This window comes from Delphinapterus leucas, chromosome 2 (assembly GCF_059928025.1).
Source record: "Delphinapterus leucas isolate spDelLeu-1000000601 "Yukka" chromosome 2, BTC_Dleu_Yukka2, whole genome shotgun sequence".
Lineage (NCBI taxonomy): Eukaryota > Metazoa > Chordata > Mammalia > Artiodactyla > Monodontidae > Delphinapterus > Delphinapterus leucas.
Window position 1 is genome coordinate 166,602,974 of NC_143130.1, and position 72,089 is coordinate 166,675,062.

The following is a 72,089-nucleotide window of genomic DNA, read 5'->3' on the forward strand; positions in this document are numbered from 1 at the left end:
TTTATATTGGTATATAGATAAATCTGTTAGTGACTCCTTTAAGTAGCATCAAGTAGTGATTTGCTTATGTAGTGCTGAGAATTATTTACCTCATGTTTTTTTTTTAACTTAAGAAGCAGAATAATTCTTATGTTAGTGCTAATAATGAGCTCACTTTTCCGTAAAGAACCCAAGAGGAAGTATCACTTCTTCCTGAGCAAAAAGACTGTAAACACGTTACCTCGGCTCCTATCCACTTTAGAGAAAAATTCCACCCCAGAATCAGTGGTTTATGCAACTGCCAGTAATAGAACTCTATAGCTTTAAAATTTTGAGAGAACATCTACTACGTGGTAAATAGCCAAAAAGCAGTGATTTTTTTTTTTTTAGCTTTTAGTTTCCATCATCTCTTTTCAGAATTTAACATGGTTGAAACGCCTCTGCTTTTTTGAAATTCTCTCTGTGCTTTGGCTTCATGAAGCCACACTCACCTGGTTTTCTTACATCTGCTTTCTTACATCTCTGACTGTTTCTTCTTGGTATGGTTCATCTTTCCTCTTTTCATTAGCTGTCCCTGAATGCTGGGGGTCTGCAGGGTACTTTCTTTGGCTCTCTTCTCATTCCACACACTCTCCATGGTGTATCTCATCCTCTCCATTGTCTTCAGTGAGCAGACGTATGATTAGATGAGTCTCAAATTTTCTCTCTCTCCCTGACCTCTTTCTATGGCTTCTGACATGTATCTGTCTCCAGTTATCAACAGAACATCTCCATCTGGCTGTCCCAGAGACACTTAAAATCATTATGTCCCATTTGAATTTAACCCTTTTTTTCTCAACTTATTCTTTCTCCTTCATTCTGATCTTGGTGACTGGCGCCCCCTCACAACCTGGAAACCTGGGAGCTAGCTTAGGTTTCTCTTTTTCCTTAGCCAAATGCCCTCCACATATCCAATCAAGTGTCCAAGTCCTATGGATTCTACTTTAACATTTTTCCGCCTCTTCTGTCCATTCTCCTTACTCCCAGCTTCTCACACCTTGACTCCTGCCATATATCCTAAGCAATCTCCTGTCCTTCACTCTTAATTAGTCAAGTTGCTTTTATTCCCCTATAAAACTTCTCTGGGGGCTTTTCATGCAAACTCCACTGTATCATGTGTCACATTCAGTCCACCTTTGCCTCTTCTTTCCTTCCACACTTTCTTTCCTGGTCACATGGCTCCATGCTGTTGTGAACCTTTTCCTGAGCTGCTGACTGCAAAGCCCTTCACCAACCATGTGTGCAGAAGTAGAATTGCCCAGTCCTGTGTCTTCACTTGTATCCATTACCCAGATAGGTTTTATTGAACTTATTTGTTTACATGCATTACTTATTCTGTATCTCTGGCATCTCATAGTTTGTATTTAAAACCATTTTTTTTGCATCAACATCAATATCAACAGATATTTATCAAGCACTTCCTCAAATGGGAAAATGAGAACTACCTTCAATGTCTTTGACATTGTCCCAAAGTGCTCTATCTCTAGCATGTAATAAATCTTTTCTGACTGAAAATTGATGTGATCCCTGGTTGCACATATTGCTGGTTTCCACTCCAATGAGTCTGTATGTTCTTTGAAAAGACAATGTAATTATGCCTTACTTGAATTAAATTGACTTGATCTCTACAACCTTCCCATAAGATATTTACTATTAGCATCATCATTGTCATCATAACCCTCCTTCTCAGCAGCATCATCACCCCCATATTATACGTAGTAGGGAAATGCTATGGTGGCCTCTAAGCATACAACCTAGCAGGCTATCCCAGAGGTCCTGGAACTGAAATGCTCATAAACCAAATTAAGATGCTGAAATCATTTAGTTTGTTAAATCTAATTAAAACATACAGTGAGAAGCAAGAGGAAAGAGATTAGGTAGGTTAAGACATTTAGTGAAAGCAGGTAGAATGACCACACTACTTGGGGGTCACTTAAGGCTCCTATATCCTGACTCTTTGCCTCAACTGCCTACACCACAGATCGTGTGGTTATAAGAACCAGAGTTGAGGGCAAACAAGCAAGTTCAGAGGTGGAAGGTTCATGGTCCCAAAATGCTTGTTCTACTGGAGAGATGAAAAGGCAAGTATGCATGGCCACAGCTACAGCTCGGTGATGACTTGGTGGGCAGCAGTGCATGCTTTAACCACAGGATAAGTGGGCTAGAATGGGTTGATACCAGTGGGTGGCCAATTTGAGGTAGGTAAAGCTGAACCATGCTTCGTGAACATTTAAGGTTTTGCTTTCCGTCGCTCTCTATCTACAAATTAATACTCTCATTTGTTTCATCAGTTTAATCTACATTTAACACATAAGTGTCTATTTTTTTTCTTTTTTTTCTCATTAAACTTTTTTAATGGGTCTCAAATTCTGTGACAGATTTTTGGTCAAGTTGTTTCCATTAAAAAGTACTGAGTTTAAAAACTAATAACTTAAAACTGCCACACACAAAACAAATGGTCCACAACACATTCTCCTTTCCTTCTGAAGGTTTTACGATGCATTGTTATCATTAACCAGTCTTTTGCTATTAAACTTAAATGGCTAATTGGACAAAGTTCTGGGGCCATTCTTCCACCACTGATTAAGACTGGGGTGGCAGGTATTGGGGATAACACTCATTTAGCCCTCTGAGCTTTCTGTGCAGACTTGGTGACCTTGCCAGCTCCAGCTGCCTTCTTGTCCACTGCTTTGATGACACCCACAGCAACCGTCTGTCTCATGTCACGAACAGCAAAGTGGCCCAGAGGAGGATAGTCAGAGAAGCTCTCAACACACATGGGTTTGCCAGGAACCATATCAACGATGGCAGCATCACCAGATTTCAAGAATTTGGGGCCATCTTCCAGCTTTTTCCCAGAACGACGATCAATCTTCTCCTTCAGCTCAGCAAACTTGCAGGCAATGTGAGCTATGTGACAATCCAGCACAGGTGCACAGCCAACACTGGTTTGGCCTGGATGGTTCAAGATAATCACCTAAGATGTGAAGCCAGCTGCTTCCATTTGTGGGTCATTTTTGCTCTCACCAGCCACATTGCCATGACGAACACCTTTGACAGACACGTTCTTGACATTGAAGCCCACATTGTCCCCAGGAAGGGCTTCACTCAAAGCTTCATGGTGCATTTCAACAGATTTCACTTCAGTTGTCACATTGACTGGAGCAAAGGTGACCACCAGGCCAGGTTTGAGAACACCAGTCTCCACTCGACCCACAGGGACAGTGCCAATACCACCAATTTTGTAGATGACCTGGAGGGGCAAACGCAAGGGTTTGTCAGTTGGGCGAGTTGGTGGCAGGACGCAATCTAGAGCTTCAAGCAGTGTGGTTCCACTGGCACTGCCATCCTTACAGGTGACTTTCTCTCCCTTGAACCACAGCATGTTAGCACTTGGCTCCAGCATGTTTTCATCATTCCAGCCAGAAACTGGCACAAATGCTGCTGTGTTGGGATTGTAGCCAATTTTCTTAATGTAGGTGCTGACTTCCTTTACAATTTCCTCGTATCTCTTCTGGCTGTATGGTGGCTCGGTGGAATCCATTTTGTTAACTCCAACAATTAGTTGTTTCACACCCAGAGTGTAGGCCAGAAGGGCATGCTCACAGGTCTGCCCATTCTTGGAAATACCTGCTTCAAATTCACCAACACCAGCAGCAACAATCAGGACAGCACAGTCAGCCTGGGATGTACCTGTAATCATGTTTTTGATGAAGTCTCTGTGTCCTGGGGCATCAATGATGGTCACATAGTACTTGCTGGTCTCGAATTTCCATAGGGATATATCAATGGTGATACCACACTCGCGTTCAGCTTTCAGTTTGTCCAAGACCCAGGCATACTTGAAGGAGCGCTTCCCCATCTCGGCAGCCTCCTTCTCGAACTTTTCAATGGTTCTCTTGTCGATCCCACAACATTTGTAGCTCAGATGGCCAGTAGTGGTGGACTTCCCGGAATCTACGTGTCCGATGACAACGATGTTGATGTGCGTCTTCTCCTTTCCCATTTTTGCTTAGGTTTAGCGGTGGTTTTCACGACACCTGTATCCCGGCGGCAAACCCGTTGCGAAAAAAGCCATCAGTGTCTATTTATTCTATGTTTAACGTGTCCTATAGGTTAAAGATGTACTTACTATGTATTCTTAACATTTCCTATGAATTTCATCCATCCCATTGTTCTTTAAAGCAGAGTCTAAAATTCTTAAAGCAGAATCTAAAATTCTTAAAGCATACAGAAAACACTTATTCTGTTATGAATGAAGCACATTTCTGAGGTACAGGGCCATTAAACCACTTGCCTAAGATCCTCACATTTAGTGCATGGCAGAAACAGGGTTTCAAATATAGGAAATCTAGCTCTAGAGCCCACTTTTTAATCACCATCCTATCTTGATTCCTAATTTGCCTGAGAAAACACAGCTAGCAAGTCTAATCACAAGCCCAATGCTCTTTCCTGTAACTACTCTTCATGTATAAGTACCCTTGGGGCAGATCTGTCTTTTTCTTCTCTGCATTCTTATCACCAAGCATAGGAGCTGTTGATCAAGAGAATACCTCATGTTACATTTCTATTTTTAAGTTTAAATGGCCTGAGTGATTCCAATTTAACATTCAAGAAAATTTAACCTTTTGTATTTAAAGTTACAGTCTTCCGTATCTGATTTTAAACGGAATTAACCTAAAGAGATCCAGTTGCTAGAAAGCAAAAGATAAGGATCCATGAACTGAGATCTAGCTCTGATTGTGAAATTGACCCGTTCAAAGAGGTTAAGTTGTTTCTCTATGCTTCATTTTCTCCAGTAGGAAAATAGCCCTAGTAATTCTTATCCACCCCCTTCACCAGGAACTGTTACATCTACTATTTTTCCTATCACTAGAATGTCATTAAAAAAAATAATGGTTGGGAATTCCCTGGAGGTCCAGTGGTTAGGACTCCACGCTCTCACTGCTGAGGTCTCAGGTTCAGTCCCTGGTCAGGGAACTAAGATACCACAAGCCGCGTGGCATGGCCAAAAAAAACAAAAAGGTTTCTGCATTATGGATTAGTAATTATAAAATATGTAACAAAATCTATCTATATATTCATAAAATTAACTATACACATATTAACAAGATTAAAAAAACAAATCTTTATAACCTTTTAAAGTAACATTTTATGCCACATTTGGACATGCTTAACAATCTGCAATGTGCTAAGATTCTACAGTTTTTCTCGTCCACTTGACTTTTCTGAAAGAAAAAAAATTAACAGCCTTCTGGAAGAAGCTGAGATGAATTACATGTTCTTTAAATTATATATATATATATATATATATACACACACACACACACATTTTTTTCTCTAGGAAGTTGACGATAATCACAATGTATACAAAACCATTTAGAACTCAGCACAGAGGTTGTTTAACCCTGGCTGCCCATTAGAATTACATGGGAAACAAAAACAAAACAAAACAAAAAAACCAATGCTCCAGCCCCACATCAAACCATTTAAGTCAAACTCTCTAGGAATGGAATGTGAGCAGCTGTATTTTCAAAAGCACCACAGACATTCTACTAAATACTTGACCAGCCCTCTTCAAAACTGTCAAGTCATCATAAACAAGAAAAGCCTGAGAAACTGTCACAGACCAGAGGAGGCAAAGGAGACATTGATGACTAAACGTAATATGGTATCCAAAGTGGGATCCTGGAATAGAAAAAGGGTATTAGGGGAAAACTACGGAAATCTGAATAAATTGTGGAGTTAATAGTAATATACCAATGTAGTTTCCTTTGTTGTGACATATGTACTGTAGTAATGTTGTTAACAATGGGAAACTGGGTGGGGAGTAGATGGGAACTCTCTGTACTATCTTTCTAACTTTTCCATAAATCTAAATATCTTCTAAAATAGTTTACTTAAAAAAATCTATCTAATATGGAACCAGGGTTGAGAATCACTTACATAGATTCCACTTACATTTTACCAGAAAACAAAAGGACCCTGTGAAATATCGAGCCCAAGTGCCAGTTCCAGCATGTATGGTCCTAAAGTCCTGACCCCTAGAAACAGTGGGCTGCTGCATTAGAACCGGTTACATTTCTAGAGGCACCTCCAGGGAAGCACAAATGGACTAATTGTAATAAACATAACTGGAATAATCACAATCCTGATAATTAATTGCTTCCAAGATACAAAAATTCAAGAATGACTGCTTAGTAAAGGAGAAAAAACTACTCACAACCCATTTTTTATTTTAGAAAGCTTTCATTTTGATATATATGAGACGTATATATATCTGGATTCAATATAATGTCTTCATTATGGTACCTTAGTGGTTTGAGAAAATTACGAGTGATTTATCTTTACTAAGAGCTGTTAGTTCGCTTCTTATCTGTAAAGGAGATTTAGAACTGATCAGAAAGTTCTTCAATATCGAGTTAACTTTTCCTCTCCTGTCTCTCTCACTGTGGTAGGAAGAAGGCAAGGAAAAAATATCCCCTAGTCCTCCATAATGAAGTCAACCTGGACTTAGCTTGGTCACACTTCTCTTTTCCTAACCATAAAAGATATTTGTCATCTGTGTAAATCTCTAGAGGAAAGTCAGAATTGTACCTGAAGAAATCACCCTGCACAAGCAAACATTTGACAAACAACAAGTACGTGGAGATGGTGTTTCAAAACCTCCTTAAAGATTTTTTTTCGTACATTATTTTGTTTGGCAAAAATGTCACCGATTTATAATCCAGAACCCCTAGGCATCGTGGAATTAACAAATGGTATTAACAGTTTGTAGTCATCTGGGTTACAATCCAGCTCCCTAACTCCACGCCACACTAGCTTAATAATTTCTCTGAGCTCATCTCAGTTTCTTATCTGTAAAACGAACGGTTTGGACTAAGCAATCCTCAATGTACCTTTTCATTCGGACACCGAGATTGGGTAAGAGGGATTTAGAAAAACAGACTGGGAGTTTTAGGATTTAGGTCTCTGGGTTCTGGTGGGCGAGATGGTATTGGAGAAACTGTTCTCATGTTTGTGTTTTTAAAGTCGGAGGGATAAGTGATAGGGGTAAGAATGCCTGAAGAGTAAGAGTATGACAACGACCGGCCGTACGTTCAACTCTCGGGATTTTTCTGGGACTGGCAGAGCATGCGGAGAGTTCGGTTGCCAGGCAACTGGTCCTCCTCTGGGTGGGTGGAGGACCCCAGTTGCAGGTGTCTAAGTCACTGCCTCTTACTTTAGCCACGGTTCCTTCTTCTAGAAAATTAATGAAATATGTAGTCTTTAAAAGTATATGATTTTTAAAGCCAAGGTTTGGCAGTGCTATAGCTGAGTTCTACTCGAGGGGGGTTTTCTTTTTCCTATTCTCAGGCGCGACGCGGGGCGCCTCTCTGGCAAGGCCCCTGCCCCCGCGCGTTGCCGGGCAGGGCTGGACGCCGCCTGCTCCTCGCCCCCCGCCCTCCCTGAGCCGGGCCCTGGTCTTTCTCGGAGCCGCCATGGGCTCGGAGATGGATCCGCTGCTCCTGGCCTGGAGCTATTTTAGGCGCAGGAAGTTCCAGCTCTGCGCCGACCTGTGCACGCAGATGCTGGAGAAGTCCCCTTATGACCAGGTACAGGCCGGACCCCGTCAGCCCTGTGGATCCCGGCAATAAGGCTGAGGGCTCTGGGGGATTCCCAGGTCCCCGGGAGGGGTCTCCAGGGAAGAAGGCGCAGGGCGAGGTTGACCTTGTGGTCAGCACAGGCACCTGGAGCGAGACCCCCTGGAGCCTTGGCCGGTGGGTCCTTGCCCGCGGGACCCACGAGTGCTGTGCCACGACCGCCCCCTCCTCAAACTTCAGCAGCCCCTTTCCTTCAGACGTCGCTTAAAGGAACAATTTGGTGACGAACTTTGTTAGTTCCTTTATACTTGCATGTGGATGGGCTCTTAAGCTCGCTGCACGTACGGTATTGATTTCTAAAACCATTATGTATAAACATAAAGATCTGTAACTTCCCACTCCCTGTTGAAATAGCTGCCTTTTTTTCTTTTGATCAAACGTGTAATCCTTCTGCTTCATCTTAAGACTGTTGTCCAAGAGTGGGGAACCTTCGATGCTGGGGCTTGAGTGCAACTTGAGGCAAATAATGCAAATTAGAGGAATGAGAATCTAGGAGAGGATAAGATACATTCATTATTAGGAGGGAGGGATGGGAAAAAAGTTCCTGTAAAAGAAGGAAAGATGGCATTGATTATAGTAGTTTATTTAGGGTTTCTTAAATAAAGTATAATATTAAGTAAAGTGAGTGAAAAGGCTTTTATGCTAGGTATAAGAGAGGTACAACTCTGGGGGTCAGGTAGTTCCTGGAAGAGACAAAAAAGGAGAAAGAGGGAGAGCAGAACTCTGGTAGCTTGTGAGTACGTCTATTAAATGCAGAACGTACCCATGTAGTTATAGTTTCCCAGCTTTTCCTCTAGTGGTGTTGCCTTGGAGATGTTAGGAAAAAAAAGGAAAATTGAGGGGGAGTTCCGTAAACTGAGGCGTGAAAACTGTCACTAGGCTCTGCCTTAGTGCCCAGCAAATGGATTGAGGATAACCTATTAAAGTAAATCTTTTGGCCTTCGGATAGATAGCACATCTCCCACAGAGCAATCTGTGTTAGTAGGAATGCTAAACTAGGTTGTGCTTGTGTTAGGTCACATTGGTTAATAGGACTGCATTTCCATAGACAAGCACGCTTCCAGATATGTTTCCTGGCATTGTAGTCCCACAAATGCTGCTTAAAAAAAAAAAAGGATTTCACCCTCAAATATGTTTGGGAACCACGACAAAATATGGACCCCTTTACATTTGTACAACCAAAGTTTGTTACAAACTAGTGATGTACCAGACATTGTTCTATTTTTCCATTGAGTTAGGATAGTTTCCATTCTGTGTTCCAAAGAACAACAGTCCCAAGAGTGCTCAGTGAAAGAAAGTTTCCTCATTAAATGCATTTGGGAAATGTATATTCCCTACTTAGAGATTCGTACTAAAGGTTCTGAGGAGTTCTGCAGAAAGAAACTTTGCCTAATTTTGATGAATACAATAGTTCTGAAACTTATTTGATCACTGATTCCTTTTTTGGCAGTGGGCGAGGCTCAGATATCTTTGTTGTTATCATCCTAGGGAGATGTTGTCACATTAGGAAATGTGTTATAGGCAAAGCAGCAGTGTTTTTATTAATGGTTAAGACCTTATAATCTTTTTTAAACCATTTTTAACCATTGAAGTATAGTTAATTTACAATGTTGTATTAGTTTCAGGTGTACAGCAAAGCAATTCAGTTATACATACATATATTCTTTTTCAGGTTTTCTATTATAGGTTATTACAAGATATTGAATATAGTTCCCTGTGCTATACAGTAGGTCCTTGTTGGTTATCTATTTTATATATAGTAGTGTGTATATGTTAATCCCAAACTGCTAATCTATCCACCACCACCACCCCCCGCACCCTGCTATCCCCTTTGGTAACCATAGTTTGTTTTCCGTGTCTCTAATCTTAATGATGTAATCATAGTGACATTCAGTACTGCAATTCAGGTTTAGTTTGTGCTAGACACTGTGATCAGGACTTTACAGTGTTCAATGACCTTTTATTGAGTGCTTACTACTTGCCAGGGATATATTCTATAAATTATGTGTATTTCTTTGCTTAGAATAACCTTGCAAAGTATGTAACAAAGATAATAGGTAACATTTATTGAGTATTTACTCTGTGTCAGGCTTGATTCAGAGGGTTTTATATGTTATCTCATTTAATCCTCAGCTATTTTAGGAAGTTGGTACTATTTCCCCCATTTTACAGATAGAGCACACTGAGGCACATGGTGAAGTAATTTGTCCAAAGGTACAAAGCTGGTAAGCCCATTCCCTTTGTCTATCCTGTGCTGCTTCTTTGGTGCTTATGTAGCCTAATTTTTCAAAACTCTGTGTTTCTGAACTTTTTCCAGTACATTTTCCCATGTGCTGTTCCTTTTTCAAGATTTTTAGCTAAATGGGAATTTGACATATCTGTGTACTTGGATTAAAGGCTCTGAGAAGTCCTGAAGGAAGGTAACCTGCCTAATTTTGATTAAGACAGTATTCTGAAACTTACTCGACCACTGACTGATTCCTTTTTTGGGGGAGAGGTACAAATTTATCCTGGGGAGATGTTGTCACTTTGGGAACTGCATAGGCAAAGCATCAGCATTTCTATTAATGGTTAAGAAGGAGCTGTAGCGGAGATCTTGACCCCTTTCCTTGTACCTAGGGAGAACAGGGTGAACAAATTAAGAACTTCATTTAAAGTCTCCAAAATTAACAGCTAAACAAGGCAGTAACTTGGATCTTTTTATTTGGCCTCTTATATCGTTCCCTTTAGGCCTTGCTGGCCCTCTTGGAAACTTAAGACTTGTTACAAGGAATGGTTAGTGGATCTTATTTTGATAATGGTAGTGAAGAATAAAAGATACAGGATCATATTGGGAAATATTGCTGTTGTCATTGGTTAACCATCTGACATGGTTAAGATCATTATGGCAACAGATCTTGTTAAGTCCTGGCCTCTTCCACTGTCCTATTTATTGTGGATTTGAAATAATACTTCGTAATGTGATACATAATTAATTTTAATATCCTAGAAATGTTTTTTTAAATGTAATTCTTTGTTACTGTTTTATTGTTATAAGCAGGGGTTGATATGTTTAGCTCCTACAAGTACCAAAGGCTGCCGAGGAGAATCTACCAGATCTAGAAGAAATTTATGACATTTTTTCCCTTTCTAATCCTTTTTATTTGTTATGCTGAGATAGTTTATTTAAGAAGGAACTATATATAATCTCAGAATGACGAGTAGCACTTCACCAGGAACATAAGTTTTGTTTTTGTTTTGTTTTGTTTTTTGCGGTACGCGGGCCTCTCACTTTTGTGGCCTCTCCCGTTGCGGAGCACAGGCTCCCGATGCGCAGGCTCAGCGGCCATGGCTCATTGGCCCAGCCTTTCCGCGGCATGTGGGATCTTCCTGGACTGAAGCACGAACCCGTGTCCCCTGTATTGGCAGGCGGACTCTCAACCACTGTGCCACCAGGGGAGCCCGGAACAGAAGTTTTAACTTGATGTTACCTTGCCAAACCGGCCTTTGGTTTCCTGGTTAGGGCCTCTGAAAAGTTTACATGGCTCACTCCTATTAGTTATTCTTTGATCCAGCCTTTAAACACTGCGCTTTTTCTCTGTATGCTTCTCTTAGCACCAATTTGTGCATTTTGTATCCAATTGTTATTTCATTTTGGAAATATTTTCCATTATGATTTCCCCAAGCTTAAAGCAATCCTGCTTTTTTCTTAATTAATTAAAAAGAATTTCAATATTTATGTTAGAGTGCTGATGCATTTAATGAGGAGCTTCAGGAAGCTTTAGGAGGTTCCTTTGATTAAAAGCTTGAAAATTCTCATTCTTTCTCTTAGAATATGAGTCCAGGATGGCAGATCTGTATGGAATGGCACAGAATCTGGCACACAGGTGCCGTCATTATGTATTTTGCTGAATGAGTGCCTTGATCGTATTCATATATGCATCTGGATGGTGTTATTTATGTGTGCCAGCTTCCACTCTGTTTATGGAGATCACCCTAATTGCCTGGTGGTCTTTGCTTCTCCCTGCCCCCCATCCTAATTCTCAGCACCATAGGTTCTTACATGTATTCACCTTTTCATACACATGTAATCGCATTATGGACATTCTTAATTCATTTCTTATCTCGAGGGTCAGTTTTTTTTTTTTTTTAATCAGTTGAGCAAATTCTTCCTGGATCCCTCCAGGAGAGTGTTTCTGATAGTCATTATCATCATTGGTATTTCTTCACAACGCTCTTGTTTCAGTGGAGGAAGTTAAATGGAGAGACTAGCAATCTATGAAAAGCTAACGGTAATGTGATCAGAGCAGAGGCAGATGACTCTCAGCCCCTGCGGTTTCCCTGGTTTATCTTCATGTACCCCTTTAGCCTCATGGGCTTTTCTTTGAGGCTTCTACATTTTAAAGTAGAATATTTTTCCTCTGCAGCTTCTTGAATTACCATTCCTGTGTCACGCAACTGATTTGATTACAAATGAGTGACTTTGAAGCAGTGCCTGGACACATGGAAGAGAAAGGAAATTAAAATATTTCTCCTGAGTGCCAAATGGATTCATTTTTGCTCTTGCTTTTTTTTTTTCTAGAACAAAAATAGCTTTTGTTTTTTATGTTAATATTCACTTTGGGTTTTGCTTATTTTTCTCCCAGATGAGGAGAACCTCTCTAAAGTGATTTGCTATTTGCTAATCTTTTTATAACCTGGTCCAGGGAGCTTCAAAAAGACGTTTTGGTGGTGATACATTAACCTTTTGGAATGAAGCCCACCTCTAAGACTATTTCTTCTACATTTAGTTCTCCTTTAAGAGATACCATTTTGGTATAGTATCATCAAAAATATTTAATTAGTGCCTTGTATTTTCTATTAGGACATGTGGATTTTATTTAGTTTTGATTCTTGCCAAAGTCAGAGTAGTCAGGTTGGCTGGAGAGGTATGATATACTGTGGACCAGCTTGTTTCCTTAGAGTTACACAATTTTATTTGGATACAGGAGGACTGAAGGGTAGGTTGAAGGTAATAACATGATGTTTGGGAAGGGTTCCTGAAAAAGATGGATTCTGAACTGCTTTTCCCAGATGCAGAATGGTGTGAAACAGAGGGCAGGGTCTGTAAGCATGAAGGACATTAAAGTTCTGATCAGTTAAGAATAAAGAAGGATAACTGGTTAATTCATCATCGTAGTTTCCCCATTTGACAAAAGACAGTAGGAACAATCAATTCATAGAGAAGTGCTATCTTTTGTCAAAGTTTTCTCTAAATCGTGACTAGAAAAGTGGTTAAAAGTTATAAGGCATAAAAGAGAGAAATGCAAAATGGCCTTCCATGCAGCAACATGACCTAGAGGGAATGCTTGCTTTTACGGCTCATGTCGGTCATCCTGATTAGTTGCTTAATCTGATTACTGTTCTTTGTGTTCCATATGTCAGATTCATGGCTTTAAAAGCAGCCCTGATTTTAGCTCCAGTATAATTCAACAGTTCATAAAACATAGAGGTAGTCGTTGATTTTTTTTAAATATACTTTTCTTAATGAGGTAGATTTCTGATAGATTTTTAAATTGTTAAAATCTGTGATTCTGGGAGTGGGAGGGTTAGCTGTTTATCAGAATGGGGGTAATTCACATTTTTCTTGCCACCCGCAATCTCTGCTTATAATGAGAGAGGAGGGGGTTATTACTGTCAATGGTTTGAAGGTGGAGAAAAGGCTGAAAGCCACTGGCTTAGATGAAAGGTCGAGAAGCAGGGGTCCCCAGTGAGCTGTACGTTAGTAGCTGGTTGAGACAATGATCTGGTGATCCAAGCCAAATAAACATCTTTCTGAATGATTATCTAATTTATTTCCTCATTGGGGCCATGGAGACTTATAACCAGGCATTCTTTTGATTCTGTACTCTGCAGAGCAGTTCATGTTGCTGAATTTTACAGATTGCATTCCCACTTGGCTCCTTGGTCACTAGATTTCCCTAAACCTTCTGAAATCCATTCATTTCTCTGTTCTCTTACATTCTTTTCCTTCCTGTTTTTGCTAAATTCTGAATAATGACTCTGTAGTTTAAGAGCAGAGTTGGGCAGACTCATTAGCCAGAGTAAGTATTGGTGGCAATTTGGAAGTTGCATTCAGAATCATCTGGAGATTTAATTCCCTAAAGTAATAGCAACAATCTAAGAGAAAAAGCTATACCCTAGGGAGGAAGGAAGGAAGCAAACTACTGTGAATTGAAGTTTATGCTGGTGAGTTTTTGCTGGTTCTAGGCAGTGCCACTCTACTTTCCCTGTCTTCTTACTTTCACGGAGATTCAAAGGGAAGTTTTAATTTGATGTGCCATAACTGGGAGTCAGTTCTGAGTTCTGAAAAAGGAAGTAATAGAGAGTTGGGTGCTTTTCTGTTCATTATGTACATGTATTTATAAAGAAATTCTGTGTGGTTAATACTTCTTGTTGAAAGTACTACCACCTTATACTTCATGAACTACTGTGGTATAAGAACTCTGAAAATTATGAAATAATCTTCAAGGTTTTATTTTTAAAGCTATCCTATAAAGTAGGCACTAGCTCTAATTTGAGAGGAGGACTGGGTAATGGAGGTTGTTCAAGGTCATGCAGCTAAGTGGCTCCCTGTGGATCAAGCCCAGGTTTTCTGACTCTAGGCCTGGGCCTGATGCTTTCTACTCAAACTATGCTGATAATACCCATGGAAATAATTTGCTAGACCAAGTGAACCTAACTTGTGGTTTCCTGTATATGTGGATTAATTTAAATCATAAAAACTATAATTGAGAGAGACCCAAATGAAGGTCTTAGTGATTTAAAAATTAACTCACTAAATTTGGGCTTCCCTGGTGGTGCAGTGGTTGAGAGTCCGCCTGCCGATGCAGGGGACGTGGGTTCGTGCCCCGGTCCGGGAAGATCCCACATGCCACGGAGCAGCTGGGCCCGTGAGCCATGGCCACTGAGCCGGCACGTCTGGAGCCTGTGCTCCGCAACGGGAGAGGCCACAACAGTGAGAGGCCCGCGTACCGCAAAACAAAACAAAACAAAATCACTAAATTTGCCCTGTCTCTAAATTAAAATATCCTGACTCTTTCCTCCATCGTTCTGCTGCTCCTGGTGGATCTCCAGACCAGCCATACCTGGCCTTGGTCTTCCCACACTCTACAGTAGTCTGCGTTCCGGCCTTGCTATGGTCTCATATGTAAAGCAAAGTGCATGCTCTTGACTGAGAGTGTCTAGGTTCAAATACTGCCTGCACACTTTGACCTCAGAATTATCCGTAAAATGGCCATGATAACATACCTACCTCAAAGGGTTGTTGTGAGGGTTAAGTTCATTAACACATGCTAAGTGATCAAAAAAGTGAGCTGCTATTATCTCTAGTTAGCTAGAGATATTTGCAGGTGGAATTCTGTCATATTTTTCTGAAAGGATTGCTGGTAATCTGGAGAGCATCTGTGAGGAAAGTGTCCAGTGAAATTGATGATAAAATGATGTTGAATATAGTTCATAGATCATTGGTACACAATCATTTCCAGAATAATCTCTTTTTACCCCGACTTCCTTATCTTTTATGTTCTGCTTTTCTGTCCTCCATCTAAGTCATCTGTGATTGGTCCATGCTTGAGTATGGCATTTAACACATTGTACTGTAATTTATTTAATTATGTGCCTTCCCACATAGAATGTTTTCAGTGCCTCTCGGGGTTCCAGGGATGTCAGGAGAATGTTGTGGAATTAACGTATTCTCTGCCTACTCGTGGTTAAGCCTTGCCTCCATCTTCCATCCATACCACCTCACCGGTCTCTACACCTTTCCATCCTCTCGCTTCTCATTTTCTTCTCATTTCACATCAGGTCCCTAATGTTCTTTACCTGCCTGGTAAGTCGTAAGTGCGATCCTGCGGAGCAGGACGAGACACAGAGAGCATGAAGGCGTTCGTTGGTGAACAGAGCACTCTGAGGCTGAGCTGCTGGGGTCAGTTTGGGCCACTGGAGGAATCTCCCTGCAGACTAACAAGCATCCAGCATTTACTTACTCTCCGTGGCTCTGTCTCCTTTCACTGTTTTCCTTTTCAAACGCTGTGTACAATCACCTCTGGTAAACTTTTTTACCTGTTTCTATATGAAACTTATTTTGTATCTCTCCTACACTTTACGCTTCAATCTTGCCTTATGTATCCAACTCATTTTTTTTAATCTCCAAGGTGGACTGGCAAGAAAGAGCTCTGGCTTCTTTGTGTGACCTTGAGCAAATTACATGACATCCCTGAATTTGTTTACTGATCTGTAAAATGGATAATAACACTTACCTGCCTCCCTGAAATGGTTGTTGTGGGACTCAAATGAGATAATGGGGGGTCATTTAGACACGTATACAAATAAATAGAAGAAAGAATAGAAGGGGTTATTTCTTCTGTCATCTCTTTGCCTGTATCAGTGTATTTCTCTAAATATGGATTGTGGGATCTAGGAAGTCTATTCTTTTTCCAGCGCGCTCTCCTGCACGCTGGCATTGAAAACCTCCAGTTGCTGTGTCTTCTTAGCTGCTGTTTTGTGTTCTGTTCAGCTGATTGCCAAGTATTCTCTAACTCCCACCCCCTAGGGCTCCCACTTTCTAGCTTAGTTTAGCCTTTTCCTCTCTTGTTGCTACTGTGTGTCATGTGAAATTGCTTATCCTTGCTTGGTGACCAGATGGTTTACACATTGCTTGCACACATAATATATTCTTTAAAAAATATTTCGGGTATTCTTTTTGGATTTTAGAGCTGTAGAAAGCAAGGAAAGCAAGGATTTTTTTTTTCTTTCCTTTTTCTGTTTCTTAGTAGCTTTCCCAGTAAAACATGCTGCAGATTGAGTGTTCAGAGGCTGCTGACTGTAGATGTGAAAGTGTAGATCTTTTATAAATAAATTTGTTATAAATCTGTGTTTTTAACCAAGGCATTTCTATTTAATTTTGGACAGAAAAAAACCCTGAGTTTATCAGCACCTGACCCTGATATATATTACATAGTCTATTTACAAAAATTTCTCGGAAGACATTGCAGTCAGAATTAATTTCTTATCTTTAGCCACTGATCCCATTATGTTTATGGGGAATAGAAGGGTTTATAGTATGTGGATTTTCCTCCTCCTCCTCAAGGGATTAATGTCTGAATGCTTTAACCACCATGAACTTGTTTTTGAATATAAAAATAGCTTCCTTGGTATAGTTGTAAAATTATTTTTAATTCCTGAGATACTGTGAATTCATTAAATATGTAAAGATCTCTTCTCTGTGCTCTAAATGAGGTAACAGTAATTAGAATTTTCTGATCATAGAAAATTTAGCACTCTTCAGTGGATGGGGTGTTACTTGTACAGAACTTGTGAGGGCACTTTTGGGGAAAGATTAAAGTTCATGTTTGGGTTTTTATTGAATGAGTTTGAGTCCACCTACAAATACTTGGTTGGTCATTAAGACTTTTAATTTTAGAAACTGTATTATCCTAAAAATGTTTACAACCTTCTTAATGCTTTCCAGGAACCAGATCCAGAATTGCCAGTGTCTCAGGTAAAGGTTTAGCTGCAACCTTTAGTTTAGAGAATAGTTTAATTACTATTGCTTAGTAGTTGCTATAGATTAGAAAATTTGCTGCCTATCTACTTGTGCTGTTATAAAATTAGCTATATCTACCAATCATTCTGTAGATATAAACTATTATATTTCTAATACTTTGTGTCTGTGGATGTAAAACTAGGGCACTCTACTCATTAAGACTTGTAGCTTAAATAGAAATGACCAATATTGACCTAGAGGATGAGAAAAATAAAGGCGGAGGCAAGGGGAGTCAGAGGCTTAGAAAGGGCGCCAAGATGTCAGGAGTGTCTGAAAAGACTGTGATGGATTGGATCATAGGTCTTGAGTAAAGAGTAGGCCGACTCCGCTTGGGAAGGTCTTGTTTTTAGAGAGAGGTGCCTGCCACTGTGAGGAAGAAAAGACTTGGCCAGACAGCCACATCTACCAAATGAACTTTGTTAGACATGAGAGGTGGCCAGAGAGACCTGCTAACTGGATGAGACAGTAGATGAGTGGAAAGGGAACCCAGGAAGAGGAGTCTGGTTAGGGGGCCTCCTGGCCAGTGAAGCTTTTAGCCCAAGAGTGTTTCCAGTAAGTCTGGGAATAAGGAGAAGGGACGAGAGAGGTGTAAATCAGAGAACTTAAATATTGTCAGGGGTTTGCCCTGCCAAGCAAGAGTGAATTTTAAGTGTTTTTTAGATAAATAAACAATTTGAACCTCATGGGGTTTACATGTGTAATTATCAAACCTTTTAGAAGAAAGTAGTATACAAAATACTCTGATGGAGGCCTGTGTAGTTTCAAACAAACATGGTAAATAGGTTAAAATGTAGTACTCTGTTCTTTAAAAGGATGACATTTGTCATTGGAATGTTCATAATCATGATTTCCAAATTGATAGAGCGTGGAAAACTATTTTTTGTATAATACATGTACAAGTCATAAGAATCACCTAAGGTATAAATAGAGTAAGTAATGTGCCTTTTGTTTTCAGTAATTTTGGAAGATTTTGATTAAAGTTAAAATTAAATTAAAACATCAATAATTTGCATTGTTGGTATGGTTTGAAAACTTTCAGTGGTATTTGAAAGTTTCAGACCAGCACAGGGACTTCATGAAGGACCTGTATTTGACGTTTCCTGCTCTGTTACTATAGACTTAATTGGATAGTGATCTAAAAGAATCGGAAGGGAACAAGGCTGACTGGATTCTTTTGAGCTCACTATTCACACTTTTTGCCTTTCCTCTTTTGCAGGTTTTTATCACTTCAAAATAAATGAGGCTTTACAATAACAATTCAACATTTTGTGCCTAAATTTTCATTTTCATAGAGTAGGCAGAGTGTCACATGTTACTGATTCTCATGATGTCTAAATCAGGTTAGACAGACTGTTCTTTTGGTAGCTTTATTCTAAGAATAACTTAGTAAAATTGTTTCTTACCTGTCTTAAAAGGCTTTACATAGCCTTGCATTCTGTATTAAGAGGAACAAAACAGTGTAAACCTGCTTTACTCAGTCAGTAGAGTTTTAACCTTTTAATTTGTCTATTTTTATCACTGAAATTGGATTAACCTCACAGAAGGTAGTACAGGGAAGTCAGTATTTTCCTGATGTTAGCTGGCAGACAGTTGCCTCAAGAGTAATGTCCTGTATATAGACTAACTCAGCAGGTAAATGAGATGGGATTGTGTTTCGCAGATAAAAAAGGAAATAATTGATGTGATGATTACTCATTTAGATTGGGAGGATCTATGCTTTTCCCTTAAAAAAAAATTCCTAAGCATCTATTATTTTTATCGATTTTACAGGACTTCCAATACGGAGGTATTCAAATTTATCTATATAAACTGCATGACCCTGTCATTTATTAACAACTTAAGTATTTCTGATAAAAACCAGTTTATAGTTTTATTAAGATTCAAGTGGCAGTGTAGGGTTACCAGTTTGCTTTGTTATGCATTTTATTTTATTTTTAAAAATTTTTATTGGAGTATAGTTGATTTACAATATTGTATGCATTTTATTTTAATCACTGATTAGTTTTGAACTTTAAAAAAATTTAAACAGGCAGAGGAATTTAGGGCTGTAAAACATGCTTGGCTTGCCTCCAAAATAAAATGTTTTCATTAAAATTCCGAGAATTGTTCCTGTTGCCCAGAGCAGTTCTTTGAATACAATCTGATGTTTAATCAAGCAGTGATACATGATTTTCAAGGTCATTTTTTGTTAGGATAGAAGGAGGAAAGTCAGGAAAATTAATATTCTCAAATACTGATGAAATTTAAAATTAAGTAATGGTGCAAGTAGATCTTATTGCAGATCTTTAAATATCAGAAATTCACATCATTATTTCTACTTCTTAATAATGAGGTTTTAGAAACTGAAACAAATATAGATTTACCTTTTTGAAAAAGTGAATTCTTATGGAATAAAATTAAAAAAAAAAGATCTTCCTATTTGGCTTCTGAAGCATATATTCATTTGGTTGGGAGGGAATAGTGGATTTACATTCCTATGTTTTGCTTAGCCTGATGTAAAATAATTTGCACCTTCTTAATATTTGAGGGGTTAGTAGAAGGATAGAAGTCAAGAAGCATGATGGATTGGACTATGAGATAACAGAATGGGTATGAAAATAGTTTAAAAAATATGTGCATGGATAATTAATATCCAACTGTATAAATGATACTGTAATAATAAAAATTTGACTTTTAGAGAGTCAATTTAACTAGGACTCCAAATCATACTCCTGAAGCTTTATTAACTCCTCATCATGGCATACAGGTGGCATACAGGATCCCTCACTGGCCCCTGCCTTTTTCTCCAGCTTCTTCTCAAGCAGCTTCTCCTCAGCTGAACCTGATTCTTCTACCACATTCTTGTTTCTCCATATGAGCCCTCAAGCTGGCCTTCCTTTGCCCTATGCGCTCTACCTGGCACGCACTCTCCTGTCTTGGCCGTGGGGCAAACTCTCCTCCTTTACCTTTTCTTCCACCCCAAGGCAGCTGCGTGCCTTTCTTTGTCCTTCTATAGCATGTTCCAGGTTTTCGTTTTTACACTTTCCCCATAACGCTGAAATTCTTATGAGCTAGAACTTGGGCTGTGACTTACTCATCTCTGTTCCCAGGACCCGGCATGCAGTAGGTGCTCCCTGGGAATATGGGAATGAACTAGTGAAGCCCACATCCTGCTTTACTGTGTGAACAGAGGATGCTGCCGTCCTTCCTCTTGTCCACCGGAGGTGCTCAGCAAAGAATATGCCCTTTTGAAAAATTAAAGCCATCAGATACTTGCAGGGCAATAGGAACTGTGAGGACTTAAATCAGGATTACTTATTTCCATCTTTAAAGTTAAATTAAACCGTTAGTCCAAGCCAGTGATGAGTGACGACTTCCTTGACCCCTGAGAATAGCTGTATCAGTCTGGCAACTTTCCTAATCTTTGGTGGCTCCCACAGTTAGATGCAGTTCCAATTGGAACTGACTTTTTAAACAAAAAAATTAGTTCTTTGGGTCCATATTCTTCTCATTCAATTGGGTTAAATTTACACATAACGTTTGAAATATTTTATTCTAAGTTATCTGTTAAGAATCCAGTAAACCTCAACCAGAAAAGTATAAGACAAAACCCCAATAATCTAATCAAATGTAATTTCACTTGAGGAACCTAAATATATTGTGAAGACAGCCTTCTTTTTTTTTTTTTCCCTGTGGTAGGCTGTCTCTTGTGATGACAAGCTCTGTGGACAGCTGATATTATATATATCTTTTTTTTTCATTTCAACATTATTTTTTTAATTTATTTTTTTATACAGCAGGTTCTTATTAGTTATCCATTTTATACACATTAGTTGTATATATGTCAATCCCAATCTCCCAATTCATCCCACCACCACCCTTCCCCTCCCCCCCCCACTTTCCCCCGCTTGGTGTCCATACGTTTGTTCTCTACATCTGTGTCTCTATTTCTGCCCTGCACATTCAATCCCCTCTTGGCATCTGCTTCTGGGAGGACCTGGACTCACACAGGGGAGATAATACCTCATGGTGAGGACCAAAGGCAACAATGTAATTTCCTTTTGTTCCCATTAAAAGGAAAGCATGAAGACTTAAAAATTCTTTTTCTTTAAAAATTTTTAAAAATATACATTCCAATTACTTTAGCCCACAAAAGGATCTCTGCCTTCTAATTCTTGTAAAACCATTTTCCATGTAGCTCATTTGTCACATATCATGCATTGCTTTGCCTTGTTATTTAATCCAGTAGGTGATACGTTCAGGAAAATTAGGATCCATGTCTTTATCTTCTCGCATTTCCTTCTCAGAACCTAGCCCGGTGCTACATAAGTAGGAGGTGCTCAATAAATACACACTGATGATTCAGTGCATCTCGATATCCTTATGTGAGGACTCTCTGGTCCTCTTGTAGCCTCCATCTGTTCCTCCCTCGGTCCCTTGCCTTCATGCAGCATGCTTCACAGCCAGATTCCTAGTATGATGAGGCCTAACCCCTTTCCAGATTTCCCTTGCTGCTGCTCCCCCTGTAGTATAGAGTCGGTCCTATACTGCTGCCTCAAGTGTTGCCTTCTCCCCAAATCTGCCACAGGACACCAAGCTTTATTGCTCCCTGCTTCTATTGAAGCAGAAAGGTAAACTTTTCTGATAAAGCAGTTTTAAATATTTCACAAGGTATTTAATTGTGCACATCTTTACGTCTAATTTCTCAGGGTAAAGCAAAGCTGATGAGATATTTTCTAGGTTCCTTAATTACCTTTCCATTTTTTTCCACACTTTCTAACAGGTTTACTCGCTGATCTACTGGCTAGATCACAAAGCAACCAAGATTGTGTTGATTAGTTATTTGGGAAGTGGGAAAAATTAATCCTAGTTCAAGTTAAAATTTTTGGAATACCTATTGTGTACACAAACCATAGGTGTGATGGAAAATTCAAAAGTGAACAAGGTAAAAAAGCTTGTGTTCTGGGGGAAGGGAGGGCAAACATATGCCCAAATAATTATAGTGTTGGTTGAATATAGTAAGTACATAATAATAGAAGTGTAAAAGAAAGTGCTTTCTAAGAAAGACAAGAGGGAAGTAGGCTCAGAGTTAAACTATCAGGGAAGTCTTCACGAAGGACTTGGCCCTGAAGGAGAAAGGCAGAAAGAACACGTGGTTGTAGCTTTACTCATCTGTTTTCAAATTATTATTCTAGTAAAATTTTCTATAAAGATCTTCTTTCACTTATAAAAAGGCATGTTAGAAGACTACTAGGTAAGTACCACACTTTTGTTTACTAGGTAATTGATCTATTGATTGTTTCTTGATTAATAATGACCTTGCCTTCTTGTATTAGTTCCTGGACATAGCCCTTTAAATTAGTATCATGCATTAAGTATGGTAAACATGTTTGATAAAAAATTAGATAATAATAAAGGATGGCTGATTTCTATAGGCTATGCACTACTTCTAATGCAATTTAAGATATGCTTTATCTTATCTATGCTTTTTAGGCAGCCTGGATTTTAAAAGCACGAGCACTAACTGAAATGGTGTACATAGATGAAATTGACGTAGATCAGGAAGGAATTGCAGAAATGATACTGGATGAAAATGCTATTGCTCAGGTTCCACGTAAGTACTGGTTTTTCAGTTAAGTAAATGAAAAGCCATTAGGAGGAGGAATACTCTCTATGTGTACTTTTTTATAATAAAAATAAGACACATACATGAAGCACGTGTATGCATGAAAAAATATTACCTCCATTCTGCCTTATAGTACAAAGGCACAATTATATTATCTTAAACTTAAGGTGTGAGATTGATGTATAACTATTTTTCAGTAGAAGCTATATTATGCATTTTAAAATATTTTATAAAAAGGCATTCTATCTGAGCTGCTTATCTAATATATCAAAGATTGTTTATCTGAGAGTCTAAACACAGGAAGCATCCAAACAACAGAAGTGTTCTAAAAAAATGATAATTTGAAAACATCACTTCATTGTAATAATTGATGATTTGCTCTAATGCATGATGTGAGGTGATGGAGTGATTTGCTAGGCAGTGACTGTCCATCAGGATTGTCACAGTGGCCTAGTCCCAGCTTGCAGGTGTGCTGCTGTGAATGGTATTGGATGATTACCATGACATATGGTATCTTGCTTGTAATTTGTTAGTTGTGACAGTTATCAGTCATTTATATATGTTTGGAAGGTAATAGCTGTTTTAATGCTTCAGTGGAAATTGAGAAAAAAAAGTACATATGTTTCATGTTAAGATGTCTTTTTTCCCTATCATTTTGCTCTTTTGGAGTTAAAATATCTAAATTCCAAATATTGGGGGTAACTGATCTTTTATTGGGAGAAGAAGTTTGTATGAAAAATAAACTATGAGTATAGAACTGTCATTTTGATGTGTTGGAGCTTTGGAGCCTGCCTGTCTTGAGTTTGAATGCTGGCTCTACTAACAGGTTGACCTGTTTATTTAAATCTCTAAGCCTTTGCTAAATGGGTTAGTACTACCTACCTTGCAGAATTAGTGTGGAGATTAAATGTAATAACAAAAGTAACATGATAGGTACTCAATAAATATTAGTCTCAAACACATTACTCTAGATACATTTCCTGTTACTAATGTCTTTTTCACCAGGCTAGCACATTTGTGAAAATTGCATTAGTGGACAGTTTTTACAGATCAATAAATAATATACAAATTGAATTTGCCATCTCATCTTATAGGTCCTGGAACATCTCTGAAACTCCCTGGAACTAATCAGACAGGAGGCCCTAGTCCAGCTGTCAGGTATGTTCAGTATACTCCTATTTCATTCCCTTTGCCACTAAATATTGACCAGGCTGCATGAGAATCTTCCTTTATTGATCTTCTTTGTATTTTAACAATTTACAATCTTCACAGGCCGATCACTCAAGCTGGAAGACCCATTACAGGTTTCCTTAGACCCAGCACACAAAGTGGAAGGCCAGGCACTATGGAACAGGCCATCAGAACACCCAGAACTGCCTACACAGCTCGCCCTATTACCAGCTCATCTGGAAGATTTGTCAGGCTGGGAACGGTAAATTCTGTCAGCTTTACCATAGCCTTGTATGACCAAAGTAATTTATGTTATGTTAATCATTTTTCACTATTTTTATAGTAGACAATTATATGGAAAAATTTTGAAGGTGATTCTTTTTACTTGTGTTGGCTTTATAATTTTATGCACATTAAACTCAATTTATGTTTCAAGAGAAAGTTTCAGATTTCTTGTTCTATCATTTTTCCCCATAGGCTTCCATGCTTACAAGTCCTGATGGACCTTTTATAAATTTATCTAGACTGAATTTAACAAAATATGCCCAGAAACCTAAATTGGCAAAGGTATGTACTTAAAATTATTTTATGTTATGAAGTAATGTTCAAAATGTTATCATAACATTACAGGAAATGGATAAAAATTTGTGAAGAAAAGACCTTGTCTTGATTGAAATGGAAATGTTTAATTATTCTAATATCTAAAATTTTTCTTAGTATTGAGTTAAGGAAAGTCAATCAGAAATAAAGCATATATACCATTATAATAGGAAATTCTTTTTCTCCTAATAAAGAACAGCAATTTATAACAAAGAAAGCAGATGTTACCCATTACCCACCATCTTTGGGTAATGAAGTTTAGGAGATCATCTGTATGTGTGTGTATTTTTCTTTTTCAGCTTGGACTGTTCTCAGAAAAATAATTTTCTATCCTTGTAGGATTTTATAACTGTCAAAAAGAAGATAAAAAAATGTTCTCTTTCTAATTAGTAATTAATCAGGCATCTCAATAAAGATTTCTTGAGCCAGACAGCAGCAAGCCAACTACATTAGTACTTCTAACCATTAAATGCTCCTCTAAATTAAAGAGAAAGTGAGAGCAAGAGAAAAAGTGATAAGAGAGTGAGAAGGGAGAGGGAGAGGGAGAGAAAGGAGGATGTTCGTGACCTTTCCAGTACAGAAAAGTTTAGAGGTGAGCATGGAATAATTCAGAGCCAGGAGCAGTTAGCTTCTGGAAATTGGTGTAAGCCTAGCTCAGGTTTTTAGCTGTAATCTCTATGAATTCTGTGCATGAGTGCTGAGCTCATTCCTATTATCAGTTCTACTGGTGTTTAACATATTTAGTAAATATTAAACACTCTAGGGAAAATGAAAAAGGACACTAGCCATACAGACTTGAATTTTAAATCAGGAAAAGGAATGCCAGTTGGCAAACAAGGAATCAGACTATAATAATGCCAATGATGTTTTTCTTTTTTTTTTTTTAATTAATTAATTTATTTACTTTTGGCTGTGTTGGGTCTTCGTTTCTGTGCGAGGGCTTTCTCTAGTTGCGGCGAGTGGGGGCCACTCTTCATCGCAGTGCGCGGGCCTCTCACTGTCGTGGCCTCTCTTGTTGTGGAGCACAGGCTCCAGACGCGCAGGCTCAGTAGTTGTGGCTCACAGGCCCAGTTGCTCCGCGGCATGTGGGATCTTCCGAGACCAGGGCTCGAACCCGTGTCCCCTGCATTGGCAGGCAGATTCTCAACCACTGCGCCCCCAGGGAAGCCCCCCGATGATGTTTTTCTTAATTTCTTATTTGATAGCAACCCAGTCAACTTCATTTAGCAAAATCATAAACTTTTACTTATTTCCCTTTCCTTTATGAGGAATATCTGATTCCTTATCTTTTTAGGCCGTTTATTTGAGGTGGCTGAATGGCTACTTAATACCATTGTTGTTTTCTAACCAGGGAGTGTAGTCAGTAGAGGCATTTCCCTCAAATTAGGATGCTTCCAGGACAGACCTGGTCTATGTTACTAGATTTAGACGAGCTAGATTTTGCATTTATTTAGTGTGTTGTAGAAATAATGCTAGGTTTCTCTGTCTTTGGTCCCCAACTTGCCTTGACTTATCAGGACTCATTTCTAATATTGGCATATTGCTTGGGGTGGCTGGTGACTCCTTGACACTGTCTTGGGTGTTATAACATCCTTTTCATGGCAGTGGTAACACCAACTGCTCTCATAACTTTTTTTTTTTTTTTTAATAAGAGAACAAATGGAGGATTAGGAATAGTTTTCTAAAGAGGGCCTCATCCTAATTTCTTTTTTCTTTTTTTGTTTGCCTTCAGGTCATCTCTGTTAATAATCTTGATATCTTTCAGGGGTGCTAGCCTCTTTGCAAGTATAAAATAATGGTATTATGGACAAACGTAGTACCACCAAGCGGTAGTCCGGTAAATGCTTATTTATCCAGATAGGTTGGGGGCAGTATTAGAATAATGATTCTCAGCCCTGGCTGCACATAGAGGCATCTGCATATTAAGGAAAAACTCCCTACTTTACAGTTAAACTCTACTTTGTTTCAAAAAGAACTTCCAGATTTTCCCATGTCTAAAGTGTCATTATTAATATCGTAATCACTGTATAATACATGTAGTTTTATGACAGTCCTAAAGTTGGTCTTTTCATTTGTCTCTTTCTGATAAAATAGTATGTGTAATATGAAAAAAATTGTTGAATTATTTGAGCTTTCCAGTTCGTATTCTGTGAAAACAGGAATCAGTTATAAGTAGCCTTATTTTAAAATGAATGGTTGTAACAAATGGTGGATAGACCCTTTACTTATAAATCCCAGGCACTTTAGAGCACTTTGTTATTTTGGTTCAATCTAGCTGCTGTCAAAATGGCCTTTGAGTTTTGATATGACAATAAAGTACCTTTGTTAAAATAAAAGCTAATGTATTTTTTTGCATTTTTTTTCTTCACAGGCTTTGTTCGAGTATATCTTTCATCATGAAAATGATGTTAAAACTGTAAGTTTTGAATTTGCACTATTTTTAATGTGATTTTTATGACTTTGGGGATTTAGATTCTGAAATGTTCTGTTTCTGACCTTATAAACAGATGGAATTATGAAGATTGGAGAATTACTGATACTTTCAAATCCACTGTCAGTTTCAGTAGGAAACTTTGTATAACTATGGAAGTCATAAGACTTGTGCCTGATCCATAGAGTAGTAGATCTCCATTAAAGGGCAAGATATAGATAATTGAGAATGCTGCGTAGTATGTTTGTGTTAAAGTTTATTTTTTATACTAATAGTTAGCATTGTTGATCCGTTTTCTTCTTTGGTCCATATAGTGATTATAGGTTTACTAATACATGTATTTCTGGTCTCTTTGTAGTGTTCCCCATCTCCTCCCCTTTAACATTTTATAATAGAAAATTTCAAACATGTGCAAGTGGAGAGTATAATGAGCCTGTATCAGTCATCACCCAGCTTCAACAATAATCAATAATCAGTTGTCTTGGTAGCCTTTCAACAGAGAATTTTAAGGTTACATGCTCAGGACTTCTCCATTTGTGTCATTTTTCAACATACTAATATGCAAATGAGCAGTAACTTCACAAATCTTGTCCAATCAAATGTAGTTAATTCTACAGTGTCTAATGATAGTATTTTCTGTCATTTTCTTATTCAAGGAAAAAACCTTATATATTAAGTATTCAGGAAGACAAAAGCATTTTTCTCAATTGTGTTTTCTATGTGTCAACCATTATGTTATGTACTAGGAAAACTAATAAAAATATGATATTTGTTCCTGCCTCTACAAGCCATGTAATCTAGCTGAGGAAATAAAATTGACATAATGAAACAGTTAAAAAGGTAATTGCCGGAATGTGAAATTGGTACCGAAGATCAAGGGGAAAAATCAGGGGATAATATTAGTAAAAATCCGTAAAATCAGTAGGATTTTTTGGAAAGGGTGGGAAAAAATGTAAAAGAAGGGTAAAAACATGAGCAAGGTATGGAAAGAGAAATAAATAAACCACATTCTCAAAAATGGGGGTGTCAAAGAGACATTTTAGAGAAAGAAGTGACAGAACGTGATGCTAGATTTGGTATGGGAGACAAAGGAAAGACACAGCTCAAACTTGCCTCTTAAAGATGCTGGAAGAATGGCCGTTTTACTAACAGAAATGGGATTATTAGGGAAGGACGTCAGTTTGTAAAGAAGCTGAATAATTCACTAGAAGGCATTTTTAGTTTGAAATTGTGAAAGGCTATCCAAGTGGAGATGTCACTGCATGTATTGGAAGCTGTGACACTAAAATATAGGGGTCCTGGGCCAGATACACAGAGTATGGGAGTTATCGATAATGAAGTGATAGTGGATGTGGTCACATCGAGAAAAGAGAAAACTAAGGTTGGGGCAACTGAGAAACCATGCACATTTCTGTAAATAAAAGTCAGTACATGCCATTTTCACTCAATATAAAGCTGGTCAGAGGGTTTCAGGGTGATATATAAAATCATGTAGTTACACTGTCATTAAAAAGAAACATTCAAATACCATCCCATTTTATAAATGAGTAAATATTTGTAATTACTAGAGTATCATAAAGCTATATCCTGACTTTTTGAAGATTAATTCACTTATTGCAGAGACATTTATTCTTTCTTCCAACATATTTTGAGCCACTACAGTGTGCCAGGCACTGTCCTACGCCCTGAGATTACAGAGTGAAGCAATCAGACAAAATCTCTGCTCTTTTGGAGATTACGTTCCGGTTGGGCAAGGAATAGAGACAGTTAGCAAACTTAAAAATATATAAAATGTCATGGGATAAGCAGTATAAAAATAAAGCAGGGAAACCAGGTAAGAGAATAGATGACATGGGGGAAGATGTCCTTTTATATGGGCTGGGAGGTGGTCAGTGAAGTCCACTCTGAAAAGACATTTAAACAGAGACCTGTATGAAGGGAGACAAACCATATGGTTAGGTGGAGGAAGAGCATGTAAATCAGAGACAACTTTAACTGCAAAGGCCCCGAATATTAGCATTCTTGGATTGTTTAAGGAACAGTGAGGAGGCCACTGTGGCTGGAGTGAGGTCTTTGAAGGGGAAGAGTTGTAGGCAATGGGTTCAGAAAGTTGACAGATCATATGCTGTTTATAGGTCATAGTGATGATGTCTTTATTCATCTTGAAGATGTTGTTCTGCATCTTGGCATTTACATAATTTTGTTGAGGAATGTTGTTTTTTCAGCTACATTGAAAAAATAGAATTTGTTCTATGGAAAACTGTATTTCTGCCTTTGAGTTCTTAATAACTTCCTTCCTCTCCCTTCTTGGGGCAGTATTGGCAATGTTGACAAACTGAAGGGGCGTGTGGGTTGGTGATTCTGGAATCTTTATTTCCATATGCTCTTTAATTTCGTCATGCTGAAGTTGTCGCAACTCTAACAATAGTGAAAGGATGACTGTTTTTTAAACTTTAGAGGTTGGAGCACTATTACTTAGGAAGGTCACTGGGACGCCCAGGTGGATGTATTCACAAACATGTTGTCGAGATCTGCCAAGGTTCCCTGTTCTTATGGACTTTTATAAACTTATGCCTTTTATTTATGACCTTCTAGGTCTTTATTAATATCTAGATATCGGATTGATTGACTTATTCAAAGATCCTTAAATATAAGTATATAGTAATTTATTTTAAAAAACCGGGGAAGACTTTAAAGAAATATAGCTCTCTGTAACCTCTTTAAAATTTTAAAATGTTAATAGCTTTTAATTATGAATCTTATTACTATGACAGTTTTGTTTGGTTCTTAAGTTATTTTCAACGTAAGTCAGAAGTAAAGAATAGAATTAATTCAGTCAACAAATAATTCTTGAGTGCCTCTTAACCGCACAGTGACATTGCAGAACAGAGATGTGTTAAGAAGTGGATGCCTGTCCTCGGGGAATTTAGAGTCCATTTGAAATAGTCACAAGTGGTTTTGTCTAGTGCAGCCCCAGTCTTCAAATGAAGAGTGATCATTAATATGTAATTTTTTTGACCATTTTTATTCTACATCAGTGATCATATTAATTTCCTTAATTGGTTTAGACAAACATGTGGCTCCTGCATAGGAACCATATCTGAAAGTAAAATCAGCAGCCTGTAATCAGCACTAAGTCTAATCTTGGAAAAATTAGAAGGTGTAAAAAAAATTTAGAATGACATTTTTCTGAAAAATAGAAGGTCTGTTATATTAAACATGAAAGTGAATCTGATCTATTCGCTGGAACAGGTCTTTTAAAGGATTAAGTTAAAATGAATATATTCAGATATTTACAATTTACTCCTGAACTGAGCTGATTGAAATATGGTTCTCTGGTACTTCCAGAGATAATGGTAATTGAAATTATACTTTTTTTCTTCATTTTTCACTTCCATTTTTACCTCTTGCTTGGGGGAAAAAAGAAAAGCTTATGAACATAGTGTGTAGCGTGCTTTTAATTTCCATAGCTTTCAAGTAGAGGTGTTGATTTTTCAAGTCCATTAGAACCTCAGCATGGTGACACCATTCCTTTATAAATAGTTTGCATATTTAGAAGTCTCCCCTGGAGCGAGGGAAGATGGGGAACACAAGGAAAGTTATTTATTTTGCAGTAGGAGATTCAAGGAGCTCTTCTGGCATTCATTTCAGAAAAGAGTTAATATTAAGAAATGGGCAATAATATGGGATGCATTCTGAGATTATAGAACTGAAAATCTAAGAGTTACTTTAACTGAGCTGTTGGATATCATCATGATGTTAACACTGACTAAAGAATAAAAGGTTTTCAACCTTAAGAGAAAGAATAACAAGTATTATTAAAAAACCAGAATTCTTTTTAAACTAATAACCTGAGTTTTTATTCACCAGATCTTTATATGAGCTTCAGATTTCTGTGAGCTTTGAATTTGTATAAAGATTGACTTACTTTCCTCTTTGTCCAAATGGTTTCCACTTTTTTGGTATAGAATCCTAATTCCTAATGAGATGTCTCTTGTCTGATCTTAAATAATCACTAGAAGGAACAAACTAGAAGACGTTAGAGAGAAAGGGATAAACACATGTAAAATGCAAAAGCAGTTAAGAAGATCTTTTTTAGTCTGCAGCGAATGAAAGTCTGACCTTTAGAATTACTGGCATGTGAGGTAATGTCAGAATAATGGAATGATGGTTGTTAAAAGACGGCGGTTACCCAAGTACCCCAGCTCCTTTCACTCTTCTTCATGACCCTGTTTTCAAACCTTTTTCTATCTGCATACTTGATCTTTCTTTATTTCTCTACACCTGTCCTTAAAGTGGGGCCTGCGGTTGGGCCTGCCTTACGTGGTAAAGGCTTGACTCCCACTGGGTTTGGAGGCATTTTGGTTGGGAGAGGGTAAAAACTGACGGATTTTTAAATACCATTTTCGTACCTTGTATATTAAAATTGTATTCAAATAGACTGTATGTCTGCTTCCCTTTGATCACTGTTTACTTCTCATCTGCTGTCAGTCCTCTGGTCTGGAACTGATTATTTAGGGAAGATTGGTGGGGCCATCTGGAGACATGAGCAGCTTGAGTTTCTGTCTGATTTCTAATGCATGTTTTGATTGATGCTAATTATATGGTTTATTTCATTATTTTTTGTTTCTGTTTATTGTTAGAAAAGAAAATCCTAATCTAAAATGAATTGTTTTTCAAAGGCTTTGGATTTGGCTGCCCTTTCCACAGAGCATTCTCAGTACAAGGACTGGTGGTGGAAAGTGCAGATTGGAAAATGTTACTACAGGTAAAATTTTGATTATTTGGAAAAGGCTTAGAAGCAGCAACATATTTTAGAGTCTCAAATCTGGTAACCTTTTCTGGGGGATAGATTTCCTCATGAAGAAAGGAGAACTGTGTCTTTGGCTTACGTGAGGAAGCATTTACTTAGCAATCACATGATGGCACTAAGAACTGACACCTTTAGGATAGTAAAATTTTAGAGCTGGGAAGGGGAAACTTTGAGACCATCACATCCAACACTCCTTTTCAGATGAGGAAGCTGAGGCCAGAGAGAGGTTGTGATTTGCATCAGGAACTAGTCAGTAACAGACCTAGGACTAGAATTGAGTCTGTTCGTTCTCACTCCACTCCTCTTGGCTCTCAAGTCTTTCCTCCCTCCCTCCCTCCCTCCCTCCCTCCTTCCTTCCTTCTTAATTTTTATTGGAGTATAGTTGATTTACAATGTCGTGTTAGTTTCAAGTGTGCAGCAAAGTGAATCACTTATGCATACACATATATCCACTTTTTTTTTTTTAGATTCTTTCCCCATCAAGTTTTTATTTCTACTGATGCCTCATGTCTGTAAAGTGCTTTATAGTTGAGATAGCTTGTCCACACATTACATTATCTCACTTAAATCTTATGGCACTTTGGATATAGTTGCTATTATTAGCCCTTTGTCCAGATGTGAGAAACTGAGCCTCAGAAAGATAAAGTGACTTTCCCAAATTCATGTAGCTAGTATGTGACAGAACGAGAATTTGAGCTCAGCTTTCTGATGCCAGTTCTTTTACTATTTGCACAATCCCATGGTGTTTCTCTAGGATCTAAATAGTCTTACACTAATTTACTTAATGTTTAAACACATTTTTAAGCAAATTAATTGAGACATAAAAAAAGTTGTAATAATTTATGCATATTATACAGCAACTGGTAAATAGGATCTGAAATGATTGCTTGATATTGAAATGCACTTGGAGCATTTGAAAAATAGTGACAAATGAAAAATTATATTTTATAAAGATAAATATGTCTTTTATTATTCAAAAACAAGGTAGACTAGGTACTGTGAGTATCCTTCGATGGTTATTAACTTTAGTTATTAGTTAAACACTGTGAGGAAAAGGAAATATATAAATAGAATAAAAAGGATGCTTATTCTTCTACTATTGAAATTAAGACTATTTTCCATTTAGATATTTCACATAGAACTCTGAAGTATTTTTTCCTACTGTTAGATTGAGGAAGTATTTTCTGCTAAAAGGTAATTTTGGACAATTATAACATTAAACTCTTATGAATATAATTTCTGAAGACAAGCTTGAAATCTTGAGCTTCTAAGAAAAACTCTCAGAAATCTATAATAATGAGAGAAAAGCACAACTTGGATTCCTTCTGCCATCCATATAAGATGGCATTTAAATGAGTATATTTTGTCATATTAATTATTGTTCTCCTCTGTTCCTTAATAGCTTCTTGTCTTATTATGTATTCAGCATTCATTCATTTATTCATTTGCTCAAATGGCTTACATTTGAATGGAGGAGAGAGAACAGGAAACAATTATAAATGTGGTTCCCATTATGGTAGAAGCAAGTGCAGGGTGCAGTGGGAGCCCAGAGAAAGATGTCAAGGATGGATTGCCAGAGGGTGTAGCCCCATATTGACTTCTGTCTCTTTGCTCCTGATCATTAAGTTCTACTGGTTCTTCCTCTGCAGTATCTCTTACAGTTGTTCCACTGCTACCCATTCCCACTCCAGTGCTTTAATCCTGGCTTTTAGTGTCATTTGTTTGAATTGCTACATTAGGTTCTTATCTGGGTTTTCTGCCTCCATTTTCTTGTCCCATCAATCCTTCCTGTATACCCCACTGTCAGAGTAACTGTTGCAAAAAAAACAGCTCTTGTTGGATTCTTTGGTTAATCTCCATTATCTCTGAAATGAAGTCTGGATTTTAAGTGTGGCTCCCATGACTTTGTCCCAGTCTACAGCTTTTCACTTTTCTGTTACTTCTCTCATTCCTTGTTGTGTTTTCCTTTTCAATTAAACCCAACAACTCAGCACTCCCCTAACATGCTGTGTACTTTCCTGCTTGTGTGCTTATGCTGATAGTTTGCTTCCGTCAGAGATATTCCCTTACCCCCTCCCCATCCTATCTAGCTGTCAAAATCTTGCCTGTTACTTCCCCGCTGAAACTTAGTTTGCTCCTCCGCTGTGCTCTCAAAACACTTTTTTTCTCATTGGCCATAATGCAATTAAATTTATTTTAAAATATGTTTTGTTTCAATCTTTACTGGTGCCTTCAGAACATGGTTGTTATCTTCATTTTTGCAACTCCTTACCATCATTAAATGTGCATGCAGTTGATCCTTGACAATGTTTACTGAATTAAATTGGAGAGAAAAAGTTGGCAGTTGGTGGAGATCATCTCTGGACTCTGATTCTTTGATATTGTCCTGTGTTTGTGAACTTGACTGATGTTTTCATTATTCCTAGACTTTCTTTACACATGGTGGCCACTCCATTTCCTCTGCACAGGAACCCATGTGATAAATTCCTTTTTGATAGGGCTAGAAGAAATGATCTCTTAAGGGTACAGTAATAAAACACATATGACTCATTCTTTCCTTTCTTTGGTTTCCAGGTGGTTCAATAGCTCTGATTGCTTGTTTGCTTTTTAATTTGTTTATTCTCCATTTTTTTTATAAATCTATTTCTGTTTTCATATTCTTATTTTACATGTATCTTGTTATTGTAATCCCTTTTAAATCATTTTTCGAAAGAGACAACTTAGTTACAAATATAGACTCTCATGGATAATTAGGTGTTCATGGAATTCAGTGACTGAACTTCAGCCACGTGTTTAAGGCTTGAATGTTCAGTTGAAGCTTTGTATATAAATATAAAGCCATTCTTCAGAACTTCAGAGTTCTCTGATAACATTTTATGAATACTCCTTGTAAAAGTTGTGGGACCTTTGAAGCGGTAGGGGCTTCTACTACATCACACATCCTCTAACTTTAGGCCAGATTTTGGGGTCACTTTTAACCTCATTGTCCCACATTGTCCATTGTCCCACATTGTCCATTGTCCCAAATAGCTGGGTATAGCCATGCCAGTACTTGAGGCTTAGGTTAGGAAAAAAGAACAAAGCTATTCTTTCAAGAATGAAAGTAACATAATGGATCATATTGTATGTTGTTTTGACTTTATTTTACAAAATAAAAGCATTGTCATAAAGTGCTAAGTAGCTCTTAGATGTCTGGGGATGAGTAGTTATGAGAAAGCCAAACAGATCTATTAAAGACAGGCTGAAGTGCGCTTTAATGATTGATTTCATTTCCCTGGGCAGAAGAAGTGCGTGTTGACACCAGAACAGTTATATTTAGGAAAGGAACAAGTCTGAAGTTCATAGACTAGATACAAAAAAAGGAAAAGAAAATGTTTGTAGGATAATAAAACGGTACAGCTGTTTTACTCGAGTGGCAATTACTATTTACCTCAAAATTGTTTAAAGTTTAAAAATGGGTTTATGCAAAGTCAAAAAATACCTTGAAATAAGTGAAAATGGAAATACAACACACCAAAACTTATGGGATGCAGCAAAAGTGGTCCTAAGAGGGAAGTTCCTAGCAATAAATGCCTACTCAAGAAACAAGAAAATTCTCAGATAAACAACCTAACTTTACTCCTCAAGGAACTAGAAAAAGAAGGACAAATGAAACCCAGAGTTAGTAGAAAGAAGGAAATAACAAAGATCAGAGCAGAAATAAATGAAATAGAGATTTAAAAGACAGTAGAAAAGATCAATGAAACCAGGAACTAGTTCTTTGAAAAGAAAAACAAAATTAACAGAACTTTAGCTAGACTCATCAAGAAAATAGAGTACTCAAATAAATACAATCAGAAATGAAAGAGGAGATATTACAACTGATACCACAGAAATACGGAGGATCATAAGAGACTACTATGAACAATTATAGGCCATCAAACTGGACAGCCTAGAAGAAATGGATGCGTTACTAGAAACATAAAATCTTCCAGGACTGAGTCATAGAAATAGAAAATCTGAACAGACCAAGTACTAGTAAGGAGATTGAATCAGTAATTTAAAAACTCCCTACAAACAAAAATTCAGGACAAGAGAGCTTCACAGGTAAATTCTGCCATTCAAAGAAGAATTAATACCAATCTTTCTCAAACTGTTTCACAAAATAGAAGAGGAGGGAACACTTTTGAACTTATTTTATGGGGCCAGCATTACCCTGATACCTAAACCAAATAAGGACACCACAAGAAAAGAAAATTACAGGCCAATATCACTGATGAACATAGATGCAAAAATCCTCAACAAAATATTAGCACATCAAATTCAACATTACACTATAATGATCATAATAATGATTAAGTGGGATTTATTCTAGGGATGCAGGGATGGTTCAGTATATGCAAATCAACCACTGTGATACACCACATTAACAAAATGAAGGATAAAGATCACATGATTATCTCAGTAGATGCAGAAAAAGCATTTGACAAAATTCAACATCCAGTTATGATAAAAATTCCTAACAAAGCGGGTGTAGAGCGAATGTACCTCAATATAGTAAAGGCCGTACATGACAAGCCTGCAGCTAAATTCATACTCATTGGTGGAAATCTGAAAGATTTTGCTCTAAGATGAGGAATAAGATAAGCATGCCCACTCTCACCATTTTTATTCAACATAGTATTAGAAGTCCTATCCAGAGAAGTTTAGGCAAGAAAAAGAAATAAAAGGCATCCAAATCAGAAAGGAAGAAGTAAAACTGTCTGTTTACAGATGACATGATACTATATCTAGAATATGCTAAAGACTCCACCAAAAAACTATTGGAACTAATAAGTGAATTCAGTAAATTTGTAGGATACAAAATGAATATACAGAAATTTGTTGCTTTCTGTACACTAATAACAAACTATCAGAGAAATTAAGAAAACAATCCCAATTACAATAGCATCAAAAAATAAAATAACTTGGAATAAATTTAGCCAAGGAGTTGAGACACCTGTACACCAAAAACTATAAGATATTGATAAAAAAATTGATGAAGGCATAAGTAAATTGAAAGATATTTCACATTCATGGATTAGAAGAATTATTATTGTTGAAATGTCCATACTACCTGAAGCAATCTACAGATTCAGTGCAATCCCTATCAAAATTACAATGGCATTTTTGAAAGAAATAGAACAAACAATCCTAAAATTTGTATGGAACCACAACAGACCCTGAAGAACTAAAACAACCTTGAGAAAGAAAAACAAAGCTGGAGGCATCACATTCCCTGACTTCAAACCAAATTACAAAGCTATAGGGATTGTATAAAGTAGATAACTAATAAGAACCTGCTGCATAAAAAATAAATTAAATTAAATTTTAAAAAAAGTTATAGGGATCAAAACAGTATGCTGTTGGCATAAAAACAGACACATAGATCAATGGAACAGAATACAGGGCCCAGAAATAAACCCATGCACATGTGGTCAATAAATTTACAAAAGAGGGACTTCCCTGGTGGCACAGTGGTTAAGAATCCACCTTCCAATGCAGGGGACACGGGTTCGAGCCCTGGTCTGGGAAGATCCCACATGCCAAAGAGCAACAGCCCTTGCGCCACGACTACTGAGACTGCACTCTAGAGCCCATGAGCCTCAACTACTGAGCCTGAATGCCACAACTACTGAAGCCCGCGTGCCTAGAGCCTGTGCTTTGCAACAAGAGAAGCCACTGCAATGAGAAGCCCAGGCACCACAACGAAGAGTAGCCCCCTTCACTGCAACTAGAGAAAGCCCGCACGCAGCAACAAAGACCCAGTGCAGCCAAAAACAAATTAATTAATTAATTAATTTAAAAAATTTATAAAAAGTCAAGAATGTACAATGGGGAAAGGACAGTCTCTTCAATAAATTGTGTTGGGAAATAGGACAGCCACATGCAAAAGAATGATGGATCACCATCTTACACCATATACAAAACTAACTCAAAATGGATTAAAGATTGAATATAAGACCTGAAATCATAAAACTCCTAGAAGAAAACATATGCAGTAAGCTCCTTAACAGTGGTCTTGGTGATGAATTTTTGGATTTGACACCAAAAGCAAAGGCAACAAAAGCAAAAATAAATAAGTGAGACTTTTTCAAACTAAAAAGCTACTGCACAGCAAAGGAAACCATGAACAAAATGAAAAGGCAACCTACCAAATGGGAAAAAATATTTGCAAATCATATATCCAAAAGGGGTTAACATCTAACATATATAAAAAAACTCATGAAAGTCAATAGTAAAAAAAAAAAATCTGATTAAAAAATGGGCAGAGGCTCTGAATATTTTTCTGAAGAAGACATTACAGATGGCCAACAGGTACATGAAAGGGTGCTCAACATCACTAATCATCAGGGAAACTCAAACCAAAACCGCAATGAGATATCACCTTACATTTGTTAGAATGGCTATTATTGAAAAGATGAGAAATAGCAAGTGTTGGTAGTATGTGAAGAAAAGGGAACCCTCATGCACTGTTGGTGGGAATGTAAGTTGGTGCAGCCATATGGGAAACAGTATGGGAGTTCCTCAAAAAATTAAAAATGGAACTACCATATGCTTCAGCAGTTCTAGTTCTGGGTATTTATCTGAAGAAAGTGAAAACACTGACTCAAAGAAAAGATATCTACATCACCATGTTCATTGCAGCATTATTTACAATAACCAAGATATGGAAACAATCTAAGTGTCCATCAACAGATGAATGGATAAAGAAATATATATAATATATATATATATATATGTGTGTGTGTATATATGTATATATGCAATGGAATATTACTCAGCCACGAAAAAGAATGAAATCTTGCCATTTGCGATGGTATGGATGGACCTTTAGGGCATTATGCTAAGTGAAATAAGTCTCATAGAGAAAGACAAATACTGTATGATCTCACTTATGTGAGGAATCTAAAAAAAATAAAGAACAAAGCTCATAGATACAGAGAACAGATTGGTGGTTGACAGAGCTGGAGGGTAGGGGGTGGGCAAGTGGGTGTAGGGAGTCAAAAGGTACAAACATCCAGTTATACAATAAACAAGTCATGGGAATGTCACATACAGCATTGCAGCAATAGTTAATCCTGTATTGCATGTTTGAAAGTTGCTAAGAAAGTAAACCTTAAAAGTTGCCATCACAAGAAAAAATTCTGTAACTATATCTATATTCTGTAACTATATTAACAAAATGAAGTATATATTCTGTAACTATATTAACATATGTATGGTGACGGATGTTAATTAGACTTACTGTGATGATCATTTTGCAATATATGCAAATATCAAATTATGTTGTACACCTGAAATTAATATAATGTTTTATGTCATTATACCTCACTTTAAAAAAATGGGCTTTTATCTCAAAGCAGATGTTTTCAAAGAAATGTCATCTTCAGTTCTTCCAATAAAATGGAGGCTCTAAGCATTTATTGAGGTCATGTGACATATGTCAGCTGATCATAAGCTCTTTGGGTGGTGAACTGGTGTGACCTTGCTCCCTGGCAGCTATGAGTCTTGCTGTGACTAGGCTTCAGACAGACTCTTTACATACCATTTAAGCATTAGGCAGTGAATATGGGAAAACAGGAATCTTTTTCCTAAACTATATAAACGTACATGTTAATATGTATGTGTGTATAACATCACCTTCTTTGCTACATGCTTACTCTTAGATGTAATTTGTCTCTAATTCATATCCTCAAGGTATGAATAAATGCTGTAGTATTTATTTTAAATTGAATGTCTAATTTTTTAAATGGCTGTTCTTAGGTTAGGAATGTATCGTGAAGCAGAAAAACAATTTAAATCAGCCCTGAAGCAGCAGGAAATGGTAGATACATTTCTCTACTTGGCAAAAGTAAGTATTCTTAATTTGAGTGGAATTTGTCTTCTCAGGGTAAATGTTTAAATTCTGACAAGTGCATGGGGAGAGTTACCAGTTTCTTTAGGAATATTTGACAAGTTAATGTGTTCAGACTTAAGTTTTTTTTTTTTCTTTTTTTTATAATAAGGGAACATGTGAGAACATACGGAGAATACCGATCTCAGGAAAAATTGGTTGCCGTGAAAAATAAGACAACACCTTTGAAATATTGCCCATTAGAACAGAAGAAAATGCCACAGGCTTACTACCCCCATGGGTAACAAGCCCCAGAGAGGCACTTTTCTGCAGCACACTTGTCTCCCGCCTAAGCAGACTATAGAGAGCAGGGATTGTTTTTATGTAGGACCTTCACTCTTTGGCTGTGCCATTATTACAAAAACAATATTTCCCATTTACTGAGCACCTACTCAGTGGTAAGGTATTCTATCGGGCCTGTTCCATATGCAATTTAACCCTCATAGCAACACCATGAGGCAGATTTTAACATTTCCTTTGTACTCTTAAGGAAAGGGAGACTTAAAGAGGGTAACTAATATTTTCAAGCTCACTTGGCTATTTGCCAGCATTCAAACTCAGGCATTTCTGATTCCAGGGCTGACTTACTGCCCTGTAGTGCCATCTACAAACCACAACAGAAATGAAGGGCCACCTAGAATTTTCAGTATTGGAATAAAGTTACTTCTTTACCCTCACCAAGGCTACTTTAAAGAAACATTTGTTGAAGTGGTGGTTAGGATATCACCTTGCTATATCTTTAAGAATTTTTTAAATTTAAGAAGTGTGGTTAAAAAAAAAAAAGTGTGGTAAAGGAGGTTGAAAAGAAGATGAGCTATAAAAGGAAGTGCTACTACTTTCTAAATATGGTATTGCACTAATATGTATAAAATGGATAACTAATAAGAACCTGCTGTATAAAAAAATAAATAAAATAAAATTCAAAAAAATATGGTTTGCATACTAAAAAGAAACAAAATGGAAGTTCTACCATATAAACTTACTGTGATAATCTTAGTATGTTTATAGTGGTTTTTCAGAAATATTTGAAACTATCTGGTTCTAAGTATCTTCTATACATTATATGTTAAAATTCTTAAAGAGTTTTCTAAACATCACAGTAAACTTTTCTGACAGCTTGAAATTATAACTCAGGTCACAGTATTTGACTATCATCTTAATTGATAATCACTTGCCACGTGGTTAAAAAAAATGTACTTTTTAACTATTGTTAAATATGACTAGAGTCATATTTAATAGTTCTAATTTGACTATTTTTTCATAAATTGATTTGTTTAAATCCACTGTTGCCTACATGACTATATAGAGGTACAATTTACTTATTTTCTTTAATATGTGAAGGAATTATTGCTCAGTAATAGAGACCAAGCAGATTTTAGGAACCACATTATTTCTTAAAATTTTAGATTGTTAATTTAAAAATTATTAAATATTTTATATTACTTAGTATATGGAATTATATACTCACTATATTTTAAAAAGCAGTTCAGAAGCATATAAGGTAATAATTGAAAAGTTTTCATCCATACCCTTCCCTCTAATCGCACACTTTAGCAGTAAACACTGCAAGCAGTTTTCTGTGTATCCATTTGGGCCTCTTCAAAGCACAATCTGCATGTTTAGGAAGAAACAGAGGATCCAAGATCATGAAGAAAAAAATGTCATAATCTTATGTTTCTATACATAAAACTATAATTCTCTTATTTTAGAAATTCCTAATAAGTATATGGTTTATCTACGCTAATGTTCCAGTTGCTAATTAAGCAGAAACTATCAAGTGCCAACCCTCTCACCTCCCTGACCCTGTACCCTACAAATCTGTTTCTCCTCTATTTCCGAGGGTCCTTCTCCCAAACCGCCATCTCCAGAGGCTCTCCCCGGCTGCTCCTTCTCAGACCTTCTTCCATGGGTCGTCCCCTGTTTCTCCAGCATCTTCAAAATCAGCCTCATAATTGGTCTTTAGTGCCAGCCTATAGATATACTTATGTCTGTTCCATCCTAGAAAGATTTTCCCTTGATCCTTTCTTTTCTAGTCCTGGCCAGTCTCTGTGACAATAGTAAGTCCACAGTAAGTGTTTGCTGAATGAATAAATGAATGAATGTTTCATATACAACGTGTGGAGATAAAAGTATAGTATCATTATTGGAAATTAATCCAACAGATTTCTGAAACTTTTTTACTATAATATCTAGGAGATAATTTGTTACTAAGCAATAATTATAAACTTGTCATAACAAATGCTATTATTTTAAGAACCAGTACTTTTATCGAAATGTATCTTGGTTTTAGGTTTACATCTCATTGGATCAACCTGTGACTGCTTTAAATCTTTTCAAACAAGGCTTAGATAAGTTTCCAGGAGAAGTAGCCCTACTTTGTGGAATTGCCAGGATCTATGAGGTAAGGTTCATGTCCTTCAAAAAGTTGATGTAAGATTGAGGTTATATGCTACTTAAGTAAGGTCATAGTCCCTTGGGGTCTTATAAAGGATAACAGTTTATAAAATTATGATTGTTGGCCTGTGATTTACCAACAGAATAAGAGATTTTAGTGTATGCATTAGTCAAACCTAAGTTTTTATTATGAAGTATTTCAAACATATAGAAGGTATAGAGAATGGTATGAGATAGGGATTTAAATGTTTCTAATTTCAAATATCTTTTAACATAGAACAGTTCAAATAAAGGTCTGCCTTTCAAATGAATAAACAAAAGGCCCCAAGAAAAATTAAAACCACAACCAAATAAAATTCGCAAGGATAAATCATTTTAAACAAGTTTCTGTACAGAACAAGCAATGAACAATAGGCAGCACAACATGTTCATTTAGAAGAAACAAGACCGAAATGAAAGTGATAAATTAAAAAAAAGAACATAAAGGGAAAGAATCCCTCCAGAGAAAAGTATGATAGACATGCAGAAATCCCTTAAGGCATATGTTGTGTAGGCTGCAACGCTAAGGAACAAACTTTAGTAATTAACCCTCAATCCATTGTCACATAAGGAGAAAAGGAATACACTGGAAATCTTTGTATGGTAAACCTTATTTGAATTGTTCTATGTTAAAAGGTATTTGGAATGAGAAACATTACCCTAGGAAATATTATTCTTGTGGTCCTTGAACTTTACTGTGAATAGAAGTGACTTTGGGAGTGTTTTGAGAGTGAGGCCCATTTTCTGCCTTCTGAATCAGATGTCCTGGAAGGTGGGATGTAGATTTTTGTCTGCTTAGCAAGCTCACTAGGTGATTCTGAAGTATAACAGCGTTTGAGGATCATTGCAAAATTCACTTCCTTATTTGCAGTTTTGTTTTAAATAACTAAAAATCTAATTAGAGTTAATATTCTGTGAATTGGTTCAAAAATAACCACTAATAGCTACTATAAAATCACTTAAATGATACCACGGTTGTTTATACACTTGAAGTGACATTTATATGCTTGAAGATATTATTTAAAGGACAAAAATAGAATCTGTGTTTATTCATACATATGAAAATTTATGTGCTAAGATTGTCTATTAAACCAATTGGATTATTTAGTAGTTTAGAAATAGAGCTGGATGAGTAATGATTTCTTATACTAAAAGAACCCATTGCTACCAGGTGCCTCAAAGATTTAAAACCATGAATGTTCCAGAAGAAAATACAGATGAATTATCTGTATAAACTTGGAATGGGGAAGACCCTCCTGAACATGATACTAAGTCAGAAAGCCATAACAGAAAAAAATTGATAAATTTGAGAATGTAAAAGTTAACTTTTCTATATTGTAAAAACAAAAATACCAATAAAAGCAAACCCAAACAAAAAAAGGTAAAAATATCAAACAGGGCACATATTTGCCATACCTGGGACAGAAAAAAGGGCTTCTTTTCATTTCCTCAGCTTATACATTGCTTAACAATTGCTGGGTTTCAGGTGGTTTCCAATTGATGGAGAATTACACATAGACACATGCCTGTGCATGTGTCACACACTTATAAATTCTCATTTTGGTCAAGCATGTAAACACGGAAACTCGGTATTTCCTCAGAGCAGTTGTGGAGGTGAGATCACAGTGTGACCGTTGTTGTCCTTCCAGCCCACACAGTGGCTGCTGACCGTCTGCACGCCAGTAAAGTCCCCCCAGAGGTGAGACAACAGCCAAACCCCAGCTGCATTTCAGCTACCCCGCTGCCCTTTCATACCGGCGCCGGTTAACACACATCTGGAACAACTCAACCAAACCATCTGTGCTTCTCCTCTGAAGGGAATGTTTATAAACACAGGGCCTCGCTGGGTTTTGAACTGAATTCAGCATCAGCACAGGTTCATTGCATCCAGAAGGAGAAAACGGTCGGTGTCCAGGGATCCCCGAGCTACAGTTGTGTCTCCAGCTCTCCTGAGCCCAGGAGGGTGGTTTCCCATCCAAGCCCCTCATACACATAAACCAATAATAAAAGGACAAGAGACAGGATAAGAAAACTGGCAAAAGACACGAATCCACAATTCACAGAAAAAGAAATGTAAATACCTGGTGTGTTGAATGTCTAACCTCAGTAATGATTAAAGAAATAAAAATTCAAACAATAATGTCATTTTTTACTTAATCAGGTTAACAAAGATGAATAAGTTCCGTGGCATTTAAGGTTGTCAAGGGTGTGGAGGAACAGAGGTCATGTATGAACATTGTTGCTGGAAGTGTACATTGGTACAAGCCATTTAGAGGCTATTTGTAATTACTTATGAGATTTTTAAACATGCATTTAAATTTATTTAACACCAGCACGTGTTTTATAATAACAAGTTTGAAAAACTGCATGTAAGGTTGTCAAAAACATGTTAGTTTCAGTCTAAAATTCCTAGAGAATACATAAATTAAGTCCATGCCCATCAATCAAGTATACAAACATTCTAAGATGTTCTTTTTTTTCTTTTTTATTGAAGTATAGTTGATTTACAATATTGTCTTAATTTCAGGTGTACAAAACAGAAACAGACTCACAGACATAGAAGACAGACTTAGGGTTACCAAAGGGGAGAGGGACTGGGGGAGGAACAAATTAGGAGTATGGGATTAACAGATACAGACTACTAAAGTAATTTTATAGAACTGAAAGCCTTGAAACAATTGACCATTGAGGCTGGAGTCTTCTTTGAATTGGACATTACCACCTGTTTCAGACTGAGTTATGTCCCCTCCCCCTACCTCCCAATTCATATGTTGAAGCCCTAACCCCCAATGTGAGGGTATTTAGAGATAGGGCCTTTGGGAGATAATTAGGATTAGGTGAGCTCACGAGGATAGGGCCCTTGTGATGAGATTAGTGCCCTTATAAGATGAGACAACAGAAAGCACTTGAACCCTCTCTCTCTGTCTCTGTTTCTCTCTCTCTCATGAGAGGACACCGTGAGAAGGTGCAAGCCAGGAAGACAGTCCTCACTAGAACTCGACCATGCTGACACCATGATCTTGGACTTCTAGCCTCTAGAACTGTGAGAAAATAAACTTCTATTGTTTAAGCCGCTCGGTCTATGGTATTTTGTTATGGCAGCCCAAGCAGACTAATACACCAAGTTTGGCAGCTGTAACACTGAATGAAGCCTTGTACTGTGGGGTGCTGTTGCCCTGGAAACCAGATAAGTCATGTTCAGGGGGCCCCATGGTTCATGGGGCCATTAAGGCTCACTGGTCAGGTCACATCCTGAGTGTGAAGATTATTCTTTGGAAGGAGAAAGTCTTAGTCTGCTCGGGCTACTATAACAAAATACCATAACCTGGGTGACTTAAACAACAGAAATTTATTTCTCACAGCTCTGGAGGCTAGGAAGTCAAGATCAAGGTGCTGGCCATTTCAGTTCCTAGTGAGGGATCCTCCTGGTCTGGATACCTTCTTGCTCTATCCTTACATGGTGGAGAGAGAGATCATCTCTCAGGTGTCTCTTCTTTAAGGGCATTAATCCCAATTATGAGGGCTCCACACTCATGTCTTAATTACTTCCCAAAGGTTCCACCTCTAAATACTATCACATTGGGGATTAGGGCTTCAATATGCATTTTGGGAGGACACAAACAGCCCATGTCAGGGAAGGACTTATTGTACGTATAGGGGTGGGGATTACAGGGTGATGAGTTCAGATACTCATTTGTTGTTTCCTTTTAGTTTTACAAGGCTTTTGTTTTACCAAAAAATAGAAAATATACTTCTATTGAAATTATTTTTTATACTTTTCAATTGGTTCTTATGTTCTTAAAATATTAAGAACATGGAATAGTTGTGTATAAAAGCAGTGTAGAATTCAGGAGAAAATTAACTCAGAGTTAACTAACAAATGTATCAACATCCCTGTGTTTTGAAAAAAGTTTAGTTATTTTTCAGCTATAAGCAATGAATGAAAAAGCCTCTTCTCTTTAGGAACCAAATCCTGGAAGCACTTTGAATAAGAATTTCAAATATAAAGCATGTGAAAATATATATATAAAGCATGAGTTTGGATCAATCTGTGGATGTTATATCAGGGTTTTATGGGACTAATAAATAACACTCCTGTTTCTCCAATTTGAGAACCAACTGAAAAATAGATACAAGATTCACATAAATGGAGGATAAACCATTAATTTTATTATTGATAAAAGCAGAATTGGAGCATGTGGCTCTAGATTATGACCAAAAGGACTTAATATTGTTCTATCTCTGAGTTACACAGACTAATCCATCCTGTCACAGACATGAGCGTACCCTACCCAGGAGAGCCTGCTCTACACAGCAGGGCAGAGAATGTGGGCATCTTATAGGAAAGTTGACTTCTAAAGAGACCCAGAAGGGGCTGAGACAGCCATACTCATTTGCCTCATGGGAATGAGGGAATGAGTGGGAAGAAAGGCCCCCAAATCATTCTAATTATCAACATTTCTCAAAGTGTGGTTCAGAGATTCCTGGGGAAGTCCTTTCTAGGAGTCTATAGGGTCAAAACCATTTTCATAATACTAATAGTATTGATGAAATTGGTGATAAATTTAATAGATATAATTTTTTAATTGAGATATAGTTGATATACAATACTGTATAAGTTATAGGTGTACAACATAATAACTCACAATTTTTAAATGTTATACTCCATTTATGATTATAAAATATTGGCTATATTTCCTGTGTTGTACAATATATTCTTGTAGCTTATTTTATACATAATAGTTTGTGTCTCTTAATCCCCTGTCCCTGTCTTGCCCATCCTTCCTTCCCTCTCCCCACTGATAACCACTAGTTTGTTATCTATATCTGTGTCTGTTTCTTTTTGTTATATTCACTAGTTTGTTGTATTTTTTAGATTACCTATATAAGTGACATCATATAGTATTTGTCTTTCTCTGAGTTATTTCATTATGCATAATACACTCCAAGTCCATTCATTTTGTTGCAAATGGCAAAATTTCACTCTTTTTTATGGCTGAGTAGTATTCTATTGTGTGTGTGTGTGTGTGTGTGTGTGTGTGTGTGTGTGTGTATAATCACATCTTCTTTATCCATGCATCTGTTGATGGACATTTAGGTTATTTCCATATTTTAGCAATTGTATGAACTTTGGGGTGCATGAATTTTTTTGAATTAGTGTTTTTGTTTTTGTTTTTTTCAGATATATACTCGGGAGTGGAATTGCTGGGTCATATGGTAGTTGTATTTTTAGTTTTTTGAGAAACCACCATACCGTCTTCCACTGTGGCTGCACCAATTTGCATTCTGACCAACAATGTACGAGGGTTCCCTTTTCTCCACATCCTTGCCAGCATTTGATAGTTATGGTCTTTTTGATGACAGCCATTCTGACAGGTGTAAGGTGATATCTCATTGTGGCTTTAATTTGCATTTCTTTGATGATTAATGATATTGAGCATCTTTTCATGTGTATGTTGGCCATCTGAATGTCCTCTTTGGAAAAATATCAATTCAGGTCTTCTGCCCATTTTTTAATTGGGTTGCTTATTTTTTGATGTTGAATTGTATGAGCTGTTTATATATTTTGGATACTAACCACTTATCAGTCATATGAGTGGCATATATTTTCTGCCATTCATTAGGTTGTCTTTTCATTCTGTCAGTGGTTTCCTTTGCTGTGCAAAAGCTTTTAAGTCTATTTAGGTCCCATTTGCTTATTTTTCCTTTTATTTCCTTTGCTTTAGGACAGCGGCCCCCAACCTTTTTGGCACCAGGGACCAGTTTCGTGGAAGATAATTTTTCCACAGATGGGGGCGGGGGGGTGGTTCAGGTGGTAATGCGAGTGATGGGGAGCAATGGGGAGCTGCAGATGAAGCTTTGCTCACTCGCCCACTGCTCACCTCCTGCTATGTGGAGCAGTTCCTAACAGGCCACGGACCGATACTGGTCCATGGCCTGGGGATTGGGGACCCCTGCTTTAGGAGACAGATCCAAAAAAATATTGCTACGATATATGTCAAAGAGTGTTCTGCCTATGTTTTCTCCTAGGAGTTTTATGGTTTCTGGTGTTACATTTAGGTCTTTAATCCATTTTGAGTTTATTTTTGAATATGGTGTGAGAAAATGTTCTAATTTCATTCTTTTACATGTAACTGTCCAGTTTTCTCAGCACCACTTATTGAAGAGACTGTCTTTTCTTCATTGTATATTCTTGCCTCCTTTGTGGTAGATTAATTGACCATAAGTACCTGGTTTTATTTCTGGGCTCTCTATTCTGTTCCATTGATTTATATGTCTGTCTGGTTTTGTGCCAGCACCATACTGGTTTTGTTTGTTTGTTGTTGTTGTTTTTGGCTGCACCGTGCAGCTTGCGGGATTTCCCTGACCAGGGATCCAGGGATTGAACCCAGGCCACCACAGTGAAAGCCCAGAATCCCAATCACTAGGCCACCAGGGAAGTCCACCATACTGTTTTCATTACTGTAGCTTTGTAGTATAGTCTGAAGTATGATTCCTCCAGCTCTGTTCTTCTTTCTTAAGATTGTTTTGGCTATTCAGGGTCTTCTGTGTCTCCATACAAATTTTAAAATTATTTTTTCTAGTTGTGTGAAAAATGCCATTGCTATTTTGATAGGGATTGCATCAAACCTGTAGATTGCCTTGTGTAGTATAGTCATTTTAACAGTATTTATTTTTCCAATCCAAGAACATAGTATATCTTTTCATCTGTTTGTGTCGTCTTCAATTTCTTTCATTAGTGTCTTATAGTTTTCCAAGTATAGATCTTTTACCTCCTTTGATAGGTTTATTCCTAGTATTTTATTCTTTTTGTCACAATGGTAAATGGGATGTTTCTTTAATTTCTCTTTCTGATAGTTTGTTGTTAGTGTATAGAAATACAACAGATTTCTATGTATTAATTTTGTATTCTGTAATGTAACTGGATTCATTGATGAGCTCTAGTAGTTTTCTGGTGGTGTCTTGAGGAATTTCTATGTATAGTCTCATGTCATCTGCAAACAGTGACAGTTTTACTTCTTCCTTTCCAATTTGGATTCCTTTTATTTCTTTTTCTTGTCTGGTTGCTGTGGCTAGGACTTCCAACTCTGTGTTGAATAAAAGTGGTGAGAGTGGGCATCCTTGTCTTGTTCCTGATCTTAGAGGAAATGCAGAAATCTTCAACAAAATATTAACAAACCAAATCCAACAATACATTAAAAGGATCACACCATCATCAAGTGGGATTTATCCCGGGGATGCAAGGATTTTTCAATATTCGCAAATCAATCAATGTGATACACCACATTAACAGATTGAATACTGAAAACCATATGATCATCTCAATAGATGCAGAAAAAACTTTTGAGAAAATTCGGCATCCATTTATGATAAAAACTCTCAAGAAAATGGGCATAGAGGAACATACCTCAACATAATAAAGTCCATATATGACAGACCCACAGCTAACATCATACTCAGTGGTGAAAAACTGAAAGAACTTCCTCTTAGATAGTTGTTCATTTGTTTGTCTTCCTACCAGATGTAACCTCCTTGAGGACAGTACAGCCGTCTTTCCGTATCCAGGGGGGATTGGTTCCAGGACCCCTTGGTTGCCAAAATCCATGGACGCTCAAGGCCCTTATATAAAATGGCATAGGATTTGCATAGAACCTACCCACATCCGTCTGTGTACTTTAAATCATCTCTAGATTGCTTATAATACCTAATACAATGTAAATGCTATATAACTAGCTATAAATACAATGTAAATGCTATATAAATACTTGCTAGTGCAGCAAATTCAAGTTTTGCTTTTTGGAATTTTCTGGAATTTTTTTCTGAAAATTTTTGATCTGTGGCTTGTTGAAATCGTGGTTACAGAACCTGCAGATACAGAGGGCCGACTGTAATTTTATCTTATTGTTCACATTGTGTCCCCAGGGCCTAGAACAGAGTCTGGCATATGGTAGGCTCTTAATAAATATTTAATTGAATAAAATAATCTAAACCAGTCAGAATAAAAATAATTTCTTGTCCAATATTAATACAGTATTGCTCTTCTGTCTTGATGGAGAGTAGGAAATGAACAACATTTCATCAGCCACTGAATACTACAAAGAGGTTTTGAAACAGGACAATACTCATGTGGAAGCCATTGCATGCATTGGAAGCAACCATTTTTACTCTGATCAACCAGAAGTAGCTCTCCGGTTTTACAGGTGCACTTTACATTCAATTTGTAGAACTGCTTTCCTATGAAATAGTGATGCAACAGTAATAAAGATGGGATGAAAATGTAGAGAAATAATGTTTAGGCCATGTCTATATGAGACTAAAAATTCAAGCACCCAGATGTTTTATGAATATTAAAGCTATATCTAATAATTTGGAAATGCACAAGTATTTGGCATCTTGCAGAAACACACCTGGATAATTGCCTGAGTTTTAAACACCTTGTCATTGTATAAATTGGCTGTTTTGTTATCCACCAATAACAGGTTAACAGTTCCTAGAAGCACTTCCACATCACTGCCTCCATTAATACCACTGTACATAATATCAAGACCCTGAAGGTAAAATAGTAATGTGATTTGCAAAGAGCAGTGGGCCCCAGGCCCTAATCCTGATGAGGACCTTAAACAGGATTCCGGTTTTGTGAAGTATTGTCAACTCTTGTCCAAATATTTTTTCAAAATCTAAACAAATTATTCTCACTGGTTCTTTGAACACGTACTTATTTTATCCTATAGATGGTTCCTGAAATTAATTTTTAAATTATGATTTCCTCTTTAGCCCCTGGGTAGTATACAAGGAGATAACTGGCAGCTGACAAGAGTTCTTTCCAAATATATGTTGAAGCAAAAAACAATAATATGAATGTAGCCTGTGCACATACAGCTGACTCCACTCGCCTACCCCCATGGGTTCCTCGGGGCAGCTGGGGTGATTTTCATATGCTTATTTGAACTCTCATCCTTTGGGATTAATGACACATAGAAGCAAAATGAGGTTCTTGAGCTGCAGTATGAAAGCTAAGTGGATAACACGGGGATCCTCTGACAATCTTGTCTTCCTGAGTAGAAGCTCATCGGAGGTCGTTAGATGCAGCTAAACCACACAATACAAATAACCAAAAACAGCATCCAACTCAGCTGAAAACTTGGCGGTAAATGCTAAACACAGGCCTCAAATTTGACTAGAAGCTCTTAGAAATTTACCTACAAGCACCAAAGCTGTATGAGGCAAAAATGTGTGGGTTTTACTTTATGTGACTATTTATTGATTATTTTGATTCTCTAACAAAGCTTTTGGGGGAAAAAAAAGTGATGTAAGTTATTTCTGACCTTGCCTCTGGATGCATTTCCTATGACTAGTACCATTACAAAAGACATGCTTTTGTATTTGCTCTAAAATATTTTTCATTTACTATAATACTTTATGTTCTTTGGAGGGTATTAAAAATTATAAAGTGAATTCATTTCTAACTTTGTAAAAAATATGTCTTAATATTTATAAAGTTGGTCTGACACCAAACTATGTGTGCTCTTTTTCCAAAAGGCGACTCCTGCAGATGGGTGTCTATAACTGCCAGCTTTTCAACAACCTGGGGCTCTGTTGCTTCTATGCCCAGCAGTATGATATGACTCTGACCTCATTTGAACGTGCCCTTTCTCTGGCTGAAAATGAAGAAGAGATAGCTGACGTCTGGTACAACTTGGGACATGTAGCTGTGGTATGGTGTTTCTGTAATATAATTTCTGTAATAGAGAAGGTAGGCACATGTTAGTTTGAAGAAGTTTTCAGATATTGGAAATCCAGGTTTGGTTACAGTCTTTGTAGCAATTTGGAGATTGCTAGGGGTCACTGCAGCTCATTTTATCTTCTTAGGTTAAATCCTCTTGTGTACAATTCACACTTGACTCCTGTGTTGTTCCTATGTTGTTTAGTCTGTGGTGGCCACAAGATTTGTATGAGGAAAGGAGGACGGAGGTGGCGGGGGAAGTGAATGGATTTGTGTGTACGAGTTTGTGCTTTTCTTTTGTAGGGAATAGGAGATACAAATCTGGCCCATCAGTGCTTCAGGCTGGCTCTGGTCAACAACAATAACCACGCAGAGGCCTACAACAACCTGGCCGTGCTGGAGATGCGGAAGGGCCATGTCGAACAGGTCAGTGAACTACTGGGTTACTGTGGACAGTCTTCTTTCTTCAAAGAAAAGCTGTCACGTGCAGCTCTCTTTACATTATAATTTTAAAATGAGTTCTGGAGTCTGACTGGCCTGGGTTTGATCCCAGCTCTGTCACGTGTTAGCAGTGTGACCTTGGACAAGTTACTTAACCTTTCAGTATCCAAAATAGAGCACTTGATTTTATTAGGACAAATCTGCACCTCCCCAGGCTTCCCTGTCTTCGTGAACTGTTCCACCACTCACACCGCCCCACATCCGCCATCCAGCTGCTCAAGCCAAAATCCTAGGACCCACCCTCGAAACCTGTCTTTTCTGAGTGCCTTCCCTGCCACCCTTTGCCTCCGTGCTGTCCAGTGAGCCCTGTCAGTTCTACCCCCACCTCTTCAGTCCTCCCCTCCCAGCTCCCTTCTCCAAGCTGCTCTCATCTCCTGCCTGGGTGACTACAAGGGTCTCCTAGCTCTTGCTTTTGTTTCCACTTCCATCAGCAAGTAGGCGCACCCTATAATACATCTCCCTCAGAGCAGCCCAGAGCAGGGGTCCCCAACCCCTGGGCTGAAGCCTGTTAGGACCCGGGCGGCACAGCAGGAGGCGAGCGGCGGCTGAGCGAGCGAAGCTTCATCTGCCATTCTGCATCGCCTCCATCGCTTGCATCGCCGTCTGAACCGTGCCCCCCTCCCTCACCCCCGCCCGTGGAAAACCTGTCTTCCACAAAATCGGTCCCTGGTGCCAAAAAGGTTGGGGACCGCTGGCCTAGAGGATATTTTTAAAAAACAAGATTATTTTATTACTACGTTGCTTAGCATCCTCCAAAGGCTTCTCCCTGCACTTGGAATAAAATTTGAACTTCAAACCTTAGCCTACGGGGCCCCACCTAATCTAGCCTCTGGGTCCCACCAGACTGTATCTTTTGCCACTACTCCTTCACTACTGACTTCCAGAAACATTAGCTGCTTGCTGCTGGGCAGTGCCTGTTCTTACTGTAGTGCCTTTGGAAAATACTTTCGGATCCTGAAATGACTCTTTTCTTTTTATCATTCAGGTCTTAGCTTAATTACTGCCTTTTTAGAAAGACCTGCTTGAACATCAGTCTAAAGGAGCCCTCAGGTGCTATCACATCTCCTACTATTTTTTTCTTCACAGTACTTAACATTTTACCAGATATTTTCATCTTTATGTGTAGAATGTAGAATGCTAGCTGCATGAAAGCAGGGACCTTCTCTGTCTTCTAACTGCTATATTTTCAGTATCGAAAACATTGCCTGACACTTGGTAGGTGCTTAGTATTGGTGGAATGAGTGGATCATAAATAAAATAGGGTAATAACAGTACTGACCCGAAGGTCTCCTTGTGAAGATGAGCAGATCGTGCATGCAAAGCCCTTGGTGTAGTAAAAGCACAGGATAGATGCTTAATAAATTGTATTATTATTACTGTTATTATTTACATAACAAGTTTAAAATTCTGAATACACTCTTACAATATTAATGGCAATCAACATCGATAGATATTACATTCTCTGTTTTACAGATGAAGAAACAGACTAGAGGAGGGTAAGTAACTACCCAAGGTCACAGACGTAGTGAGCAGCACGCCAGGATGTTAACCTCCAGCCTGGTCTCCTAAGCACGTTGATAAACTTAATAAAACAAGCAAAGAAACGTCACTGGATGCTGCCTTTGTTTCACAAAATTTTCCCGAAGTAAATAAGATGGATTTGTATTTTTTAAACAAAAACTAACTACTTTAAACCGGGAACTTGTTCTGTCATAGAACTTTGCCTGTGTCCATCTGAAGCAAGTGTTCTTTATGATTTTCTCTGTTTCCATGTTGGTGATTTTCTTTCCCTCCTACTTACTGTAGTTTCTCCAGCATACAATTGATTTGAAATGTTTTGGTGAAGGGTTTCATTATTATTAAAAATTATAGCTCAATTTAAAAAAATAGCAAATCATAAAACAAAAAAATTAATATCCACCATCCTATTTAAACTATTATTTATTTTCCATTAAAAAAAAGATAAAAGAATTTGTCCTCAGCGTCATACATAGAAGATCGGCTACAAGTTGAAAGGCTGTTCGGCAGCTTGGAATGCTGAGTTTGTGATCTTAACAATGAGTGTACGGGCATCTCGTGTCTCTCAGTGGTCTCTGCAATGTGTGATCCTTTGAGTCTAGAGGGGACAAAAAAATGATGTGAATTTTGTCTTTTGAGTACTTTAGAGAACAGAAAGCTTGTCATTTTCAGTCGCCTTCAGTTGTCATTTTCAGGTCAGCAGTATAATAAATGCTTGCTCAGTGTCATCCAGCACAGAAATTGGGGATTTGAATTTACAATGGTTTTTTGGTGGTTTTTGTTGTTGCATTAGAGAACAGGTAATTAGAAGCCTACTAAATCAATCAACATCAACAAAAACTAGATTAATAAGACTTTTTAGCATTGAGAGCATTATTTTTCAATTGTACATCATACTGAAATATAAACTTTGTAAGATCAGTGTTTCTCACATAACTTTTGGATTCCATCATTTTTCCCACATTTTGAAGCATTTTATTATTAATATAATTTTGGCAAGATATAGGTAGTTCCTGGTTATCAGTAAGTTGTATTTCATGAGGAATTCATCTTATTTATTACAGGGTTATGTTTATTAAAGTCCTATCCTGGGTAAAGTATTCTTTTACCAAAATAAACAAAAAAAATCACAAATACAGTGCTAATATATGCTCATATAGCTTTGGTTTCTCTTTTCTTTCCTTTTTTTTTTAACACAGGCAAGAGCACTGTTACAAACCGCTTCATCTTTAGCACCCCACATGTATGAACCGCATTTTAATTTTGCAACAGTTTCTGATAAGGTATTCTCTTTCTTTGTCAATTTATCATCTGACCTGTTTGTTTTTATTTCTTGCTTTTAAAAAAATGTGCAGTTAAATAAGGACATTCTACCCATAACTTCCTGAGAGATTATTTTTTTCAACACTTAATTATTATGTACACATATGTCTTCACTTCGAGGGACAGTTTAATACACTTTAAGTATATTTATCACTGAATATTAGCTAAACTTAACACCATTATAGATTGCAGAAGAATTATTTTATGTTTTCAAATATGACATTTAATCATTGAAAAACTATTCATTAACTCCTGGTTTGGGAAGGATTTAGTAATTAGCGTTTGCAGCAAGGAAATCCTGTATATTATTTGTAGGTCATATTGCCATCAAGTCTGGCATGATGCTGTAAAATTAGGGATATTAGTGAAAGCTGTTTTAGCTATGAACAATATGGGAAAAATGCAACCACTGATACTGTGTTACAAGTCAGTTAACATCCAAGAGCTAAAAGGAATCATGTGCCATTTTAACAATAAGAGGAAACAAACAAAAGTCATCTAATGACTTTTACTTGGAAACCTTACTTTAACATGGAAGGTGAGTTTTGAGGATAAGGAAATGGCTAAAAATGTTTGCTGATGTAAAGACTCTTTCTTTATAGACCAAAAGACATTATAAAAATCATTTTTCATAGCATGAATGTGAAGTCATTTGCACTTTCTGTTTTGAAAATAAAATAAGCTGTTATTCATAAGTTGTCATTTTTGAGTGCGTGTTAAGTGCGGGCCACTGTTCCAGGTGCTCTCTGAACCGCTAATTCTCTCAACAACCCTGCAATGTAGGTAACACTTACCTCCCCTACTCATTTTTTCATGCAACTGATGTTTCATTTGTTGAGCCTCTGCTACGTACTGGGCACTGTTGTCGGCACAGAGGATGTTAGCAATGAGTAAAACAGAAACCTGTACCTCATGCAGCTTATATTCTAATGGAACCCAGGGCTTCTGGAACTTAAAAGACTTCCCTGGAGTCCCATGGCAGAATTCATGCCCAGCTCCCAAGGATTCCCACATATTTTCCACTGCACTGTGTTGCCACTTAGTTAAGCCACAAAGAAGCCTTGATTACTTTCTTTCAGGACTATTATTACATTTTAATAATATATAATGCAAATGAAATATTTCTTTAAGCCAAAGGCTACATTTCCATAAGAGAAAATTGCATGTTGAAAAGAAATGCTATGATTTAAAAAGGGAAACTTACGTTTTTAATTCATATGCATGTTACCAAAAAACTACCAGAAGTGAATGATCTAGATTTGTTTTGTTTTTTTTTGGTGTGTACACACTGAAAAGCTTTCTCTTTGTAGAAATGTATACATGAATCAAGATACATTCAGATGGATTCGGTTACTGTGTGTGTTTTCCTTGGGGACTGGACTTTAACACAAAGTTTATTGAAAATCAGATATGTCGGGCTTCCCTGGTGGCACAGTGGTTGAGAGTCCGCCTGCCGATGCAGGGGACATGGGTTCGTGCCCCGGTCCGGGAAGATCCCACATGCCGCGGAGCGGCTGGGCCCGTGAGCCATGGCCGCTGAGCCTGTGCGTCCAGAGCCTGTGCTCCACAATGGGAGAGGCCGCGGCAGTGAGAGGCCCGCGTACCGCAAAAAAAAAAAAAAGAAAAAAAAGAAAAGAAAATCAGATATGTCCTTTATAAACTTTTAAAACCAGGTTATCTGCCCAACATTACTGTGTTAGCAACCATTTAAAAGCTCCCAGAGCATGTTATTGTATCTTAAATACAATAGTTTTTACTTGAATTTTCTGTCTAAAAGATAATACCCTAATCAAAATATGTCATTGTCTGTGGTACATTACAAATAGTTTTCTTACTGAGCTGGCTGTTTTAGCATGCAGACATCAGTTTATTTTTATGATAATTATCAGTGACAGGAAAAGAAAACACAGGTTTATGAATTCATATCAAGACAACTGTAATAGAGCAGAAATTATTTATTAATTGGTTATTTTACTTTTCTCATATTTTTTCAAGATTGAGTTGTAATCTAGGTGAAAAAAATTTTAAATCAAAGTAGCACAATTAAGCAATTCACCTTGGGTTTCTACATTGTGCAGATACTATGTCTTTTTTTTTTTTTTCTGGTTCTCATTCTGTGGTCTTATTCTGGTCTGGTCTTTCTTACAGATGGGAGATCTACAGAGGAGCTACATTGCTGCTCAAAAGTCTGAAGCAGCATTTCCAGATCACGTGGACACTCAACATTTAATTAAGCAGTTAAAGCAGCATTTTGCTATGCTCTGAGTTTTCCTCAGACTAAAGATATTCTTAGGGAGGAACATTATGCAAGGGAAAAAGTAGTGTATATATATGTGTAGTACAGACCTGTGCTTGATATTAGCGAAGGTGACATAAGGAAATCTAAACCAGAATGTTTAAAACTTTATAATAATAACTTTATAAGGTAATGTTATAAAAGACAGGATTTAAACATTTGTAAGCAGATTATGAAACCTCCCACATTATATGGTAGATGTTTGTTTATAATGTTTACAAAACATTTTCATGAATTTCCTCAAATTTTTATAAATGCACATTTTTAATGTCCTGGCCATTAGCTATCATGTAGCTTAAGAGGTCTGAAATCTGCCTTTAAAATTGCACTTTTATGACTAAAAGTGTATATACTTGTCCTTGGTAGAGACTTTAGAGATTAAAATTTGTACTTAAAGCTATTTTTTATCAAATGCTTTGTGAGACACTCTACTTTTTCTTATATATTATGCTTTAAAATAAATGTGTATAAAACACCATCATTCCGTTATTTTTCAGGAGTTTTTATTTCAGTCATCTCAGTTAAAAAAAGTTTTCCAGAAGTCCAGGAGTCTTAGAAATCAAGTCTTTATTCTAATTTTATTTGAAATGATGTACGATCAATTTTGCTTTTTCCTGAGAAGCTATTTATGGGCTATCATGTTGTCAATATAAGAATATCAGTATTAAAAATGGAGTCATAGGCCAGAAGTCCCCTGTGGTCAGCCCTGAGAAGGCTAGGCTGGACCCAATACTGTGCGTTGTAAAATCCTAGACAGGCTCTCCTCTCCAGTATTTAGTGGAATTCTCATTGAAGTTCAGTTCATACAACGAAGTGCGTTAAAGGGCCAAGGCCAGTCATTCATATTTTGGGCTTTGGGCTCTATCTCTGTTACTTTACCTTTTTTTAACTTTATGAAAACTATTTTACAGGTATTTATTTGTTTCTGTTCAGATTATACAAATAGTACTACTTAGCTGACAGAACACAAAAAATGTGAATTCAAGGAATAGATTGTTTGAGGCTGGAAGTAATTTCAGAGACTATGTAGATGAATCTCTCCATGGGACAGGAGGAGGCCACGCCCAGAGTCACACTGCTGGTTGGTAAGGCTGGAAACAAGACCTGCTCCTGCACTTCAGGCTTGAACCTCCCCTGGTTCTCCATGATATGCCAGTGCTCGTTCAGCTTGCGAGAATTTCCTCAAGCATGATCAGATTTCCTAACACTGTATGCAATATTTAGGTTCAAATTTTATATTGTGAATTATTTTCTTAGTTAATTTAAAATAAGAACTAATAACAGTGGCTAGCGTTTACTGAGGATGTTGTATGTACCCAGCACTGTTCTGGAGCCCTTGATATGGAGTAATTCATTTAATTCCCATTGCAGTCCTATGAAATGCTGTTACTCCCATTTTACTCATGAAAAAAATGAGCCACAGAGCAGTCAAATTACGTGCCCAAATTCTAAAGCTATTAAATGGCGGAGCTGGGATTCAAATGCACATTTAATACAGCGGTTAAGAGCACATACTCGGGAGCCAAATGCACATTATTTATAAAGGAATGGGTATAAGGGTAACAGCAGATTTCTGTGTGGCCCTGAGTATGTGTTCTTAACTACTATGTCAAATCTCCTCTTAGTGTTTCTCCTGTAAATAAAGCTACTGTTGTTTAAAATGAATGTTACATGCATTAGTAAAGTTGAATTATAAGGGACTATTAACACAGCAAAAAAATTAATGAGCCAGCATTCCTAAGGTGATATGGAGAGATTTTTGTCTTGAATTTATGTTAATTCAATGTGAACACCAATGCAAAGAATGAGTCAGGATGGCTAAGGGCAGAATGATGACATAACACTGCATCAGAAGCTACATATATTTTGTAGCAAAATTATTTCTGGACCGTATAACTTCTGGCTTCTGTGCCAACGTTTCTATATCAGGAAGGTTAACAATTGTCTTCTACCATGATTAAAAAAGTGTTCTATCCATATATAAATTGTTCAGCCGAAACTAACATTATTGGGCTTCCAGCTGATGAAAACGAGATATGGCAAGAAGGCTGCCTACAATGAATAATGCTGAGGTTAGAAGTTCTTCCTTTCCAAAAGGGTCACATCTGAACCAGTTCCCTATGGTACCACTGTTCTTTTACATTTCTGAATGGTATTTCCCTGGATCAGATCACCCATCAGGATATAATTTATGACCTAGAAATAGGAAAATTAATAAAGATAACACATTACTATAGTTTCCACCACCAACTCTTTATTAATATGAGGGATTTAAAATTTTATTTATTTATTTATTTTTGGCTGCATTGGGTCTTCGTTGCTGCGTGCAGGCTTTCTCTTGTTGCGGCAAGTGGGGGCTCCTCTTCGTTACGGCACGCAGGCTTCTCATTGTGGTGGCTTCTATTGTTGTGGAGCATGGGCTCTAGGTGCGCGGGCTTCAGTAGTTGTGGCTCGCGGGCTCTAGAGCACAGACTCAGTAGTTGTGGCGCACGGGCTTAGTTGCTCCGCAGCATGCGGGATCTTCCCGGACCGGAGCTCGAACCCGTGTCCCCTGCATTGGCAGGCGGATTCTTAACCACTGCACCACCAGGGAAGACCAATATAAGGGATTTTTATCAAGAGCTTTCAGCTGGAATTGAATTTAAGCATTCAGAAAAATAACAAAGATTTTAGAACTACCACAGGAGGACTCAGTCTTGGAAAATAATGAACCCAGAAATTAAGTTTTGGTAAAAGGCCATCACTGGATAGTTTTAAATTCTAGGGAATAGGCAAGTTGGAATGATCTATGGATATGTTCCAGAGTTCTAAAATGGTTATCTAGGCTCAGATATTAGGGGGAAAAGTTTATCTATTGATTTGAAAATAACCACAGTTGTACATCCTTCCATATTGATGGCCTTGGTCCTATTTTTGGCTGACTAAAATTTTAACATTTTTGAGAGATGCTGTCATTTTACGTCCTCAGTATTAAAGCCCAATTCTGGAGATAAAAGAATAAGGATTACATAATGATTAAATTATAACCCGTGGAGGCTATATTTCTTGCAATGTGATACTTTCCCTTACCTGAATCCTGACTAATAAGGAGTAATTGGTAAAATGTAAATGATGGGAACTCTCGGAGAGAGCCACCACGTTATCTTAGGGAAGAAAAGGTCATATTTAGACAGATATTAGGAAGAAATATTTTTCCTGTTTTAAATCAGAGAAGATAGATCTTCTTCCAGTGTTTGAAACTCAAGTTTCTATGGGCTCCAACATTTTCTCTCTACTGGATTTTCTCTCTTTCTCCTTTTTAAAACATCACAGTTCCTGTAAACCTTCCCCTTTCTAGAACTCCATTATCTCCTTTGTCAGAACATCTTGAAAGGGCAGGTGATGTTTGTTGCCTACTTCCTCATCTTCCATTTGTTTCTTGACCCGCTTCAGTCTGGCTTCAACCCCTACCACTACTCAGCTGCTCTCACTGAGGTCATTAATGACTGTCATTAACAAATCCAGAGTTGTTGTTCTTTTTTTTAACATAACAGTTTTTAAAGATAATATTCATGTACCACACAATTCTTGCTTTTAAAGTGTGCCATTTATGGCTTTTAACATATGCACAGTTAGGCAACCATCACTATAATCAATTTAGAAACACTTTTGCTATGCCCAATAGAAACTTCATATCCATTAACAGAATTTGTTCATTATTATTATTTTTTAACATCTTTATTGGAGTATAATTACTTTACAATGGTGTGTTAGTTTCTGCTTTATAACAAAGTGAATCAGTTATACTTATACATATGTCCCAATATCTCCTCCCTCTTGCATCTCCCTCCCTCCAACCCTCCCTATCCCATCCCTCTAGGTGGTCACAAAGCACCCAGCTGATCTCCCTGTGCTATGCGGCTGCTTCCCACTAGCTATCTATTTTACATTTGGTAGTGTATATATGTCCATGCCACTCTCTTACTACGTCCCAGCTTACCCTTCCCCCTCCCCGTGTCCTCAAGTCCATTCTCTAGTAGGTCTGCGTCTTTATTCTCGTCTTGCCCCTAGGTTCTTCATGACCATTTTTTGTTTTTGTTTTTAGATTACATATATCTGTGTTAGCCTACGGTATTTGTTCTCTTTCTGACTTACTTCACTCTGTATGACAGACTCTAGGTCCATCCACCTCACGACAAATAATTCCCTTCTAGAGAATTTTTAATTTCATTTATTGTGTTGTTCATCACTGTTTGTTTGCTCTTTAGTTATTCTAGGTCCTTGTTAAATGTTTCTTATATTTTCTCCATTCTATTTCTAAGATTTTGGGTCATCTTTACTATCATTATTCTGAATTCTTTTTCAGGTAAATTGACTATTTCCTCTTCATTTGTTAGGTCTGGTGGGTTTTTACCTTGCTCCTTCATCTGCTGTGTGTTTCTCTGTCTTCTCATTTTGCTTAACTTACTGTGTTTGGGGCCTCTTTCCCAGGCTGCAGGTTCGTATTTCCCATTGTGTTTGGTATCTGTCCCCAGTGGCTAAGGTTGGTTCAGTGGGTTGTGTAGGCTTCCTGATGGAGGGGACGAGTGCCTGTGTTCTGGTGGATGAGGCTGGATCTTGTCTTTCTGGTGGGAAGGTCCATGTCTGGTGGTGTGTTTTGGGGTGTCTGTGGCCTTATTATGACTTTAGGCAGCCTCTCAGCTAATGGGTGGGGTTGTGTTCCTGTCTTGCTAGTTGTTTGGCATAGGGTGTCCAGCACTGTAGCTTGCTGGTCGTTGAGTGGAGCTGGGTTTTGGCGTTGAGATGGAGATCTCTGGGAGATTTTCGCAGTTTGATATTACGTGGAGCTGGGACGTCTTTTGTGGACCAATGTCCTGAACTTGGCTCTCACACCTCAGTGGCACAGCCCTGACATCTGGCTGGAGCACCATGAGCCTGTCATCCACACGGCCAGGTACGTGGGGAGTTTCTTGCCTTTTGGGAGGTCTGAGGTCTTCTGCCAGTGTTCAGTAGGTGTTCTTTAGGAGTTGTTCCACATGTAGATGTATTTCTGATGTATTTGTGGGGAGGAGGGTGATCTCCATGTCTTACTCTTCCCCTATGTTGAAGCTCCTCCCTCAGCAGAATTTGTTGAGCTTGTAGATTGATTTGGGGACTGTTGCCATCTTAACAATATTAAGCCATCATCACTCTGATGCAAAACTCGTCAACAAAATATTAGCAAACCAAAGTCAACAGTATGTTAAAAGGATAATACACCATGATCAAGTGGACTTGTTCCAGGGAGGCAAGAATGGTTTCACATTGGCAAATGAATCAACGTGATACACCACATTAACAAAATGAAGAATAAAAATCATATTATCATCTCAATAGATGCAGAAAAAGCATTTGGCAAAATTCAGCATCCGCTTGTGATAAAAAAAAAACCTCTCAACAAAGTAAGTATAGAGGGAATGTACTGCAAAATAATGAAGAGCATATATGACAAGCTCACAGTTCACGTCATACTCAACAGTGAAAAGCTGAAAAATTATATTCTAAGATGATGAACAAGACAAAGATGCCCACTCTTGCCACTTTTATTCAATATAGTATTGGAAGTCCTAGCCAGAGCAGTTAGGTATGAAAAAGTAATAAAAGGCATCCAAATCGGAAAGGAACAAATAACATTGTTTCTATTTGCAGATAACATAATATTATATAAAGAAAACCCTAAAGACTCCACCAAAAAAACTGTTTGAACTAAAAAGTGAATTCAGTAAAGTTACAATATACAAAGTCAATATACAAAAACCGGTTGTGTTTCTATACACTAACAACAAGCTGTCAGAGAAATTAAGAAAACAATCCCATTGACAATTTCATAAAAAGAATAAAATACATAGGAATAAATTTAACCAAGGAGGTGGAAGACCTGTGTACTGAAAACTATAAGACATTGATATAAGAAACTGAAGACACAAATAAATGGAAAGATATTCCACACTCATGGATTGGAAGAATTAATATTGTTAAAATGTCCATACTATCTAAAGCAGTCTACAGAGTCAATGCAATTCCTATCAAAATTCCAATGAAATTTTTCACAGAAATAAGACAATCCTAAAATTTGTGTGGAACTGCAAAAGACCCTGAAAAGCCAAAGCAATCTGAGGAAGAAGAACAAAGCTGCAGGCATCACACTTCCTGATTTCAAACTATATTACAAAGTTATAGTGGTCAAAATTGTATTGGCATAAAAACAGACACATAGATCAATGAAGCAGAATAGAGAGCACAGAAATAAGCCCACACAAAGATGGTCAATTAATTTATGACAAAGGAGGCAAGTATATACAGTGGGAATGGACAGTTTCTTCAATAAATAGTGCTGGGAAAACTGAACAGCCACATGCAGAAGAATGAACCTGGACGACTATCTTAAACCATACACAAAAATTAACTCAAAACAGGTTAAAGATTTGAATATAAGACCTGAAAACCATAAAACACCTGGAAGAAAACAGGCGGTAACTCCTTCACATAGGTCTTGGCAACGATTTTTTGAATCTGACACCAAAAGCAAAAGCAATAAAAGTAAAAATAAACAAGTGGGACTACATCAAACTAAAACACTTCTGCTCAACAAAGGAAACCAGTGATAAAATGAAAAGACAACCGACTGAATGAGAAAAAGTAATTGCAAACCATATATCCAAAATATATAAATAATTCATATAAAAAACCCCAACCAAACAATAACAATCTGATTTAAAAATGAGCAGAGGATCTGAACAGACATTTTTCTTAAAAAGACATACAGATAGCCAATGGTACATGAAAAGGTGCTCAACATCACTAGTCATCAGGGAAATACAAACCAAAAACCACAATGATATATCATCTAACACCTGTTATAATGACTATTATCAAAAAGACAGGAAATAACAAGTGTCGGTGAGGTTATGGAGAAAAGCAAACCCTTGTGCACTATTGGTGGGAATGCAAACTGAGGCATCCCCTATGGAAAATAGTACGGAGGTTCCTCAAAACTTAAATATAGAACTATTATACGTCCAGTAATTCCACCTCTGAATATTTATCCAAAGGGAATGAAAACATTAACTCAAAAATATACCTGCACCACCATGTTCACCAAAGCATTATGCACAATATCCAAGATTTGGAAACATTAAGTGTCCATCAATGAATAAATGGATAAAGAAAATGTGATATATACAGATATAGATATTAGTTAGCCATAAAGAAGGAAATCCCACCATTTGCAACAACATGGATGGACCCTGAGGGCATTATGATAAGTGAAGTAAATAGACAGGGAAAGACAAATACAATATTATTCTATTTATGTGTAGAATCTTAAAAACAAACAAGCAACAATAGATACAGAGATACAGAGAACAGATTGATGGTTACCAAAGGAAGGTGAGGGGTGGGGTGAAATAAGTGGAGGGTGTCAAAAGGCACAAACTTCCAGTTATAAAATAAATAAATCATCAGAATATAATGTACAGCATGGTGACTATCGTTAATAATACTATATTGTATATTTGAAAGTTGCTAAGAGAATAGACCTTAAAAGTTCTCAACACAAGAAAAAATATAACTATGTGTGATGATGGATATTAACTAGCTTTATTATGTTGCTTATTTTGAAATATATACATATATTGAATTGTTACATTGTACACCAAAAACTAACATAATGTTATATGTCAGTTATATCTCAATTTAAAAAATTTTTTTAATTTAACAGATGTTTTAGTGTTTCATATTATGTAATGAAGACTTTTTGCTTTTTAAAAGGCTATCCTACCAGATCAGAGACTTGCAGACTCCTACTTTTCTTGTAGGAATTGCTTGGTCATTCTCACTAATTTTATATTTCAGAGCTACCTAGTATATTATATTTTGACTGACATTATATGTTTTTTTCTTATCTGGGGGAAAACATATATAGGTAAAACTCAGGTGCAAGTAATAATTTAGGGAGCTAGTGGCAGAGTAAACAAAGGAAAAGTTAGAGAAGTGCGTTTTCTTCCCATGAAAAGACTTTCAAAATTATGTGTTGGCTGAGGAGACTCTAGGCAAGTTATTAATTTTGGAAAATTTCAAAAAACATATATAGTACTTAAATCAAATGGAGTTTGTTATAAATTGAACTGATGTCTCAGGTATTTTCATTCTGCCAGCATTTGGTTCAAACGTACTTTCAGTTCCACCCTTTACGTTATTTCCTTTATGTCACCTTTGTGCCAGCCAAACATAAGTGTTAGTTCTCAGAATATTCAGTGCACCTTTGAGGTTTGGGGTGTGATTTTCTGTCAGCCTTGGATGCTCCTAACCTCAACCTCTGTATGTCCAAAGCTTAGGACCCCTTCGGATCCAGCTCCTTCATGAAGTGCTTCCTAATTAGGTGTCACCTATCTCTGAAGTCCCACAACAATGTATCTGCACCTCCCCGTATCCTCAAAATGAAAACCAACGACAAACAAAAAATCAAAATAAGAAAAGGAAGGCAGAAAAGAGGGAAAAGTAGACAAAGAAGAGATGGCACAAGTTGAAACCAAGTAGTACAGTACATTTAAACCTAGCCACATCAATAATTGTATTATATGAACTTAAACAACAGAATTTTATTTTCTCACGGTTCTGGAGCCTGGAAAGACCAAGATCAAGGTTCCTAATGAGATCTCTCTTCCTGGCTTGTAGGTGGCTGCCTTCTTGCTGTGTCCTCACATGGCTGAAAGTTCTGGCCTGTCTTCCTCATCTAAGGACACCAGCTGTATTGAATTAAGGCCCCACTCTTATGACCTCATTTAACCTTAATCACTTCCTTATAGGTCTGTCTCCAAAGATAGCCACATTGGGAGTTAGGGTTTCACATATGAATTTGGCAGGGGTTGGGGGTTGGGGGCACACAATTCAGTCCATAGCGTGGTCTAAATTAAATGTAACTATCCCCAGTACAAAGCAGAGATTTTAAGACTGGATAAAAAAGACCCAGATACATACTACCTACAAAACACACACATTAAATATAAAAACATGAATAGGTTAAAAGTAAAAGTACACGAAAAGATATACCATGCTAATGCAAATGAAAGGAAAGCTGAAATTCTGCATTAATATCAGATAAAGTAGATTTTAGAGCCAAGAATATTACCACGGATAGGAAAAGCTGTTTGATAGTGATAAGGGGGTCAGTTCATCAAAAGGACATAAGCAAAAACAAATGCAAGGAGAAATAGACAAGTCCACAAATATAATTGGAAATTTGAATAGACCTCTCTCAGTAATTGGTATATCAAGAAGACAGAATATCAGTAAGAGTATAGCAAGCTTGAACAACCAGTATCAACCCGACATTTATAGAACACTCCACCCAACAACAAGTTTCAAATGCATATTAAACATATTTCTATTGAAATTATAAATCAATACCAGTATAACAGCATCAAGAATTTGAAAGGCCAAGTAGACCGTATTCTGAGTCATCAAGTCAATCTCAACAAATTTAGAAAGATTTAAGTCACACAAAGTGTGCTCTATGACTATAATAGAATTAAATTAGAAATCAATAACAAGAAGATATTTCAACACCCCTCCCCTTAAATATTTGGAAACTAAATAACACACTTTTAAACAATATAGGGTCAAAGAAGAAATTGAAACGGAAATTAGAAATTATTTTGCACTGCATGAAAATGAAAACAAAGCATAAAAATAATTGTGTTAATCTGTTAAAGTAGTACTTGGAAGAACATTTATAGCATTAAGCTCCTGTATCAGGAATGCAAGGTTGTTAAAATATTCAAAAGTCAACCAATATAAGTCACCATATTAACAAACAAACAAAAAATCATCTTAATAAACTGAGAAAAAGCATTTGACATCCATTTTTTATTTAAAAAACCACTCATCAAACTACAAATAGAAAGGAACTTCCTCAATTTGATAAAAGCACCTACAAAAAGCCTGTAGCTAATATAGTCAATGGTGAGAAACTGATACAGTTGTGCTTCCCCCTATGATCATGAATAAGGCAAGATTGCTGGCTCTCACTACCTCTAGTCACATTGTATTAGATGTTCTAACTAGTGCAATAAGGCAAGAAAAAGAAATAAAACAATGTTTAGTTACAGATGACATAATTGTCTATGTTGAAAACTCTATGGAATCTACAAAAAGCTACCAGGACTAAAAAGTGAATTTAGCAAGGTTGCAGGGTAGAATCTCAATATACAGAAATCATTTGTATTTCCATATCTTTGCAATTAACAGATGGAAATTGAAATTATAAGTCAATACCATTTATAACAGCATCAAAAATATATGTTTAGGGATAAATTTAACAAAATATATACAAGACTTCTAAAAATATTGCCAAGAGAAATTAAAGAAGACCTAAATAAATGGAGAGATATACTATGTTCATTAGTTGGAAGACTCAATATTCTTAATATGTTATTTCCTTCCCAATTCATCTATAGATTCAATACAATCCCAGGCCAAATCCCAGCTTTTTTGGGTGGGAATTGACAGGCTGGTTGTAATATTCATATAGAAATGCAAAAAACTAAGAATAGTCAAAACATGTTGACAAAGAACAAATTTGAGACTAACATACCTGATTTCAAGGCTTACTTTAAAGTTACCATAATTGGTACAAGGTGGTATTAGTATCATTACAGACAAATAGATCAATGGAACAGAAAAGCAAGTTAGAAATAGAACCACAGGTATATGGAAAATGATTTTCAACAAAGGTGCAAAGGCAATTCCACGAAGAAAGGATAATCTTTTCAGCATGCTGAAACACTTAAATATCAAATGCAACAAAACAAAATAAAACAACAGAAAAAACCCAACTTTGATTCATACCTTGCACTGTATACAAATTTAACTTAAAATGGATGATAGACCTAAATGCATAACCTATAAGTATAAAACTTTTAGAAGAAAACATAAGAGAAAATTTTTGTGAGTATGGGTTACACAAAGGTTTCTTAGCTATAGCACCAAAAGCACACTCCAAAAAAGGAAAAATTGATAAATTGGACATCATGAAAATTATAAACTTTTGCGTTTTGAAAGGCATTGTTAAGAGAATGGAAAGACAAGCCACAGGCTAGAAGGAAATATTGGCAAATCTTATATCTGATAAAGAATTTGCACCCAGAAAAAGAGCTCTCAAAACTCAACAATAAGAAAACAACACAAATTAAAAATGGGCAAATAATTTGAATGGACACTTCACCAAAGAAGCTATATGGATGGCAAATAAGCACATGAAATGATGTTCAATATGTTTATTCATTAAAGAAATGCAAATTAAAATTAAATTAGAATGGCTAAAATTAAAAAGAGAGACCATACCAAGTGTTGGTTAGCATGTAGAGCAACTGGAACTATCATATTCTGGCAGTGGGAGTGTAAATTGGTACAGCCACATTGGAAAACAGTTTTGCAGTTTCTTACAAAGTTAAACTTACACCTCCCATATGATCTAGGCATCCCTATTCCTTGGTATTTACCAAAGAGAAATGAAAGCGTACGTTCAAAAAAAGAGTTGGACATGACTGTTTATAACAACTTTATTTGTAATAGTCCCAAACTGGAAACAATCCAAATGTCCATCAACAGCTGAATGGATAAACTGTGGCATATCCACACATGGAATACTATACAGCAATGAAAAAGAATGAACTATTGATATATGTGCAACATGGATGAATATCAAAATAACTATGCTGAGTAAAAGAGCCAAACAAAAAGAAGCACATGCTATATCATTCCATTTATATAAAACTGTAGAAAATGCAAACTAATCTATATTGACAGAAGGCAGATCAGTGGTTGCCTGGGGAGAGGAGTGGGATGATACAGGGAGGAGTAGGAGGGATTATGAGGATTATGAAGGAGCATGAGGAAACTTGGGGGGTGATAGATATGTTCATTATCTTTTTTTCTTAATGATGTGTTTTTTAAAAAAAATATTTAATTTACTTATTCAGTTGCACCAACTCCTAGTTACGGCTCATGGACTCCTTAGTTGCGGCACATGTGCTCCTTAGTTGTGGCCGGCGGGCTCCTTAGTTGTGGCTTACCGGCTCCTTAGTTGTGGCATGCGGACTCTTAGTTGTGGCATGCGTGTGGGATCTAGTTCCCTGACCGGGGATCGAACCCAGGCCCCTGCATTGGGAGTGCAGAGTCTTAACTCTTCCCTGCGCCATCAGGGAAGTCCCTCATTATCTTAATTGTAGTAAGAGTTTCATCAATGTATATATATGTCAGCCTTATCACATTTTACACTTTCAACATTTACAGTTTGTTGTATGTCAGTTATACCTCAATAAAAAGTTTTTTTTTAAAAAACATAAAACCTCATAGAATTCTACACCGTTACAAAAAAGTCAGTTTTACCATATGTAGATTATACTTTAATAGACCTGATTTAAAAAATAAATATATCACAGTTAACTGAAGTGCCATACTTTTTTTTTTCCCAAATACTTTAAGGTTATAAAAGTTTAGGAGCTCTATAAATGTTTTTTAAATAACAAGGATTGAGAGCATATGGGAGAAAACACTGGATGAAGGATCAGTAGGATTTTGACAACCAGAGAGCAGAGATAGACTATGGAGAGGCATTCCAGGCGGGGCTTTGGGGGCCATTAGAACATGAATTTGGCTGGATGGGAGCTGGACAGTAGCAGCAGGAGTAGGCTGGTCATGAGAGCTAGATTTGGAGGCTCAGGAAGGACTGGCACAGAGAAGGTTTTGAATCCCAAGTTAAGGAGTTTTTACCTGAGGGTTGAAAAGGAAGCAGGTATTCTGTAAGAATTGACCTGGGGACAATGTTTAGGATTAGTTGGAGAATATAGAGTTGCATATAGATTTTAAATCAAGTTTTCTCAGAAGAGTGTGAAAATGAATATATTTACACTAGATAATAGACAAAAATCTCTCAACTGCATTGCATATGCAGCCAATCAGATAGTTCATGCTGCACTTCTGCTTGGTTACACACTTTTCTCTTTCCCATAAGTGCTAAAAAGCATAAAAAATAGCCTAGTCACAGCTTATGCAAAGAACACTGAATATCACAGATGGTGCTTCATTAATTACGGTTTGCAACAAATAGTTTTCTTAAGATTTCTATCTTTTCACAAAAGTGAGTCTATGAGTTATGTAATATTTTAACATTTCATGAAACAGGAATTTGGGGGAAAGAAAAACATTAATACTTACTACAGTTTTCTCCATTATAATATTTGTTACAACTAGTGTCTGGGGGATTCTGATGTACCCTCAGTTTTGAGAACCACTTTGCTACATGGTTTCTAAGAGCACTTTCACCTCTAAATTCCTCAAAAGACACAAACTACAGAAGATCCCTCAAGATGAAATAGATAACCTAAATAACCCTATATCTATTAAAGAGTCTACCTATTAATACAACTCAAATGGGAGATATCCAGTACAGTGTCAATGAGAGGTGTCCCAGACTCCTTGAGAGAGGGTTTTAAACTGAAGGATCTAGGCCATCTTTTGAGACCCTCATGAAATACTTGTGAACAGAGGTGGGGAGAAAGGACATCAAAATAATAAGTAATTATTATGTACCAAGTGCCTGCTGCTTGTAATCTTTACAGTTCTACACATTAACTATTATGACTCCCATTTTCCTGGTGAAAACCTCAGAGAAGTTACATAACTTGCCCAAGGATACCTAGATAGTAAAAGGCATAGCTGGAAATCTCAGCATCCTGGCATGCTATCTTCTTTCAACCAGTTAAGAACAGATAAACTAGCAAAAGTAGAAGACGAATTGGTAGCTCCTCACAAATTTGAGAAATGAGGTGTGACAGGGAACAGATGGTCCACAAACAATGAGATGTCTCCCATCAGAATGGGCTCCACAAATTCTACGGGCCACACAGTGCTTTCATGATCTTCTCTGATCCTCTCAGCAACCCTGCGGGGCTAGCAACCCAGCAATTCATATCCCCATCCTCCAGATGAGAAAACAAAATTCAGAGAGATACAATGATCCACCTAAAGTCACATAGCTGGTAAGAGACAGATTAGGGACTTAACAACATGTCTTCTATTCCCTTCTACACCATTCATTTCCACTTTCCCACCCACGCAGACTGTTAATAACACAGAGATGAACTGAAAGGCAAAGCTGCATGTGTTAAACTTTCCAGGCAAAGGAGACCTGTGTTTAGAAACACGGTTACCTCAAATGGGTCTGAGTACATCTTTAGATACATCACACTGAGTAAGCATGGAGGATGTTCATTGATTCCAAAGGAAGAAACAGAAGACCCCAAATGGCTCTGACAGAAACGGGCTGTGTTTCAAACCCTGCATTCTGACCTGTGCAAGCTTACGGCAGGCTTACTTTCGTTTTATAGTCCCTGATAGGATTTCAGTTAGAAAAAAATGTCTCAAGAACTTTGATTGAAAAGAACCTGTGTTCTTAGTACTGAGCTATGCTCTGATACGGCTTCCCAGCACAAGGCTTCTTAGTTTCACATTCA

General features: G+C 37.3%; 1 protein-coding gene and 1 pseudogene across 2 annotated transcripts; one reads left to right on the forward strand and one right to left on the reverse strand.

Annotated features, from left to right (window-relative positions):
• Positions 1-2,339: 2,339 nt before the first annotated feature.
• Positions 2,340-4,096, reverse strand: LOC111176175 (elongation factor 1-alpha 1 pseudogene; annotated as a pseudogene).
• A 2,842-nt stretch (positions 4,097-6,938) lies between these two features.
• TTC8 (tetratricopeptide repeat domain 8) lies at positions 6,939-58,030 on the forward strand. Of its 2 annotated transcripts, XM_089908093.1 has the most exons (15): positions 6,939-7,613; positions 17,104-17,181; positions 22,699-22,819; positions 23,926-23,989; positions 24,104-24,263; positions 24,479-24,568; positions 26,973-27,017; positions 31,715-31,800; positions 39,631-39,718; positions 42,051-42,161; positions 50,255-50,394; positions 51,734-51,908; positions 52,221-52,343; positions 55,136-55,219; positions 57,408-58,030. In XM_089908093.1, the coding sequence occupies exons 1-15, from the start codon at positions 7,500-7,502 to the stop codon at positions 57,522-57,524; spliced, it is 1,596 nt and encodes a 531-aa protein (XP_089764219.1). In that variant the 5' UTR covers positions 6,939-7,499; the 3' UTR covers positions 57,525-58,030. The 2 variants fall into 2 exon arrangements, with proteins under 2 accessions (XP_089764219.1, XP_022432035.1); XM_022576327.3 differs by lacking the exon at positions 17,104-17,181.
• The last annotated feature ends 14,059 nt before the right edge of the window (positions 58,031-72,089 follow it).

Coding starts and splice junctions, on each gene's coding strand:
- TTC8 (XM_089908093.1), top strand. CDS start 7,500: ATGGGCTCGGAGATGGATCCGCTGCTCCTGGCCTGGAGCTATTTTAGG. Junction 23,990..24,103: donor GGCCCTAGTCCAGCTGTCAG/GTATGTTCAGTA, acceptor CAATCTTCACAG/GCCGATCACTCAAGCTGGAA. Junction 51,909..52,220: donor ACTTGGGACATGTAGCTGTG/GTATGGTGTTTC, acceptor TTTCTTTTGTAG/GGAATAGGAGATACAAATCT.